Below are 72,089 nucleotides of genomic sequence, written 5' to 3' on the forward strand. Positions count from 1 at the left end.
CTCCTATTCGTCTTGGGAGGATGTACTAGATTTCCTGTTGATTCAAGCATTGGTTCTTTTGACTGCTGGCAAATGTCTTGCATAGAGAGAAAGAATAAATATATTTTTACTGGGAGATGTGGAGACAATGGAGTCCTTCAAAAGAAGTGCCATACCTATTACCGACGGCCCCTAGGAATAATTAATTGAGGACTCCCTTACTCTTACCATTAAGTCCTTTCAGTTCTACATCCAAAGTATCTTATGAAAAAAGCTCCTTTCCCCCACCTGGTGTTATAACTTTAGCACAAGACACCAGCCTTCGGCACTGCAGCAGATTCCTAGCTAGTGTCTCCATTTACACTCTTGTTCACTGCAATTCTTTGTTTGTAGTCAGAAAACAAAAATTTTCTCTCTTCTCTGATAAAGACCCGTCTATGACTTCTGACTATTAGGATAAAGTCTCAAATCTCCACAATATGACTTCACTGTAATTCCCTTGCCGGATCCATCATATTTATGCTCTTTGGCTCATTAGACTTCAACCACATTGGCATCCTATATGTTCTTAAAAGGCACTATATTACTTTGAGATTTTGGGCCTTTTTATAGACCATTTTTCTGCCTTCAGTGCTCTTATCCCAAATGACTATTTACCTCATAGTGTGAGTGTGTGCGCATATGTTTGTGTGCGTTGTTCAATGGAATGTCTTTTCTTATCCTTGCATTTTTAAACTTTCTGCTTTGAAAGTGTTTTTGTAAGCCTGGCCAACATGGTGAAACCCCATCTCTACTAAAAATACAAAAATTAGCCAGGCGTGGTCGCGGGTGCCTGTAGTCCCAGCTACTAGGGAGGCTGAGGCAGGAGAATCGGTTGAACCTGGGAGGTGGAATTTGCAGTGAACTGAGATCACATCACTACACTCCAGCCTGGGCAACAGAGTGAGATCCTCTCTCAGAAAAAAATAAAAAAGAAAAGAAAAGAAGGTGTTTAATAAATAGAATTTCATTAAATTTCTTTAGTCTAGCTCTCTTCTCTGAAAGACAATCACTGTTTTGAAAGTTTGGGTAATTATTTCTTTGCTATGTTTTAAAGTTTACTACCTAAGTATACCTTCCAAAACACAATAGTTTCATGTTTGAGATTTACATAAATAAAACAGTACAATATGTAATTTTTATGCTTAATGTTTTTTCCCTCAGCATCTACAATTCTTACATGTTACTATGTATAGTATTACTCTTTTTAAAAAATATTCATTCTGTATATTTAAAGTGTGTAGCATGTTGTTATAGAATGACATATAGATAGTAGAACGCTTTCTATAGTGAAGCAAATTAACATATCCATCATAAAAAATCCATACCTTTTTTTGTTGTGTTTTTGTGACAAGAACAGCTGAAATCTACTTATTTAGCAATAATTCTAAATACAGTACACTTTTTATTAACTGTAGCCCTTATGTTGTTTATTAGATCTCCAGACTTGTTCATCCCACGTATATGCTACTTTGCATCCTCTGACCTAATTTCTGCATTTCCTTCCTACCCCCCAACTGTGCCCCTGGTAAATACTGTTATATTTTCTGTCTTTGTATATTCGACTTCTAAAAACAGACTCCATATATAAGTGAGATCATGCAATATTTTTTTCTTTCTGCGTCTGACTTATTTCCACTAGAACAGCATCTTCCAGGTTTATCTATGTTACAGCTAATGACAGGATCTCCTTCTTTTTTATGGCTGAATAATATTCGTGTGTGTGTGTGTGTGTATGTGTGTGTGCTTGCATGCGTGTGAGAGTGTGTGTGTACATACATATACTCGTTTATCTATTTGTCCATTGACAGACGCTTAGGTTTCCATATCTTGTATATTATGAATAATGCTGCAATGAACATGGAAACACAGATTTCTTTATGAGATGCCTTTATTTCCTTTGAGTACCTGCCCAGAAGAAGGATTGTTGGATCATATGGCACCTCTGTTTTCAGTTTCTGTAGGAACCTCTATATTTTTTTTTCATAATGGCTGTACCAATCTACATTCCTACAGTGATTTCCTCATACCATCACCAACATTTGTTCTCTTGAATTTTTGATAAGAGTCATATTAACAGGTGTAAGATGACATCTCATAATGGTTTTCATTTGTGTTTCCCTGACAATTGATGTTAAGCACCTTTTCCTATACCTGTTGGCCATTTTTATGTCTTCTCTGGAAAAAAAAGTGTCTGTTCAGGTCCTTTGCTCACTTTTAACTGAAAACACATGCAATAGTAGAAAACAATTCAAAACAAATTTTAGATATTAAATCTTATCAGATATATGATTTCCAAATATTTTCTTCCATTTCATAGGTTGTCTCTTCACTTTGTTGATAGTTTCCTTTGCTGTGCAGAAGCTTTTTTATTAAATGCATTCATTTATTTTTTGAGATGAGAGTCTTGCTGTATAGCCCAAGCTGGTCTCAGACTCCTAGGCTTAAGGGGTCCTCCTACCTCAGCTACCCAAGTAGCTGGAATTACAGATGCATGCCACTACACCCAGTTAGCTTTTCATTTTTATATAGTATCACGTATGTATCTTTGCTTTTGTAGCCTGAGTTTCTGGTGTGATATTTTAAAAAGCCAAGACAAGAACAACGTCAAGGAGGTTTTCCACTAGCTCTGTTCCAGGAGTTTTATGGTCTTAGGTTTCAGATTACTTGTCCATTTTGAGTTGATTTTGTGTGTATGGTATAAGATAAAGATCCAGTTCCATTCTTTGCATGCAGAAATCCAGTTTTTCCAGCACCATTTATTGAAGGAACTATTTTTCCCATTGTGCCATTGTAGTGCCCCTGTCAAAAGTTAGTTAACTACATCAATTTAAATTTATGTCTTTACTCTGTATTCTGTTTCACTGGTCTATGTGTCTGTTTTTACACCGGTATCACACTGTTTTGGTTACTAACATTTTGTAACATAATTTTAAATCAGAAAGTGTGATGTTTCTAACTTCATTCTTTCTCAGAATTGATTTGGCTATTCAGAGGATTTTATGGTTTCATATAAACTTTTGGATTGTTTTTCTATGTCTGTGAAGAATGCCATTGGGATTTTGAGAGATTACATTGAATGTGTAGATCACTTTGGGTAGTATGTACATTTTAATAATATTAATTCTTTCTATCTAAGAGCATATCTTTCTGTTTATTTGTACCTTCTTTAATTTTTTTAATCAATATTTTATAGTTTTCAGTGTGCAGACCTTTCATCCCCTTGGTTAAATTTATTCCTAAGTATTTTATTATTATTATTATACTTTAAGTTCTGGGGCACATGTGCAGAATGTGCAGGTTTGTTACATAGGTATACATGTGCCATGGTGGTTTGCTGCAACCATCACTCCGTCTTCTACATTAAGTATTTCTCCTAACGCTATTCCTCCCCTATCCGCTGACCCTCTGCTATCCCTCCCCAAGCCCCCCATTCCCTGACAGGCCTCGGTGTGTGATGTCCCCCTCCCTGTGTCCATGTGTTCTCACTGTTCAACACCCACTTCTGAATGAGAATATGTGGTATTTGGTTTTCTGTTCTTGTGTCAGTTTGCTGAGAATGATGGTTTCCAGCTTTATCCATGTCCCTGCAAAAGACATGAACAACTCATTCTTTTTTATGTCTGCATAGTATTCCATGGTGTATATGTGCTGCAGTTTCTGTATGCAGTATATCATTGATGGGCATTTGGGTTGGTTCCACGTCTTTGCTATTATGAACAGTGCCACAATAAACATACGTGTGCATGTGTCTTCATAATAGAATGATTTATAATCCTTTGGGTATATACCCAGTAATGAGATTGCTAGGTCAAATGGTATTTCTCATTCTAGATCCTTGAAGAATCACCACACTGTCTTCCACAATGGTTGAACTAATTTACACTCCCACCAACAGTGTAAAAGTGTTCTTATTTCTCTCTATCCTCTCCAGCATCTAAGTATTTTTTGACGTTACTGTAAATGTGATTGTTTTCTTGATTTCATTTTCATATAGGCTATTGTATTAGTCAGGGTTCTCTAACGGGACAGAACTAATAGGATAGATGAATATATGAAGGGGATTTTATTAGGAGAATTGACTCACATGATCATATGGCGCATCCATCTGCAAGCTGAGAAGCCAGAAAGCCAGTCCAAGTCCCAAAATCTCAAAAGTAGAGAAGCTGACAGTGTAGCCTTGAGTCTATGGCCAAAGGTCTGAGACCCCATGGCAAACCACTGATGTAAGTGATATTGGCCTATATTTTTCTTTTTTTTTTTTTTTTTTTTTTGTCATTACCTCTTTGATTGGTTTTGGTATCAGGATAATGCTGGCCTCATAGAATGAGTTTGGAAGTATTTCTTCCTCTTTAATTTTTTTTGAAGACTCTGAGTAGAATTAGTATTAGTTTTTCTTTAAATGTTTGCTAGAATTCAGCAGTGAAGCCACCAGGCCCTGGGCTTTTCTTTGATGGGAGAGGTTTCATTACAGCTTTGATTTCATTACTCCTTATTGGTTTATTGAGGTTTTCTATTTCTTCATGGTTTAGTCTTGGTAAGTATGTGTCCAGGAATTTGCCCATTTCATCTATGTTTCCCAATTTATTGGTGTATGGTTGTTCATACTAGTCCCTAATGATTTGTTTGTATTTCTGGGGTATCAGTTGTTTTGTCTCCTTTTTTGTTGCTAATTTTATTTATTTGCATCTTCTCTCTTTTTTTTTCTTAGTCCAGGTAAAGGTCTGTCAGTTTTGTTTATCTTTTCAAAAAACCAATTTTTCATTTTGGCTACCTTTTGCATTTTTTTAGTCTCAGTTGTATTCATTTCTGCTCTGATCTTTATTATTTCTTTCCTTCTACTAATTTCAGGTTTGGTTTGTTCTTGCTTTTCTAGTTCCTTGAAGCGCATCATTAGGGTACTTATTTGAAGTCATTCTATTTTTTTGATATATGTATTTATTGTTATAAACTGTCTTCATAATAGTGCTTTGCTGTACCCCATAGATTATTGTGTGGTATATTTCCATTTTCATTTGTTTCAAAAAAATTTTAAATTTCCTTCTTAATTTCTTCATGACCCATTGGTTATTCAGAAGCACATTGCTTAATTTCCATGTATTTATGTGGCTTCTGAGGTTCCTCTTGTTATTGATGTCTAGTATTATTCAATTGCAGTCAGAAAATATATGTGATATGATGTCTACCTTTTTGAAGTTTTTGAGACTTGCTTTTTGGCTTAAGATATAATCTGTTCTGGAGATGTTCCATGTGCTAATAAAAATGTGTATTCTGAAATAGCTGGATGATATGTTCTGTAAATGTGAGTTAGACCAATTTGTTCTAGCGTATAGTTTAACTCTGATGTTTCTTTGCTGATTTTTTTTTGACTCAATGATCTGTTCACTGCTGAGAGCGGGGTGTTGAAGTTCCCCACTGTTATTGTACTGCAGTCTATCTCTCCCTTTATATAGTTGGGTACTCTAGTGTGGGAGGCATTGACAGTTGTAGTTGTTATATCCTCTTGCTGAAATGACCTTTTTATCTTTGTATAGTCACCTTTGTCTCTTTTTATGGTGTTTTGCTTGTAGTCTGTTTTATCTAAGTATAGCCACTCCTGCTTTTTTAGCTTCCACTTGCATAGAATAATTTTTTTCATCCCTTCACTTTCATTTTATGGTGTCTTTATAAGTAACATGGGTTTCTTACAGGTAGCACGTTCTAGGATCTTGTTTCTTTATCCATTAAGCCAATCTGTGTCTTTTAATAGGAGAACTGAGTTCATTTAACTTCAGTGTTGCTATTAAGTAAAAATTTACTTCTGCAATTTTGTTTGTTTTCTGGTTGCACTGTAACTCTTCTGTTCCCTTCTTCCTTTCTTACTGTCTTCCGAGGTGGATAAGTATTTTTCACTGATGTGTGCTTTAATTTACTACTTTTTTAGTGAAACTATTATAGGTTTTTGCGTTGTGGTTACCATAAGGCTTACAAACAGACATCTTACAGATATAACAAGTTATTTTAAAGAGATAACAACTTATCTTAGATCACAAAGAAAAGAATAGAAACAAAGACAAATGGAAAAAAACTCTCTACATTTAACTTCACCAACCCAACATTCTCACATTTTATTGTCTCAATTTCCATGTTATTATATTGCTTATCCCTTGACAGCTTATTGCAGCTATTATTGTCTTTAATAAATCTGTATTTTTAGGCTTCATACTAGAGTTATCAGTGGATTGCACACCACAATCACTGTAGGAGGTTATCATAGGTTTGCCTCTACTTAATTTTGCCAGTGGGTTTTATGTCCTCAAATGTTTTCTTTTGCATGTTAGTGTTTTTTCTTTCAGATTAGAGAATTCCCTTTAGCACTTCTTGTAACACAAGCCTGGTGGTGGTCAATTCTCTCAGGTTTTGTTTGTCTGGTAGAGACTATTTCTTAGTATTGTCATAGTTTTAGGTTTTACATTTAAGTTTTAATCCATCTTGAGTTGATTGCTGTATGTGGTGAAAGGAAGGGGTTCAGTTTCAGTCTTCTACATATGGCCAGCCAGTTATTCCAGCATAATTTATTTAATAGGGGTCCTCTCTACATTACTTGTTTTTTGGGCTTTGTTGAAGATCATATAGTCTTATTCCATAGGTCTCTGTGCCTGTTTTTGTAGTAGTACCATGCTGTTTTAGTTACTATAGCCTGGCAATACAGTTTGAAGTCAGGTAATGTGATGCCTCCAGCTTTGTTCTTTTGCTTAGGATTTCTTTGGCTATTCAGGCTGGGATTTTTTTTGTCCCAAATGATTTTAGAAATTTTTTTCTAATCCTGTGAAAAATGTCATTGGTAGTTTGATAGAAATAACATTGAATCTATAAATATCCTTGGCAGTATGGCCATTTTAACAATATTGATTCTTCCTAAAATCTAGAAAATACCATTCTGGACATTGGTCCAGGCAAGGACTTCATGACGAAGACTCCAAAAACAAGGACAACAAAAACAAAAATTGGCCAATGGAGCCAAAGACCTTCTGCACAGCAAAAATTACTATCAACATAATAAATGGACAATCAGTAGAATGGAAGAAAAGATTTGCAAACAATGCATCCAACAAAGATCTAACATACAGAATCTTCAAGTAACTCAAACAAATCAATAAGCACAAAGCAGAACCACAACAAAAAATTGGCAAAGCACATGAACAGACAATTGTCTGTTCTCAGAAGAAGACATGGCCAAAAGCATATAAAACAAGGCTCAATGTTACTAATCATAAGAGAAATGCAAATTAAAGCCACAACGTGATATCACCTCACGCCAGTCAGAATGGATATTATTAAAAAATCAAAAAATAACAGATGGTGATGATGTTGCAGAGAAAAGTGAATGCTTATACACTGCTGGCAGAAATGTAAATTAGTTCAGCTACTGTGGAAAGTGTTTTGGTGATTTCTCAAAGAATTTAAAACAGAACTACCACTTGACCCAGCAATCCCATTACTGGTTACATACCCAAAGGAAAACAAATCATTCTACCAAAAAAACAAAGGCATTTGTATGTTTATCTCAGCACTATTCACAATAGCAAAGACATAGAGTCAATCTAGAGGCCAATAACAGACTGGATAAAGAAAATATAGTACTGATTTACCATGGAATACTATGCAGCCATAAAAAATAAGATTATGTCTTCTGCAACAACAGGGATGGAGCTAGGGGCCATTATCCTAAGCAAATTACCACAGAAACAGAAAAACAAATACTACATATTCTCATTTATAAGTAGAAGTTCAACATCGAGCACACATGGACACAAAGAAGGAAACAAAGGCACTCAGGCCTACTTGAGGGTGGAGGTTTGGAGGAGGGTGAGGATTGACAAACTACATATATGGTATTATGCTGATTATCTGAGTGACAAAGTTATCTGTACACCAAACCTTCGTGACATGCATCTTACCAATGCAACAAACCTGCACATGCACCTCTTGAACCTAAAAGAAAAGTTGGGAAACAAAGACTATCTCTTCTTCATATTTGAAGGCTAGCTTTTTTGGGTACAGTATTCTTAAATAGAAGGGATTTTTTCCCTTCAGCCCTTGAAAATATCATTTCATTTCCTCCTGGCCTGTATTGTTTCCATTGAGAAGTCTGTGGCCTGACAAATTGGAGCTCCTTTACATGCTGTTTGCTTATATTCGCTTGCTGACTTAAGGATCCTCTCTTTGTCCTTTTCCTTTGAGAGTATTATTATAATATGCCTTCAGAGAGTCTTATTTGGGTCAAATCTATTTAGTGTTCTCTGGCTTTTCTATACCCGGATATTTATATCTTTCTCAAGTTTTGAAATTTTTTCTGTCACTATTTCTTTCAATAAGATTTTTATCCTTTGTTTTTGCTCAACTCCCTCTTCAATACCAATTATTACTGAATACCAATTATTCAATTATTGAATACCAACAATTCTTATATATAGTCTTGTGTGGTAGTTTTTTATATTTCATAGGTGAACTTTGGTCCTTTTTATTCTTTTTTCTTTTTCTCCTCTGTGTATTTTCAAATAGCCTGTTTTTAAGCTCATCGATCCTTTATTCTGCTTGATTCTTTATGCTGTTGAGAGCTTCTGGTGGTTTTTTATTCCGGCATATGTATTTCTCAGTCTCAATATTTCTGTTTGATTTATTTTATTATTATTTCAAGTTTCATTAAATTTCTCTGAAAAATTTTTGAATTGTTTTTCTGTGTTATCTTGGCGATAACTGAGTTTCCTTAAAATTAATATTTTGGGTGATTAGTCAGAGAGTTTAGATATCACTGTCTCATTTGTTCCTTGCTTTGTCAGTTTGCGGAGGTCATGTTTCCCTGTTTGCAGCTGTTTTCTTGTGAATGTACGTCTATGTCTCTGCACTGAATGATTTAGTTATTTATTCTAATCTATTCTAATCTAATTTATTATTATTTGCCTGGCTTGTTTTGGTTTTTATTGAACTCACTTTCTTAGAGTTTACTTGTAATTTCTTTGTTGAATCTCTTTCTTTTTCCCTCATAGGTCACTGCCTCCTTGGTGACATTACATGGGACGTTAAGCCCAGGTTTACCTCAGCTCTAATAAATGGACCACTGCTTGTCCAGAATGAGGGAGGTCCCAAAGGGGACATCTTGGCAGTGCAGGAAAGTTGGCTAGGAGTTCATGCCCAGGGGACCTGTGAAACAAATCTTCTACAGTATGCTGCTGCTGAATATCCACACTTCTACGTTTAAAGTGTATCCAAAGAGTATCTAATACAAATAATACATGTATCACTATGAAAAAGGGAAATGTACAAAATTGCATTGCATATTTCACATGATCTCAAATATTTGAAATATGTATAGAAAAAAGACTGGAGAGTTATGAACCAAGATACTATTTATACTTGTTTGGAGCTAACAAGTTTATGGGTAAGTTTCTTCTTTTATGCTTATAATCAGACGATAATACTTTTTAAAAAATCGAATTCAATACTATATTCACAGTATAACTAGGGCAGGTCCAAGGATGGAAGTTTGCACTATTAGATCAGAGACTTGAAGGCAGAGGACGATCAGTACCATGGATAGCTACCAAAAGCGCAGATGTGGTTGTGGCAAAAAGCTGTCATCTTGAGAATGAGAGCTTAAGTAGTTGGCTCTATATCAGTAAGGCAATCTTATTATCACAGCATCCTTGCCTAGTTTTTGCCAGATTTTTCCTTTGAATCTATGAAATAAACCTTATATGTTCAAGGTGTTAAAAAACAAAAAACAGGGAACCACATTGTATAGTCTAAAAGTCAGTGGCAGGGAGATTAAAACAAAGGAAAATATTGATAAACCTCAATCAACATCTTGGAGAGTAGGGTAATTGTTGAAAAAATTTATCCCTCCTGTCATATCTCAAATGCAAGTTTCAGATTTGCTGTTTTCATCCAGAGGCTATTCTAGAAGCCATTAGCTAGTCAGTTTAACTCCTGAATTACAGACAATCTTTTAAGAATGTTATACAGACTTCAATAGCAATCCCTTGATAGCTATTTTCTTCCTTCTTTCCTTTTTTCTTTTATAATTATTTTCTTTCCTCTGGGGTCACTGTGAGAAAAATACTAATGAAGCAGAGGAAACAAATTTGGAATGGAACTTCTCTGATGATGATGTCATGTAAAATGAGGCCAAAATTATACAAAAAGATGCCAAGGTAAAGAAGAATTGGGTCATATGTTAACTAAACTTTTAAAAGAGTAAAATCTTATGAGAATCAGAGGGCCATCTGAATGGTTTCTCCTTCTAAAATAGGTTTACATAATCATGATTAACAAGGAAGAAATACTCAAGAAATCTAAAAATATAAAATAAAAATTTAAAATGGCTTCCACATCCTCCATGCCATCTGTCAATGAGGAGAACAACCTCAGGCTAAGTTTAGTGGATCAGAAGGAAACAAAGGAGCCTGGGACTTTGTGCTATCTTTGATATATGCTATCACCCCTAGACTTCTTGCTTCTGGACTTCTCATTATTCTGGAAAAAAATAAACCTAGAAATTTTTAAAGAAACTTTAGAGGGTTTCTCCAACTCACCACTAAATGTGTTCATTTTAAGAATCTATTGATAGCCGCTACTATAAAGCATTGCTCTTTCCTAAATACAATATGAACTTGGCTCATTAATTATGTAATATTTACTTATTTTGTGTTAATGCTTGCTGTTTGCCAGGTACTTTGTGACACACCATGGACCCAAAGAATATTGCTTTGAGCTTTTGGAAGTTGCACCTGCCCTGCCTCTTTAACTTTTGTGAGTAGTATGGTTTGGATGTGGTTTCCTCACAAAACAAGAAAGCCTGATAGCCACATTCTGTTCTAGTCATCCACCAAGTTATTGGCTGTAGTGAGTGATGCATGGCCTGAGAGACTGGAGACCAGTGCTGAGTGAATCTGATGACTTCATTACCATCTGGCATGAGTATCAGAGGAATCACCTGGCCTGCTGTTACATGTCTAAGTTTTATACTCTCTAAGGTATCCACTTGAAATAAGAGTAATATACATTTCAAAGAAGAAAATGTCCTTACCTGGAACTGCTCCATCAATCTCACTCTCTCAGGGACCCATATTCTTGTGGCTTAAAGAAATTTCCCATAGAGGATTATATTTAGTAACTCTCATAGTGTATAGGGAATCAAATGAATCTCAAATGTTAATTACATATACATAATATTTAGGCCAGTTTCTCATTAAAACCAGGTAAGTCTGAACAAAACCACACTCCCTTGTTGTTTAACACTCAACTTTTAATGATGTCCCTCAGGTTTTCAGGTCAATTTAAACAAAGATAAAAGTACAAAATATTTAAACAATGATTCATGGAACTTATTATAATTAATTGTCTAATTTTCCCTGCCTTTACCAGAGTATTCTAAGATTATCAGTTGTTGAGAACTGTTGAATCTGCTGTCTCTTCAGACCAGGCTATCCCAGGTTGAAGGATGGAGATGTCTGGAAAAGCTTGCCCCTTCTGTTCTCCCTTTACCAACCTTCCCTTTCTCATTCATAAGAACGGGGTGGAAAGGATCCAGGTAATTATCCTTAAGGGCTGAGATAAGCAGTTTTTGTTCAGCAGTTCAGCCATGTCAGGGCTCTGAGATGTCTTCTCAGTAAGTTTTTGGGTCTTTCTCCACTGGTTACAAGATTGCTGTAGCATCTTGAATAATAATAATAATAATAATAAGCACCTGAACAACAATACACAAAAACAGAAGTGTAGAGGCAGAGACTACTCATGTGCCAGCCAAGAGTAGTCCTATCTCTCCTTTTTTTTTGGTGCCAGCATTGGAGTCTCAGGGTGGCAAGGCCCCAGGCTGCCACAGGACAGACTCTTCCACAGTTGGTATCACAAAACAGTGGAACCTCTTCCCCCTGGATTTAGTGAAGCATTACATATTGGTAACTTTTGGGACCTCCTTTGAAAACTCAATTAAAATTAATTTACAAAGTTTCTCCTCATATAAGACCCATTTGGATAAACACAAAAAATTTGCACTTAATTTTTTAAAATTCATTGACCTCTTAAAAGTTTGATAATCCCTGTTCTGGGGTTGTTTGCAAGTATTCAAGGGAGTGAAAAATATAAATTAAATGGAAGATAAGTGTTAAGAAAGATCGGGGATAATTTTGCATGTTCTTTGAAAGAGTACCGTGTATGATACTGGTAGCAAAACAGATATAGACCAATGGAAGAGAACAGAGGCCTCAGAAACGATGCCACATATCTACAACCATCTGATCTTTGATAGACCTCACAAAAATATGCAATGGGGAAAGGATTCCCTATTTAATAAATGGTCTTGGCAAAACTGGCTAACCATAAGCAGAAAACTGAAACTGGATCCCTTCCTTACACCTTATACAAAAATTAACTCCAGGTGGATTAAAGACTTAAAAGTAAGACCTAACACCATAAAAACCCTGGAAGAAAACCTAGGCAATACCATTCTACCACAAAAACATGTACATGTGTATGTTCATCACAGCACTATTCACAATAGGAAGACATACAATCAACCTAAATGCCCATCAATGTAGACTGGATAAAGAAAATGTGGTACAAATACATTGGACTACTACACAGCCATAAAAAATAATGAGATCATGTCCTTTGCAGGAGCATGGATGGAGCTGGTGGCCATCATCCTTAGTAAACTAATGCAGAAACAGAAAACCAAATACCAATGTTCTCACTTATAAAGTGGGAGCTAACTGATGAAAAAACATGGACCCAAAGAGAAAAACAATAGAAAGTGGGGCCTACTTGAGGGCGGAGGATGGGAGGAGGGAGAGGAGCAGAAAAAACAACTAGTGGGTACTAGGCTTACTACCTGAGTGATTAAATAATCTGTGAAACAAACCTTCATGTCATGAGTTTACCTATATAACAAACATGCACACGTACCCTTGAATCTAAAACAAGAGTTTAAAAAAAAAGAAAAAGAAAATAACAGTCCCTCAATTATTTTTAAAAAGAATAATTTGTTTTACTTTAGGTGTATACCCAGTAATGGTATTGCGGGGTCAAATGGTAGTTCTGTTTTATGTTCTTTGACAAATCTCCAATCTGTTTTCCACAGCGGCTGAACTAATTTACATTCCCACCAACAATGTATAAATGTTTCCTTTCTCTGCAGCTTCACCAGCATCTGTCATTTTTTGACTTTTTAATAATAGCTATTCCAACAGGTGTGAGATGGTGTCTAACTGTGATTTTGATTTAGATTTCTCCAATGATTAGTATTGAGCATTTTTTCATATGTTTGCTGTCTGTGTGTATGTCTTCCTTTAAGCAATGTCTGTTCATGTCTTTTGTCCACTTTTTAATGGATCTATTTGTTTTTTACTAATTGAATTGCTTAAGTTTCTTATAGATTCTGTAAACTAAACCTTTGGTAATTGCAGTTTGTGAATATTTTCTTCCATTCTGTAGACCGCTGTTTAATATGTTGATAGTTTCTTTTGTTGCGCAGAAGCTCTTTAGTTTAATTAGGTTCCACTTGGCAATTTTTGTTTCAGTTGCAATTGCTTTTGAAGACTTACTCAAAATTACCTAAGGCTGATTTCCAGAATGATATTTTAGGTTTTCTTCTAGGATTCTTATAGTTTGAGGTCTTCCACTTCAATCCATCTTGAGTTAATTTTTGTATACGGTGAAAGATAGGCATCTAGTTTCATTCTTCGGCATATGGCTAGCTAGCTATCCCAGCACCGTTTATTGAATAGGGAGTTCTTTCCCCATTGTTGAGTTTTGTCAACTTGTTGAAGATTAGATGGCTGTAGGTGTGCAGCTTTATTTCTGGGCTCTCAATCCTTCTGTTTCATTGGTCTCTGTGTCTGCCTTTGTACCAGTATTCTGCTGTTTTGGTTGCTGCAGCTTTATAGTATACTTCAAAGTTGGGTAATGTGATGCCTCCTGCTTTGTTCATTTAGCTTAGGATTGTTTTGGTTATTTGGGGTTTGTTTGGTTCCAGATGACTTTTAGAATTTTTTTTTTCTAATAGTAAAAATGAAAGTAAAATGCCAGTAGTTTGATAGGGATAGCATTGACTCTGTAGATTGCCTTAAGCAGCACAGTCATTTTAATAATATTTATTCTTCCAATCCATGAGCATGGAATGTTTATCCATTCATTTGGGCCATCTATGATTTCTTTCAGCAGTGTTCTGTAGTCTTCTTGCAGTGATCTTTCATCTCCTTAGATATATTTCTAAGTATTTTATTTGTGTGTGTGTGGCTATTGTAAATGGGATTGTCTTCTTGATTTGGCTCTCAGCTTGAGCATTATTGGTCTATAAAAATGCTACAGACTGATATTGATTCTTCCTAACCATGAGCATGGAATATTCTTCCTTCTGTTTGTGTTCTCTCTTATTTCCTTGAGCAGTGGTTTGTTGTTCTCCTTGAAGAGGTCCTTTACATCCTTTGTTAGTTGTATTCCTAGGTATTTTATTCTCTTCAATATCATGAAAATGGCCATACTTTCCAAAGTAATTTATAGATTCAATGCTATCCCCATCAAGCTACCATTGACCTTCTTCACAGAACTGGAGAAAAACCACTTTAAGCTTCATATGGAACCAAAAGAGAGCCTGCATAGCTAAGACAATCCTAAGCAAAAGAACAAAGCTGAAGGCATCACGCTACCTGACTTCAAACTATACTACAAGGCTACAGTAATCAAAACAGCATGGTACTGGTACCAAAACAGAGATGTAGACCAGTGAAACAGAATGGAGGCCTCAGAAGCAATGCCACACATCTACAACCCTCTGATCTTTGACAAACCTGACAAAAGCAAGCAATGGGGAAAGGATTCCCTGTTTAATAAATGGTGTTGGGAAAACTGGCTAGCCATGTGCAGAAAGCAGAAACTGGACCCCTTCCTGACACTTTACGCTAAGATTAACTCCAGATGGATTAAAGATTTAAACATAAAACCTAACACCATAAAAACCCTAGAGGAAAACCTAGGCAATACCATTCAGGATATAGGCATAGTCAAGGACTTCATGACTAAAACACCAAAAGCAATGGCATCAAAAGCCAAAATAGACTAATGGGATCTAACTAAACTTAAGAGTTTCTGCACAGAAAAAGAAACAATCATTAGAGTGAACCAGCAACCAACAGAATGGGAAAAAATGTTTGCAATCTACCCATCTGACAAAGGGCTATTATCCAGAATCTACAAAGAACTAAAACAGATTTACAAGAAAAAAAAAAACATTCAAAAGTGGGCAAACAATATGAACAGACACTTTTCAAAAGAAGACATTTATAAGGACCACAAACATATTAAAAAAAAAAAAAAGCTCATCATCACTGGTCATTAGAGAAATGCACATCAAAACCACATTGAGATATCATCTCATGCCAGTTAGAATGGTGATCATTAAAAAATCTGTAGACAACAGATGCTGGAGAGGATGTGGAGAAATAGGAACACTTTTACACTGTGGATGGAAGTGTAAATTAGTTCAACCATTGTGGAAGACAGTGTGGCAATTCCTCAAGGATCTAGAAATAAAAATTCCATTTGACCCAGCAATCCCATTACTGAGTATACACCCAAAGGATTATAAATAGTTTTATTGTGAAGACACATGCACACGTATGTTCATTGTGGCACTGTTTACAATAGCAAAGACCTGGAACCAACCCAAATGCCTATCAATGACAGACTGGATAAAGAAAATGTGGCACATATACACCATGGAATACTACGCAGCCATAAAAAAGAATGAGTTGTTCATGTCCTTTACAGGGACATGGATGAATCTGGAAACCATCATTCTTAGCAAACTGACATAAGAACAGAAAACCAAATGCTGCATGTTCTCATTCATAGGTAGGCATTGAACAATGAGAGCACATGGGCACGGGAGGGGAACATCACACACTGGGGTCTGTTGGGGGGTGGGGTGCTAGTGAAGGGACAGAAGGGGGCAGGGAGGTTCAGGAGGGATAACACTGGGAGAAATGCCTGATGCAGGTGACGGGGGGATGGAGACAGCAAACCACCATGGCATGTGTGTACCTATGCAGCAATCCTGCAAGATCTGCACATGTACCCCAGAACTTAAAGTACAATAAAAAGTGCTACGGATCTGGGGGAGCTAAGGTGTGGAGTTGGGTTCTTGCTATTTTGCCCAGGCTAGTCTTTGAACTCCTGGGCTTACATCATCCTCCAATTTCAGCTTCCCAAATTCCTGGGAATATAGGTGCGAGCCACCATGCCCAGCCATTATTAATTTTTGTACATATGATTTTATAACCTGAAACTTTACAGAAGTGGTTTATCAGTTCCATGAGCCTTTTGGTGGAGTCTTTAATGTTTTCTAGGAATAGATTATATGTTAAGTGAAGAATGGGAATTTTGCTTTTTTTTTTTTTTCCATATTGGATCCCTTTTATTTTTTTTTCTTGCCTAATTGCTCTGGTTAGGATTTTCAGTACTATATGGAATAAAAGCAGTGACAGTGGGCATCTTTGTCTTTTTCTTGTTTTTAAAAGGAATTCTTCCAGCGTTTGCCCATTCAGTATGTTATTGGCTATGGGTTTTTCATAGATAGCTCTTATTATTTTGAGGTATGTTCCTTTGATGCCTAGTTGGTTAAGGGTTTTTGTCATGAAGGGATTTGGATTTTATTGAAAGCTTCTTTTGTGTCTATTGAGATAATAAGATGGTTTTTGGGTTTTTTTTTTCTACTTGTATAGTTAATCACATTTATTAATTTGCTTATGTTGAGCCAACCTTGCTTCTCAGGAATGAAGCCTATTTGATCATGTGAATTAACGTTTTGATATGCTGCTGAATTTGATTTGCTAGGATTTTGTTGAGAATTTTTGTGCCTACTTTCACCAGGGATATTGCCTGCAGTCTTCTTATCTTTTATCTTTGCCAGGTTTTGGTATCAGCATAGTGCAATGACACTGGCTTCACGGAATGAGTGAGGGAAGATTGCCGTTTCCTTGATACTTCGAAATAGTTTTGGTAGAATTGGTACCAGCTCTACTTTGTACATCTGGTAGAGTTTCACTATGAATCCATCTGATCCAGGGCATTTTTTGGTGTGTAGCAATTTTTTATTACAAATTCAATTTCAGAACTCAATATTGCTCTGTTCAGGGCTTCGATTTGTTCCTGATTCAACCTTTGGAGGTTGTATGTTTCCAGGAATTTAACCATTTCTTCTAGATTTTCTAGTTTGTGTAATAAAGGTGTTCATAATCGTGCCTGAGAATCTTTTGTACTTCTGCGAGATCAGTTGTAGTGTTACCCTTGTTGTTCCTACTTGTGTTTATTTGGATCTTCTCCTTTTTTCTTTCATTTTGTCTGATTGTTTTTGTTGTTGTTGTTGAGACAGTCTTGCTCTGCTGTCCAGGCTGGAGTGCAGTGGTGCAATCTTAGCTCACTGTGACCTCCGCCTACTGGGTTCAAGTGATTCTTGTGCCTCAGCCTCCTAAGTAGCTGGGACTACAGACACATGCCACCACACCCAGCTAATGTTTGTATTTTTAGTAGAGATGGGGTTTCATCATGTTGGTGAGGCTGGTCTTGAACTAACTTCAATTGATCTGTTGGCCTCAGCCTCCCAAAGTACTGGGATTACAGGCATGAGCCACTGAAACCAGTCTTTTTTTCTTTGTTAATCTAGCTAGTGGTCTATCAACCTTGTTGTTTCTTTTATTCATCTAGCTTTAGGGTTAGTTTGTTCTTGTTTTTGTGGTTCCTTTTGATGTGATGTTAGATTGTTAATTTGAGAATTTTTTAATTTTTTCATGTAGGTGTTTAATGCTAGACACTTTCCTCTTAACTCTACTCTTGCTCCATCCCAGAGATTTTGCTATGTTGTGCCTCTGTTTTCATTTATTTCAAAGTTTTTTTTTCTGCCTTGATTTTATTGTTTATCCAAAAGCAAAACAGGAGCCAGTTGTTTAATTTTCATGTAATTATTTGGTTTTGAGACATCTTCTTGTTACTGATTTCCATTTTCATTCCACTGTGGTCTGACAGTGTGGTTGGTATGATTTCAATTTTTCTGAATTTATTGAGACTTGCTTAATGGTTGAGCATGTGGTCAATCTTAGTATATTCCAAGTGCAGATGAAGTAATATATATTATGTGGTTGCTAGATGCAGTATTCCATAGATGTCTATTAAGTCCAATTGGACGGATGTTGAATTTAAGTCCAGAATTTGTCAGTTTTCTGCCATGATAATCTGTCTAATGCTTTCAGAGGGGTGTTGAAACCCCCCACTATTATTGTGGCTATGTCTTTTCATAGGTCTAGAAGTAGGTCTTTTATGAATGTGGGTGCCCCAATGTTGGGTTCATATATATTTAAAATCTTTAAGTCTTCTTGTTGAATTGAACCCTTTATCATTATTTAATTCCTTTCTTTGTATATTTTGACTCTTGTTGGCTTAAAGTCCATTTTATCTAATATAGGAGCGAATTTTGCTCTTCTTTGTTTTCTACTTGCATGATAGATCTTTCTCCAACCATTTACTTTGAGCTGATGGGTATCATTTCATGTGAGATGGGTCTTCTGAAGACAGCAGATGGATGGGCCTTGTTTTTTTTTTTTTTACCCAATTTGCCACATTTTGCCTTTTAAGTGGGCATTTATACCGTTTACATTCAAAGTTAATATTGATATGTTAGATTTGGTCCTATTGTGACGTTTTTGAAAATCGCTTTGTGGTTTATGTTGTGTGGTTTCTTTATAGGGTCTGTGGACGACGTATTTACATGTGCTTTTGTGGTAGCAGGTATTCTTTTGTTTTCTTGTTTAGAATTCCCTTAAGTATTTCTTGTAACGCTGAGCTAGTGATAATGAATTTCCTTAGCACTTGCTTATCTGGAAAAGATTTTATTTCTCCTTCACTCATGAAGCTTATTTGTGCAGGATATAAAATTCTTGGTTGAAATTTATTTTCTTTAAGAATGCTGAAAATAGTCCTGCAATCTCTCCTGGTTTGTAAAGTTTCTGCTGAGAAGTATGCTGTTAGCCTAACAGGGTTCCCTTTGTACATGATCTGACCTTATTTTCTAGCTCCCTTTAAGATGTTTTTTCCTTAGCATTGACCTTGGACAGCCTGGTGACTACACTCCTTCTTGATGTTCATTTTGTATAGTATCTCACAGGTGTTCTCTGAATTTCTTGTATTTAGATGTCAAGCTCTTTAGCAAAATTAGGGAAATTTTCTCTTTTTTGTTTTGTTGGGACAAGGTCTCATTCTGTCACTCAGACTGGAGTGCAGCGGCATGATCACAGCTCACTTTAACCTTCCAAGCTCATGCAACCCTCTCACCTTAGCCTCCCAAGTAGCTGGGACTACAAGCGCATACCTGGCTTATTTAAAAAAAAAAATTTTTTTTTAAATTTTTTATAGAGATGGGGTCTCATCATGTTTCCCAAACTTGTCTTAAAATCCTGGGCTCAAGTAAGCCTCCTGCCTATGCCTACATGGGGTTACAGGTGTGAGCCACGATGCCTGACATGGAAATTTTCTTGAATTATTCCTTTAAATATGTTTTCTAGGTTGTTAACTTTTTCTTCTTCTCTCTCAGAAATGCCACAAATTCATAGATCTGGCCACTTTACATAATTCCATATTTCTCAAAGACTTTGCTCATTTTTTAAAGTCTTTTTTTCTTCATTTTTGTCCAACTAGGTTAGTTCAAAACACTACTCCTTAAACTTTGAAATTATTTCTTCTGCTTGACCTCATCTATTAATTAAAGCTTTTTATCATATTTTGAAATCCCTTAAGTGAGTTTTTCCATTCCAGAAGTTCTAAATGATTTCAAGAAGTTTATCTCTTCCTTCATTTCCTGAAATGTATCATAAAATGTATTTATTTCTATAGAAGTTTCTTTGTGTTGGTTTTCAATCTTTTCTTACATCCTGTTTAGCTTTCCTGTAATCCATGTTTTGAATTCTTTACCTGTCATTTCTGAGTTTCCATTTTAGTTAGGGGCCAGTGCTGGAAAGCTAATATGAGCCTTTGGTGGTGTCACTTCATTGAGATTTTTCATGGTGCCAGAATTCCTGAGATGGTTTCTTCTCATCTGAAGACGCTGGCCCTTTTAAATTTTGTAATCATTTTTATGTGTATAGGATTTTTTCCTTTCTCTCTTTTCCTATCATATTATTATATTATTATATTTTTCTGTTCCTTTCCCTTCTTTTCTAAGGAGTGTGACTGCAGAGAATGTTGGGTAGGGTCTATGGCTATGCTTCCATAGCTCTATGCAATTCTGTCAGCAGGTTTTATATTGGGCTGTACAGTTTATCTACAAGCCTGTAGATGGTGCTTATGGGTAAGGGCTGGCTATGGGCAACATGGCTGATCCTTTTTTACTGGGAGAAACTTTCTGTTGCCTCAGGCAATGGACTGACCCTGGGGTTCCCAGTGGTCAGGGTTCCATGCTCAGCCTCGGGGAAGATTGGTGGGGTTGGACCAGGCAGGCCCATGTACGGGTCTCCCAATAGCAGCACAAGCACCAGCACTGAGGGAGAATCTAGTGAGTGGTCACCAAGTGCCCAGAGTTATGTCTAGGCATGGAGCTGGGACAGCTCCTTAGCCCCAAGTTCTCTGCATGGGAATGAGGGCTGATAACTTGGTAAATGTGCACAGTAATTTTATTGTGTACATTTTATTGTGGTGACAGATAAAAGAATTTTATCATGCCAAAAAAAAGTTCCTTTGAACCTTTTAACAGTATTTTCACTTATTCCCTGCTCCCAACATTGGCAACTACTCATCTGATTTCTTTATCTATAGTTTTGCATTTTCCAAAACATTTAAATGGAATCATGCAATTTGTAGACTTTTATGTCTGGATTCTTTCACTTAGCATTGTACTTTTGAGATGTATTCATGTTGTTGTAAGCTATCAGTAGTTAGTTTCTTTTTATTGCTGAGATATATTTCATTGTGTAAGTATGCCATAATATATTTATTCATAAGTTTGTGGTCATTTGGGTTGCTTCTAGTTTGACTATAGCTGCTATAAATATTTGTGTATAGTTCTTTGAGTGAACTTATGTTTTTATTTCTCATTGGCAAATTATTAGGAGTAAAATTGATGGATCATATGGTAAATATATGTCTAACATAGTAAGAAAATCTCTTAAACACATTTTAAGAAAAAAATCTTCAAAAATTTTAGACTATATGCTGGAGAAATCTTTATGTTAAATGCTCTGAGATGGTGGGCCAGTTACATAAGATTTCTAAGCCTCAGTTTCTTCATCTGTAATGTGGTGATAATATCTCCTTTATAGAGTTGGTCTTATAATTGATGTTATAACTTAAAAAATCATTAATGAGATAACATAGGTAAAGGACTGAAAAATTAAGACTGTGCAATTAATAACATACTAGATATTTTAAAATGTTTTGTACACATAACACAACTTTGACTCTCTATTTTCATCTGGTGGCAACATATAAAAATTTTAGAAGTAAGTTCTGCTAGAAGAGTTACAACCCATTTAAGGATGAAATCTTACAAACTACTCTCCAACATCATTAACTGATCATTTCTGAAAGTCCGAAGTGCTACATGAAAGTCCAAAGCGCTACATGAAAGTCCAAAGTGCTACACGTAAGAAGCTTCTACCAATGTTTGAGACTTCTGCAACTGGAAAAGATAAAAGGTAGCTTACATGGGCCCACTGGCACAGCCAGTAGGGAAGAAATAGCCCTTTCTGGGCCTTTCCAAGGTGTACATTACATTTTCTACATGAATTTTCTAAGAAGTCTGAATGTAGAGCCCTCCACAGCAAATCAGCAGATTTGGAGTACCATGTTGGGCCTGTTCTGCTATTATAATTTCATGATTATTCTAGCTAAGTGGTCTTGAAGATCCAGACCTAGTAGATAGTTGCAGGATAAATTAGAGTGTGGGAATGTAATTTTAAGAGATAAATTCCAGCTGAGTGTGGTGACTTATCCCACTTCAACCTTCCAAAGCACTAGGATTACAGGTGTGAGCTCAGGAGTTCAAGACCAGCCTGGGAAACAAAGCAAAACCTCATCTCCACAAAAAAAAAAAATTAAAAATTAACCAGGCATAGGGGTACATGCCCATAATCCTAGCTACTTGGGAGGCTGAGGTGGGAGGATTGGTTAAGCCTAGGAGTTCGAGACTACAGTAAGCCCTAATTATACCACTGCTTTATAACCTGTGCAATTGAGTGAGACCCTGTCTCAGAAAGAAAGACAGCGAGAGATAAAATCCCTAGAAGTGAAAGGGAGAGGATAAAATGGAACATGGCTGCCACTCTCTAATGTATAGGTTTAAGGGCAGAAGGCCAAGAATTTTTGGCAGCCAAAAGTGAGGATATGATGCAGTCAGAGATCCATCCATTTATTCACTGAACAAATATTTATTGAATACTTCTTATGTAGGTCAGAAAGTTGCTGGATAAATGTAACTGAATGCATTCTGGGCCTGGAAGTGAATACCCAAGTCTGGCTTCATGAGCACAATTCACATGTGAAGAACAGGAAGAGACAACCTCAGAATTTCATGGGTGGCATCCTCAAACTGACCAGGAAAATCCCAGGCAGCTAATGTTCTGCTACTTCTCCTCTGCTGCACCTGTCTACTGCAATCCCTACTGTCTTGGTGGCATCTAGGGGATATCAAACCCTATCTGATAAGGATTTTAGGGAGGGCCAGGGAGTTGAAGTCTGGAGAATGCCTTGGAGAAGTTTGGAGAATGGACGTGACTTAGATCATCAAGAACTGTATACTATAAGTTGACCACTAGCCACTGCCCAACTTTTATAACACTTCCTTTTACCCAGCAGTCTCATTCTTGTTGCAAAGAATAGGATCCATCACCATCATCACCGCCAAAACACACACTTAGACTCCATTTCTAGATTTTAAGGAAAATAAGATTCCCAAGGACAGTCATCTATTTGTGAAAAATGTTGACAAGTTTTTCTCTAGGGAGGTCCAACAATTTACATTCATATTGGCAATATACGAGAATGTCTGTTTCTCTGAATCCCCATCAATATATATCAAGCTTGTTATTCATGTTAATCTGGGAGTCAAATAAAACATATCTTACTATATTTTAGCTTGTATTTAACTTACATTTTTAACTTATATTTCAGTGCAAATATCAAGAAACAATATAGAGAAGCTGTGGTGTCTGTGGTCAAGCTGCCTGAGTTTGAATCCTCATTACACCACCAGCTGAATGGATCTGAGAAAACTTCTTCATCTCTCTATGCTTCAGTTTCCTCATCTATAAAATGGAGATAAGAAGAGGGTCTACTTCAACAAAAGGTTGTTGTGGGAATGTAAAGCACAGACCCTGGCCCATGGGACATGCTTAATAAATACTACCTACTGAGAGTGAATTCATCACCTTTTAAGTTTGTTTAAGGGCCATCTAATCTAATTTCCTTTCTGTTACCTCATTTAAATTTATTCATTTTCTTCTTGGGCTATTGGAATCTTAATACATTTCAGAAATTAGCCATTTGTATATACTATAAATTGCAAATCTATTTTCCAAGCTTGTAATTAATTTGACTTTGTTTGGGTGGGTTTATTTTATGTCCTCTGGTTTTTAATTATAGTTTGAAAATCCTACTACACTGTGAGATTACAACAAGAAATACTCTGTATTTTTCATCAGATGCATGGGGACACTTGATATTCTATCCTCTTTGTCTCTTCTTTTCCTCTTCTATGTCTTCATCTCTGCTTGCTGCATCGTGGGTCATTTTTTTCAACAAACACTTCCATTCATTATCTCTTTATACCTTCTTTGGGTTTGGTTTGTTCTTGTTTTTCTAGTTCCTTAAGATGCATTTTTAGGTTATTTATTTAAAATATTTTTATGTAGTTGTTTATTGTCCTCTTAATACTCAACTGCCCTCTTCATACTGCTTTTGCTGTATCTCATGGGTTTTGATATATTGTGTTTAGGTTATCATTTGGCTCAATCAATGTTTAAATTTTCTTTCTAATTTCTTCATTGACTCATTGGCCATTCAGGAGCATTTTGTTTAATTTCCAGGTGTTTGCGCAGTTTTGAAAGTTCCTCTTGTTATTGATTTCTGGTTTTATTCCATTGTGCTAAGAAAAGAAACTTCATATGATTTCAATTATTTTACATTTGTTGAGACTTGTTTTATGACCTAACAAATGGTCAGTTCTGGAGAATGTTCCATGTGCTGAAGACAAAAATGTGTATTTTTCAGCTGTTGGATAAAATATTCTATAAATATCTGCTAGGTTCATTTGGTCTAAAGTACAGTTTAAATCCAATGTTTCATTATGGATTTTCTGTATAGATGATCTGTTCAATGCTGAGAGTGGAGTGTTGAAGTCCCCAGCTGTTATTGTAATAGATTCTCTCTCTTCCCTTTAGATCTAATATTGTTTGTTTTATATATTTAAGTGTTCTGGTGTTGCATGCATATATACTTATAATTATATCATCTTGCTGAATTCATCCCTTTATCATTTTATAATGATTTTCTCTGTTTCTTTTTACAGTTTTGGACAGTTTTAGAGTCTGTCTTATCTAGTGTTTTGCACACTTTTGCTTTCAGTTTGCAGAGAATATCTTTTTCCATCACTTTACTCTCAGTCTTTATGTGTCTTAACAGGTGAAGTATTGTGTTGTAGGAGCACATACTAGATTATGTTTTCAGAAATTGATTCAGCCAATCTGTTTCTTCTAAACATGGAGTGTAAGTCATTTATATATTCAAGGTTATATTGATTGGCAAGACTAACTGTCATTTTGTTAATCGTTTTCTAGTTGTTTTGTATATCTTTTGTTCCTTTCTTCTTCTCTTATTGGTTTAATTATTGCAGCTTGGAAGTTTTCTGTAGTAATAAGGCTTCTTTCTTCTCTGCTTTTCATTTGTGTGTCTATTAGTGATTATTATACTTTTGCATGTCTTCATAATGATGATTATCATTTTTCACTTCCAGAAATAAGAGTCCCTTTAGTATTTCTCATAAGGTCAGTCTGGTAGTAATGAATTTCCTTCATTTTTGCTTGTCTGGGAAAGACTTTATTTCTTTTTCCTTTTTTTTTTTTTTCTCTCTCTTTTTTGAAATGGGGTCTTGCTATGTTGTTCAGGCTGAACTCCTAGGCTCAAGCAATCTTCCCACCTCAGCCTCCTGAGTAGTTGAGACTACAGGCACATGTCACCAAACCTGGGTCTCCCTTATTTCTGAAGAATAGCTTTACTGAGTATAGTATTCTTGGCTCCCCTTTTTTTTCCTTTCAGCACTTTGAATATGTCACTACATTCTCTCCTGGCCTGTAAGGTTTCTGAGGATAAATCTGCTGTTAGTCTAATGGAGATTTTTTACATATGACTTAATGTTTTCTTTTGTTATTTTTAGAATTCTTTCTTTGTGGGTGCTTGAAGTCCTCCTACTTTCAATTTTCCCAAAGAGTCTCATGAACTTATTGTGGTAGCCGGGTCTTGAGGTGCAGGTTCACTGTTTATGGCAGGGTTGGATGTAATTTGCCTGCAGAGCTACAATCTGTGACTCTGAGGAAACTCCTAGCAGCTTGGACCCAGAGAGTTTGGTTTTAGCTGTGATTCTACCCCTGTGGAGAAGATAGCTCCAACTCCAGGGAAGGAAAGGAGCTCTGGAGTTTAGGATACAGAGAGTAAGGTATAGCTGCAACTCAGGAGCCTGGTCCAATAGAGCCCAGTGGAAACGGGTTCCTGGGGATGGGGCAACATGTAGTGGTGACTCTGGGGTGGTGGACTCAGTAGTATCCCAGATTCTGTGAGGCTAGGTGCAGCAGCACGTTTTCATAATGGCCAAGCACAGCTGTTGTTTGGGCCCTGGGGTCAGGGAAACAGCACAATGATGACTGCTCTCCCTACACAGAGGGCTTTCTTGGCAGCTCAGCCTCCAGGAAAGTAAGGTATTAGAGTAGTTTGGCCTACAGGGTAGAGTGTCTCAGCTCGGCCACTGCTACGTTTCCCTGGAACATGCGGTACTACATCAGCCCAGTCCTGAGCTGCTTGGGTTCCAGGGCACCAATTCTCCAGGGTTTATTTGCCACTTCAGCCCAGGCTTAGGCATGGAGGGTGGCTGTTCTGTGCTGCCAGGCACTATTTCCCTGAGATGTGGGGCTCTGCCATGGCACTGTTTTCTCAAGAGGCAGTACACAGTTTCAGATCAGGCCCTTAAGGGCAGGGCACAGCCATGACTGACAGAGGTAGATGGGGCTATTCTGCTAAAGCACCGTTTTCTCAGGAAGAAGTGTGCAGCTTCAGCCCCAGCCAAAGTGGGAGAGAGGAGTTGTAGCTGGAGCTGCTTGGCCCCATGGGCAAAGGTATAGTAACAGTTGCTTGCAGCTTGGCTTTGGGATGTTAGGCCACTGGGCAGGGATAGTTCAAAGGTGCTTAGCTTCAGGGACGGAGGAGAGCTGTGGCTACTCTCCCTTGAAGAAGGCACTCCAGCAGTACTTCCAGTTCCAAAATGGGGTAAGACAGTAGCTGTGCAGGCCACAGGGGGTGGGGCACAGTGTCGGCTCCTTCTCTTGGGGGAACACAGCTGTGTGGACTCCAGGCAGCTCCCTCAGCTGGACTTGGTGCATGTGAGAACTTCAGGGGGACCCTAGCAATGAGAAGTGTAGGTGCCCAAGGAGCTGGTGGGGTCACTGGGATCCTCATGTCTACCTTTGAACCATAAAAAGAGGTTCCTCCTGGTATCTAGCTGATTCTGGTTGGGAGGTGGGTGGTGAAGGCCAGGCATTTCCTTTCATTCTCTGTGTGGTCAGCCTCAGTTTCTGTGTGCTCACCGGCTTTCTGTCACTCCCTTGCCGTACTCAGTCACTCTTCTTCAGTTACTTTTATTAAAATGTGGTTGTTTATGTGTCGTTTGTTGTCTTTGTTGGACAAAGGAGCACTAGAAGCTTTGCGTCGGCTGTGCTGCTAACATCATTCTTCCCCTAATTCTCTCTTCGTCAGTCTACAAATCCATCTATTAAATTCTAAATTTGGTTAGCCATATTTTTCATTTCTAGAATTTAGTTTTGCTTCTCTTTCAGTTGACTGATTCTTTTCCTACAGTGTCCTCCTCTTGCTGTGCGAAGTTACTCCTCCTCTTTCTCTTTGAGCTTACCTAACTGAAAGACTCTGGTTTTTTCTACTAACCGCAGCTGTTTGTGTGTGCACTCTGCCACTCCCTCTCTAATCAGTTTGTTTCCTTATGTGACTTGTGATTTTTTTTTTTTTTTTTGAGATGGAGCTTCACTCTCTTGCTCAGGCTGTAGTGCAATGGCACGATCTCCGCTAACTGCAACTTCCATCTCCTGGGTTCAAGCAGTTCTCCTGCCTCAGCCTCCTGAGTAGCTAGGATTACAGGCATCTGCCACCAAGCCCAGTTAATTTTCTTTGTATTTAGTAAACACAGGGTTTCACCATGTTGGTCAGGCTGGTCTTGAACTCTTGACCTCAGGTGATCCACCCACCTCTGCCTCCCAAAGTGCTGAGATCACAGGCATGAGCCACCGCGCATGGCCCGACTTGTGATATTTTTAAATCATGAGCTTATCTTCAAAAAGAGTTGTTTTTCAGGGAAGACTCTCAGGTCCTGGGACCTGGGAACAATCTTGCGGGGCAGTTTCAAATTCCTTTGCTGTAATTCTATGAATTTCATTGGTTCCAGAGAAATTTTGTAATATATCTTGACTCTAGACTTCCATACTCCTGGGGTGTGCAATTTAGAGATCATGTATGCTGAACCAGCTTGAGGGGTTAATTTCCTCACATTAACTTTTTATATGTTCTTATAAGTCTATCAAGCTTCCTTGTGGTATCTCTGAGCTGTGAAACAGAGGAATTTCATCTCTTCCTTCATAAACAGGTAACTCTCAACTCTATATGGCGGGTTTGCTTCCAGCTCCTTGACATGCAAAGGCCCTGGTTCTCATCAACCCTCTCTGTACTCCTGTTAAAACCCTATCACCCTGACACTGAGTACCCTGAATGTACTCAACCTTGGCTCCATGCTCCCTTCTCAAGTTCTGTGGTCCCTCTTTATTTCTGGCACCTGGGAATGTTGCCTTCTTTCTTTACACAGGGTTCATAGTTTAGGTAAAAATTTATCCTCAATTATCTTAGCTGTTTATGCGAAAAGAGAATTATACACGTCAATGCAAATCACTCTATTGCATAGGAATTTCAGAAAGACCTTTATGAAATGCAAAAATTATCATATTGTTCTCCTACTTAACGTTTTCAATGTTGTTTCATTGGCCTTAAGATAAAGTCCAAAGTCCCTTACCTGGGAAATAGTAGAACAGAGCAGCTTAGGGCATGGCTTCAAGAGTTAGAATGATTTCAGTTTTTATCCATGTAGATTTTCTCAACTATGTGACTTTGGACTAGTTAATGTCCTAGCCAGTTTTCCCATCTGCAAAACAGAGATAATTGTAGCCCCAACTCCATATAGTTGCCGTAAATTCTAAATGAGACAAGGTTGTGGTCAGTCTGCAAGAGTGGAACGAAGTTCTACTCCAGATTTGGTTAAGACTGATGATGCCAAACATGTGCCAAAGGGTATGAAACGGTCTGTGACTCATGTAATAAGGCTTTCTGGGGAGAGCACAGCAGGTCCAAGCAGGCCCAAAAATAGCTTGAGAAAGCAGGAAGAAGATACGTGGCTTGGCTTTATTGTGGTTTGGTGTGAGGGTTCAGAATTGTAATTAAAGACAATACACATAAAACACACAGCATGGTGCCCACAACATCTTAGGCAATAGATGTTGGTTATTATAATAATATTGTTTTCATGATTTAGAAGAATTTTCATGACCTTAGTCATGCCATTTCCCCTTTTACCCTCATCATTCTACCCTCCAGCCACGCTTCAATTTTCTTGGATTCTTAAAGACAACATGGTCTCGGCGTCTATCATCTTGGTTTCTTTATCTGTAAGAACTTCCATTCCACCCTTTTGCTTAGCTAGTTCTCACTCTCTCTTCAGGCTTTAAGCAAAATTTCTTTCAAGCGGTCTTTCCCGACTCCTCAACAAGTTTATACTCACAGCTCTGCTCTTCCACACATACATTGTAATTCGTTTATTTCTACTTTTTCCAACTGTTTTGAAGGCTTTATGGTGACTTGATCTCTCAAACGTGGCACAGTGTCCAACACATAATAGATGCTCAATAAACATTTGTTGAATGATGCAGTATCTCATTCAGTCCTCTTAATACTGTAAGTCAGTCACTATTCACTTTGCCAGTGGAAAAATCTAAGCTCAGAGATGTTAAATGATAACTGAGTGCCACACAGATATTAAATCATGTATCAGACATTAAAGCCCAGATTTTCTAACCCTTCCCTATATTAAACAGCATGTTTTCCATCTCTCTTTGCTGTTGTTGTGCTGTTGGTGTTGTCTGTCTGGTTCATTTGTTTGTTTGAGACAGGGTCTTACTCTGTCACCCAGGCTGGAGTGCAGTGGCGTGATCACGACTCTCTGCAGCCTCAGCCCCCCAGGCATAAGTGATCCTCCCTCCTTAGCTTCCTGAGAGGTGGGACTATAGGTGCATGCCACCTTGCCCAGCCAATTTTTTAAATGTTTTGTAGAGTTGGGGTCTGTCTTCTATCTCTTACTGGATCCATTATAATTAAGGTAGATGAAGTAGAAATAAAGTGGATTCCCACCTAAATAGTGGGATTTGAGAGATACAGGAAGCCTTCTTATCAACCTGTTCCCTCCTCAAGAACTGATACCAACATCTTAGCTTAGAAGTTTATCCATTAGTTTATATTAACCTATATGAATGCCAGTTGGTAAGGAGAATACAAGGATTACTCCCAGTTATCAAAGTTTACAAATTTTTTTAAATTCATCTCTTCAGCTTGGCTCCCCAAATCCTGTGCACTCTTGCTCCAGCCCACCTGTTCAGCTGTCTCCAGCCCGTCTACCCCTTGCCCTGCATTGCTCACTGTCCCTCCACACTGCCGTCTGTTTGTCCTCACCCTTCACTCTGCCTAGTGGTTGTTTTGAGACGGAGTCTCACTCTCACCCAGGCTGGAGTGCATTGGTGCAATCTCAGCTCACTGCAACCTCTGTCTCCCAGGTTCAAGCGATTCTCATGTCTCAGTCTCCCAAGTAACTACAGGCACAAGCCACCATGCCTGGCTAATTTTTTGTACTTTTAGTAGAGGCGGAGTTTCGCTATGTTGGCCAGGCTGGTCTCAAACTCCTGACCTTAGGTGTTCCAACCACCTCGGCCTCCCAAAGTGCTAGGTTTACAGGTGTGAGCCACTGTGCCTAGCTCTGCCTGGTATTTTTTTTTTTTTCTGCTTTCCTCATCTGGATAAACAATTCATGATTCAAGAAGACAGTCTCTATTTAACTTCTGTTAAATAGTCACAAAAATAATGCATCCCCAGGAACCTGAGATCTCTACAAAACAAGGCAATGATACTCAGCATCATGGTTCCTGCCCAGTTAGGGCTGCTCCTTTCAAAACCATGGGTGGATTCCACCTCTTACTTTGTATCCTGAATTTAATGACGACAACAAGAAAACCCAAATCTCTCTGGCCAAGGCTCTGAATCTCCTACACAGCCGGTTTCCTTTCCTCTGTGTCACCTAGAAGAATATCTAAACCATTCATAGAGAAGGCAGCAATGAATGGACATACCAAGGCAATAATAAAAATGGGCTTGTAACCAACGTAGTTTTCTTCCTGTGTTGTATCATCCTCACCCTGTTTAACTTGTGCTCAGGAAGGGGTTCTTCCCTGGAAAAAGGAGGAAGATGCACATCCTACGAGCAACTGGGATCCCACCTTTTTGTTGATCACCAGTCTTTCACTGTCGGGGGTTTTTACCTGTGATGATCAAAAGGGAAAAGCTCCTGCACTTCCCTTTATACACCACTTGAGGGCCACAGAGTCAAACCAGACCAAGAAGCAGCAGCAGGGAAAAGAAGGCAGAGATGAAGGTGAGCCTGCTTGAGGCTGGCAGCTCTGTAGTTTCACACACATTCCTCTGCACTTCCTTATCTTCCAGGACTGAGTTAATGTGCTCTCCTCCCTGATTCGGAGCTAGAAATACACCTTTCCAGGTTGGGATTTTCCCATGAAATAATGAGGTATTGCCTAGTTGTTCCTATAAGGTTTTCTAGGAGAAAAGTAGAAAAGGCCTAACTTCCCTCTTAGATTGTCTAGAGTAATAGGTCTAGATGTGTGTGGGCTCCCCAGTCTCCATTCTGACTCTAACAAAGGCTCTGGCAGTATAGCACAGTGGCAGGAGCCCAGGTCAGGAACCAGATACCCTGGGTTCAAATTCCAGCTCTACCACTTACTGGCTGGGTGACCTTGGGAGAGTTATTTAACCCATCTATGCCTCAGTTTCTTCTGTGAAATGGCCGATAGTAGTACTTACCTCATAAGGGAGCTCAGAGGTCTAAAAGCACTCAGTTCGATAGTTGGCAAGGACACAAACGTTGTCTGCTATTATTATGACTTTCTCCCCCAAAATGTACTTCAAATCTCTAAATCCTGTAAGTGGTACCCTGGTGGAGAGCTGGTGGTCCAGAACAGGCATCCTGAGGATTTTTTTTATCCCTCTTCTTATTCTTTCTCTTCCTTCTGGCCCAGAAAAATAGTTCAGCATGGAAGTTAAGAAACTGGACACTGAAGACAAACACACATAACCTGAAGTAAAACACTTGTTCTATTCTCTGTGTGACCTTGGGAAAGTGATTTAATCTTTAGTGCCTCAATTTCCTTATCTGTGAAATGGGGATAGTATGGTAACAATTACGCCTCATAGGCATATTGTAACTATTACATGAGATAGTGCATGGGAAGCTCTGATACGAGTGCTTGGCATATTGTAATTGCTCATTCAGTGTCAGGTATTATTGCTATTCATCTTGCATCCCACAGCTATTTTCTATGCACCAACCAAGCACGAAGCACTCTTAGACACTGGTCACTATTAAAACGATCCCTATTCTTAAGGAGCTTAAGAGCGTCCAAGTTAAGATTTGCCAACCCTTGATTCACCTTGTGGGAGCCACTGTCACTATGACCTTGTTTGGAGAGACAGGCACTCAGAGAGGTACGTCTCAGATGATACTTCCCTTGCAGAATCTGTTCAGAAAGGCCACTCCGCCTTGGATCTCTTCCTTTGTGGGATCCAGGAATCCTATAGTTTCCCAGGCGGTTCTGGCCCTAACTCTAATTACCTCTCTGCACCCAGGCTCTCTGACTCTACTGACCTGCTATTTTGAGTCAGAAGAAATAGCAGGAACAGGATAGGAGAGTAATTTCGAGGTGTTCTAGCTCAAACGCTAGATCTTCTGCTTCCATCTGGTAAGTTATTTAACCTCTCTGAGCCTGTTTCCTCATCAGCAAAATGGAGTAAAACAGTACCTACCTCATAAGGCTGTTGTGAGCATTAAATGAGTAAGCATATGATAGTAGTTTAGAGTATTGTCTGGCATGAAGAAAGCACTACAGAAGAATTTGTTATTATGAATATATTTTTCAATTGACAAGTAAAAATTATATATATTTGTTATGCACAACGTATCTTGATATATGAATACATTGTGTAATGGCTAAATCAAGCCATTTAACATGTCCATTGTCTCACATACTTATTTTTATGTGATGAGAACACTTCGAATCTACTGTCTCAGCAATTTTTAAGTACACAATATATTATTAACTTTAGTCACTATGATGTATTATAGACCTCTTAAACGTGTTCCTCCTAACTGAAATTTTCTGTTTGTTGACCAAAATCTCCTGTAATCATAGTTACGATTGTTAACTTCAAAGAGAGTCAACATAGCATGGAATCTACCTGGCCGACCTGGAGGCGTCCCCCTGCAAGTGTGGCTAATGATGATGTTCTCTCAATTCACCAGTACTCTTCTCTGACACAATTTGACAAGGCCTGGTCCTAGGGGACAGCAGAAAAGAAGGATCGAGGACCAAGGAGCTGGAGGAAGGTAGAAAAAAGTGGCCACGTGAACACCATTAGCAGCAACATTCCGCTCTCTCCAGCCCCGCGACACCTCAGGAGCTAGATGGAACCATTCCTTTAGGGAAAACGCAGTTGTGTGTACAAACGCAAGCTGCGCGTCCAGGTGACCAGTCCAGAGTTTTTCCCCACCACCTCCCTGCACACTTCTTTTTTCCTCTTTGCAGAAAGTCAGTGGGAACAGGACGTTTTCCCGGAGGATTTCAAGAGAACCCACCTCGGATTTGCAGCTTAAGTCATGAAAGCTCTTGGAAACAGGCCAAGGAGACGTGGTCATTTCTACCTCCCACCACTAGAGGGAAGCGCGTCACCACAGGAAACCTTGAGCCGCGAAACCCCTCACCCTGTGCGGAGAGATTCCTTCCCAAGGCCTGGACGCAGTTGTTCCAATCCCGTTTCCCCGGGGTTTGGCCTAGGATCTGGACAGCACTTTATAATTACAGACATTCTGCCTGCTTAGGCCTCTCACCCCAGGCTGTGCCCCCGCGGGTGCTCAGACATTTCTGTTGCCTGATGAGGAAAAAAATGGAATGAGGGAAGGGGGTGGAGGGACGGCAGGACCTAGGCTGGACTCACCCCCGGGCGCCCCTGCGAATTGGGCGTGCGCATTTGGGGAGGGATAACATGGGGAAAAATGCCAGATATAGGTGATGGGGAGGAAGGCAGCAAATCACACTGCCATGTGTGCACCTATGCAACAATCCTGCATGTTCTTCACATGTACCCTAAAACCTAAAACGCAATAAAATAAAATAAAAATAAAAGGAAGGAAGGGAGACGAAAGTGACCCAAGGTGAGGGGCTGCTCCTATCTGCAGCTGCTAGAGTTTCACGTTTTAGACCCCCTTCAAGCCAGGGTTCAAGTTGAGGGCCCGCTTCAGGGTGGATTTCGCTGTAGAGCTTGGGGCAGTCCTTCATTCGCTGACATAAAGTGGCATAATTCCTAGAATCGCATCCCCACGTCGCCAGTCCTCCTCATCTAGTGCAGCTTTTAAGTCATGTTGATCATGAGAACAAAGATCAGAGTGGAGTTTGGGGTTGAAGGTCAAGGAGTCTTCGTAAGCCAGGGCCTCTGAAGGGGTTTCCTAGGTGGGGTTATCTATGGCCTTGCAGAGAAGGCCCAGAGTGGTCCTTGCACACCTGACATCACTTTCTGGCTTCATCACTATTAGTATAGACCTTAAAAGACAACACTTTTACCCCTGGCGGGCGCAGGGTAAAGACTGTCAGGCTGGGGCGCAGGAGCCTGGTTCTACCTCCACAGCTGTCCTGGCCTGGCAGCACTGTTCTGTGGAACTTACAAAGCTGCTCTGGACTTCGGTTTCTCAGATTTGAAAATAACAGCCCCTGTCCAAGGGCAGCCCCTACTGGGAAGGGGAGTTGTTTTTTAAAAAAACAAAATCTGGGATTTGTCTAAGCCATTGCTAAATGATAGCTGTTCAAGCCTTAGGAAGGTATATGAATGAAGAACGGGGAAGAGAGATTGGCTGAATGGAGGCCATCTACCAAGGTCATGGAAAGTGTATGAAATGTCAGATTAGCCTGATTCTGCTCTCTGCCCTCAGACACACACACACTTTCCATTCACAGAGTTTAATTAGTTTCTTCTGACCCAGGAAACGTAACACATCTGGAATGTTGTTGACTGCTCTGCAGATACTGTGCGTTTGTATGTTATTAACCTGCTGTGCAACCACTCTTGCAATCACCTTCAGCAAGGTCGCAGGGGAAATGTCTGGCAGCCACTTTCAAGGGGACTGACTTCACCACATTCATGCCTACCCCACCCTCAACACATTTTCGGGTCATTTGTTTCCCCATACGGCCTTGAGCAAATCTCTTACCCTTTGTGGCCACCGTGATGTTTAAAGAATTTTAAAATTGGTAATCAGAATAAAGTTCTGTTCTTCTCCCTTGTGATCAGGGAGCACTTCTCCCTGGCTTCTTCTCTTGATACTCCCTCCCTTCTTCCTTCTCCTTTCTTCCACATCCACGGAAGCAGGATTCTATACTCCAGCCATTCTGAACTTCTTGTTTTCCCTGGCATAGCCATTCTTCCTTGCCCTCAGTACATACAGTACCCTCTGCTTTGAATTCTTTTTCTTAAAACCTGTATTTTCCAACCAACTCTTATTAATCTTTCAGGACTCAGCTTTGATATCACCTTTTCGAGGAAGTCTTCCCTTCCCTCTCTCAACATTACTTCCCAGTTAGGATATTTCTTCTCAATGCACCCAAAGTGCCTGTACTTCATCATAGACTGTGATTGTCTAACCAAGTTCTCTCTCTTTGGACCATCAGTCTTCTATTCATTTGAGCACCCCCAATGTTGAGCACAGTGCTCTGGTCTGCATCACACTGTCTTTCCTGCTGGGTTCATGTTTCAGTATAGAATTGCATGCTCTTCACCCAAACCCTGCTCTTGATGTCAAGTAGAATGTAATGGCTGTGCCTTTAGATACCCCAGCCTCTGTGGCAAGACTATGCTCCTGATAAGCAAGGCTTTTAGTCTTCAGCCTAAAGACTGGAGGTATTTGTACATCACTTCTGTGAGAACCAGAAATTTCCCAAGAAGAGGAAAACCACATCCATGTTATAGGACTAGATAGTGTGCAAGGAGATTTCCTGTGCTCTTTAATATGCCAGACTGGCCTCAGATAAGATTACCTTTATTGATAGCTTAGAAAATTGAGGCCACAAGAGGGACTGACTCAGGGTTTCAGAGAGAAGAAGTGGCGAAGCTGTGACTAGAAATCAGGCAGCTTCAGTTCCTGGCCTTCAAGACAGGGAGAATATTCCTTTCTCACTTTTCCTCCCACCTTCTGCCTACCTCTCCAGATGACAGTGTCTACATTGTGCCTTCTGAAGCCCCAGAAAGAGTCACAAAGGCAGACAACTGGAGCAGACAGCTCTGCAAGAGCCTGCCCTCTGTGGACTCAGAGAAGAACACTCTGTACTCTTCCCCTCTCCATCTCAGCAGTGCATTGATCCCAGACTTGAAAAAAATCAATGTTGGCGAGGACAGGAGAAAGATTTGCTCAGATCCATTTATCATTTGAGGGGCCTTCAGGCATACTCACCCAGCAGTAGCCCATCAGCCTCTGTTCCCCATCACAGCCACGTACCCAAACCAGAGCAACTGCTGTGAGCAGGGATGAGCGTGGAAATTGGAACGGTAGAATGCCGGGATCAGAGGAAGCTTAGCAGACCCCATGCAGTTCCCCACTGCACAGCTGAGGAGTCTGAGGCCAGGAGATGAGTAACCTGCTCAAGTTTACACAGCTGGGTGGTGGCAGGGCCAGAACATGAATTCAGGTCAGGGGACGCTATTCCTATGACCTCAACCCTGGCTCACATTAAGCAGGTATGATTCAGTGCCAGGAGGACTCCTTCCTTCCCCTCCACCATCGTGCCCAGCACACCTCTACCAGAGTTCAGTGCTTTCATAGAAGAAGTAAAGAACAGTAGTTTAGAACACAGGCTTAGGGTCAGATGGATCTGAAAGTGTAAACTGTTCTGAAAAGAAAATTACTTGTCTGTTTGCAGTTTATCTGTAAAAAAAAAAATAATAATAACTCCATGTGCCAAGGACTGTTTTAATTACATGCATTAACACCTAAAATTGTTAAAACTCATGCGACTGGTGCTACTGCCTATAGTTACTTTAGAAACAGAGAGATTCAGAAGCTTGCCCAAGGTCACAGACCCAGGAAGGGGCAGCAGCGGGCGCTGAACCCAGGTGATGCCACTCTAGAGCCCATGCTTTAACTCCCGTGCTGCTGTGTACCACACCAAGATCCCTGCACTCCTACGCACCCAGTCTGGCAAATACAAATGCCTGGCTGCAGATGACCCCACAGCCAGATCGTCATGTCTACTCAGCTGCTTGCCAGACAGTTGGTCAGGGTCTCCCATTGCTGGTCAGTGGGTACAGAGAAAAGGAAAGGCATGAGTCAACTTGGCGTCTGTAAGTGTCACAGACTGTTGCTGTATTCCTCCATAAATGTAAATTTACAACACATCCTTTTATCACAGTCTGGTTTGCTTTAGGCTGCCTTATTTCTGAAGCTGAAGGACACAGTGGCATTTGGACACATCCAGGAAAGGCCTGGCAAATGGTGACTGTTTTTGACCCCAAATAATCCCACAGTAATTTGGCTCCACAGTGGAGAGAGGCCCAGACTGGGCAGTCTCAAACGTCCCTCCACCCAGCATATTAATTATTCATAATGTCCTTAAATACTCTTCTGTGATGAAATGTTAAGTGACACATTAAATATTCATTATGATGCATCTAACACAGGGCCAAGGGTAGAATTAAGCAGAACAAATGTGATTTCTGATTATATCGCTTTAATTCTAGGCACTGAACACCCCCGAGCAGCTAGGACTCCCATCCTATTCTGAAAGAAAGCCAAGAAAGTAGATTCCACAACATCCCTTTATGTGCTGCCAAACTGTCTTTAAAATCTTGGCAAGAAGTCCTTTCCTTTTCTTTATTTTTTTAACTTTTAAAAATTAAAGTATAATTTATATGCATATATGTATGCACCCACGTAACCAACACCTAGATCAAGATATAGAACACTTCTAGCAGCCCAGAAGTTTCCCTCATGCTTCTTCTCAGTCAATACCCACCTCCCTGCACACACACACACACACACACACACATGCACATCCCTATTTGACAGGAAGTTGTTTTTAAATCTAACTTAGATCCTTCCTGGTGATTGCTGTTCATGTCTTGTCATTTTAACTTTGAAGGCAAAGGCCAGGTAGGCCATTGATTTGAAGCTTCCTAAAGTGAAGGGATGGAGAATAGGAGGATTTTGGAGGAGTCCAGGGAGAGATGATGATGACTTGGTCTGGAGCCACTGGGGTGAAGATAGAAAGAAGGAGGGACTTGTGGGGGATGTGTTTGAGAGGTAGAGGTAAGAGGATTCTAAATGTGACATGAAGGGAAGGATGGAATCAGGCATGACCTGTAGGTTTTGACTTGATTGTCTTGATGCAGGGGTTACCATTGTTGGGAAAGGGAAGGTGGCGGAGGAGCAGGTTTGGGGGCAGGGTGAGGTCAAGAGTTCTGTTTGGACTTGTGGACTTGAAATAACTGTTAGGCACTCAAGTGTAAGAGTCCAAGTCCTTGATCTCATCCAGAGATCAAGGAGCTAGCAAGCCTGGAGAGAGAGAGAGATATTTGGAAATCATCTGCCTATCGATGGGTTTTAATGCCCGGAAATGGCATAGAATCACCCAGGAGACACAGCAGAGAACAGGATCCAAGACAGCCCTGTGATCATTCTTGGTGAGGCCAACACTTGCCTTCAATAAGCTCTAACTAACAATTGGAAAGGGGAAAATAAACATTGTCTAATATGTAATTCAGTCTCTAGATCTAATGAATTTATCTCCAGCTTGGAAAAAAACATCATTTAAAAATGTTTTGCAGCCTCTCATGTTGATACTAGGAGATTCTGATTCCTACTTTTGGTCAGAGTAGTCATTCCTTTAAGATTCCAGCGATCCCCAGCCCAGTGAACAGAGACCTGTAGATATCCTGCAAGATCTTTTTATTATTTCTAAAAGCTTGGTTGAAATTGTACATTTACCCACCATAAAGATGTATAAGCTAATTGCAGCATCAGGCTTTTCTGCTTTGCATAGAATTACATAATATGGCAACACTGGTTATCTTAAGATCAGAAGCTTTGTCTGACAGTAACATGTCTTCCATTATTTTTAAAAAACAAGAAAATGTATAAGTACCTAATCGATACGCTTTTAAAGGAAGCCAATTATTTCAAAGATTCACTTTATTCATCTGTAAACATGGGAATAAAATCTAACGCTAAGCTATTCTGCAACATTAGAGATAATATATGTGAAGGGCACATTTTAAGTGTTCAATGCACGGTAGTGGTGATAACTGTTATTGAGGATATTCTTGATATCCACATGGAGTCCAAAAAGAACAAATAATAATCGATGGGCATTTGGGTTGGTTCCAGGTCTTTGCTATTGTAAACAGTGCTGCGATGAACATTCATGTGCATGTGTCCTTATAGCAGAACGATTTATAATCCTTTGGAAAACCATCATTCTCAGCAAACTGACAGAAGAGCAGAAGATCGAACACTGCATGTTCTCACTCATAGGTGGCTGTTGAACAATGAGAACACATGGACACAGAGAGGGGAGCACTACACACTGGGGTCAGTTGGGGGGAAATAGGGGAGGGTCAGGGGGGTGGGGAGTTGGAGAGAGATAGCAAAGGGAGAAATGCCAGATGTAGGTGATGGGGAGGAAGGCAGCGAATCACACTGCCACGTGTGCACCTATGCCACAATCTTGCATGTTCTTCATATGTACCCCAAAACCTAAAGTGCAATAAAATAAATAAATGAGAGGAAAAAAAGAACAAATAATAAAAGGTGCCCTTTGTGTGAAAGATGTGGAGACCAGACTGCCATTGTGTTCTAAGACATATCCGTTGGTGCTAATCATAATAAGCCATTGCACAGACCTGGTTAGCCGTTCACATATTCCTGTTTATGTTTGTGGTATGGCCCTATCCCGACTCAGAGAATCTTTCTTTGAGAACACTGGAAGGTTAGCTTGACTCCCTTTCAGCTGGGCCCCAAAACTGCAAGAACATGTTTAGCAGCTGTAATAAGTGAAAAGATAATTTCTATCTTTCCTGAGCTGGCTTACATGATCACATGAGAGAGAAGTAACCTACGGTAATCTAGCCATTTGAAATAAGTTCAGCTGATTTGTTATTTTCTTTACTAATAGTTTTGCTTTTGAAATTCAAAATAACACCATGACCACATCAGAGCCATGCCTCAAGCTCCCTGCATGAATGGAAACATCACCTACAAAGCCTGAAAAATAGTGTGGTAGGGTTAAAATATGAAACATCAGAAAGGGAATCAGGTGTACCCAACCCAAAGGTAACAGGAATGGCATTTTAACAAGAATATCTGTTTAATGCTTTAAAGCTTTTAAAAGAACTTATGCATAACTCATCCTATTTGATCTTCCAAATGGCCTTGCGAGCCAGGTAGTATTTTATTCATTTCAGAAATGAAGATTCTTGTACTCAGAGAAATTTAAAAACATGTCCAAATGCTGGAGGAAGGATTCAAAAACCCTGCCTCTGTCCTCATCCACTGATCTTCATGAAAAATCTCCTTCCTGATGCTGCAGCCTGAGAGCCTGCCTGGCTCCTTCAGCAAAGGGTCTGCATAGGCTGGATCAGTCCTCGCACCAAAGGGGTGGCCCCACAATCAAAATAGGGGCCGGGACCCAGGGTAAGGATTGAAGCCATGCTTTCAACGTTTTAAAAGTCTTGTTTTGTTAACACAAACAATCAGGAAGACATGTAGATATTTTGCTCTAGCTAGATTCAGCTACCTATATAATTTTTTAATATCTATACATTCATCTCCATCTTTGTTCTGTTTTCTTTCAAATATTTTGGTGTCTACAACCAGACTTATCTTTCATGGATTATGGCAGGTGCTTGAGAAGTTTCCAGAGGAGACGTCCAACACAGAAATGAGCTTTATTTTTACAGAAGTGGTAGAAACATAAAATACAGGAAAACTATGCTGTTGGCAGAATTTGATTGGAAAGGCTATGTGATCAAAGGCAATTCATTTAACTCTCTAAGCCATCTGGTCCAATAGAGCTTTATGGAAATGTTCTAGATCCTCACTGTCCATTGTGGCAGCCAGTAGTCATGAGTTGATTGATAACTTGAAATGTGACTGTGACTCAGAAACTAACCTTTTATTTATTTATTTTGAGATGGAGGTCTTGCTCTGTTGCCCAAGCTGGAGTGCAATGGTGTGATCTCAGCTCACTGCAACCTCTGCCTTTCAGGCACAAGCAATTCTCCTGCCTTAGCCTCCTGAGTAGCTGGGATTACAGGTGCCCTCTGGACATGGTCCGCCTTATTTTCTTATTTTTTAGTAGAGACAGGGTTTCACCATGTTGGTCAGGCTGATCTCAAACTCCTGACCTCAGGTGATTCATCAGCCTTGGCCTCCCAAAGTGCTGGGATTATAGGGGTGAGCCACCACACCTGGCCACTTTTTAATTTTAATCAAATCAAATTTGAATAGCTGCATGTGGCCAGTGGCTATTGTATTGAATAGAGCAATTCCAGGTCTTTATGCTCAGGTACAGAATAAAGTGTTTATTTTAGAATCAATCTCTAAGCTTCTGACATAGTTCCTAGTGTAGTGGCACATATTAGGCACTCAACAAATATTTGTTGAATAGATGTTTATAGAATGAAAGTTAGCCAAATGAATAAAGATATGAACAAATGATTAATGTATCATCAGGAGATATAATAAATAGAATTAATTTAGGATAACTTCTTGGAAAACGTAGAGTTTTGGAGGCTGAAAAGAAACTCTGGCATTGGCTGCAAGTGGGTGGGAATTCTTGGCAGTCATTCATGTGGGAACAGAACCAGGTACAATCCAGATCACACTTGCCTTTCCACTTCCTCCATACTTGGAAAAGCAGCTTCCTCTTTGGGAGTATTTTCATAACCCAAGTCTCCTGGTGAGAAGGACTCTCAGCACTGGAACTACAGGCTGGGAAGAATATCAGGAAAGAGGGAACAATTGTTAGGAAGCCACAGCGACAGCTGCCAACACTTGCGTTCCTATGTGCAGGAAAGACTTCCTCCAGACACAGCTCAAAATAGCCACTGCCCCCCAAATTTGCTGGTTAAAATAAGTGGGTAAGTCACAACCACCCATCTTGGCTTTGACTCTCTCTCTATTTCTGTTCTGAGGCATGTCTCCCTTGTCAACATAGATTATGGCAGGTGCCTGAAAAGTTTCCAGAGGGGCTGGCCAACACAGGTGGCATGGTCCCTGTAGCTAGAAGAGCCAGCTAAAAAAAATTACCTTCGATAGAAACGTGAACATGGAAGGCGGGTGAGAGTAGAGGCATTGTGTGTCAGTCTGTACCTCCTCCATGAAGGAGCAGTGCATCTCTGCCCCACACTCACACTTCTGCTCAGAACCAAAGCTGGCAAGCTTAGCTTAGCTAGGCTCTCACTCTCTCTCTCTCTCTCTCTCTCTCTCTCTCCCCCTACACACACCCCCTCTCTCTCTCAACCAAAGCTGGCAAGCTTAGCTAGGTTTTCTTTCTCTCTCTCTCTTTATCTAATCTATGAACTTTTGTTTTTTGGGGAGTGATTGTTTATTGTGGTAAAATGCACATGGCAGAATTTACCATTTTAATATTTTTAAGAGTATAACCCCATGGAATTACCTACATTCACAGTGTTGTATGACTATCATCACTATCCATCTCCAGAACTTTTTCATTGTTCCAAACTTTAACTCTGTACACATGAAACACTAACCCACCATTGCCCACTCCCCCATCCCCTGGTAACCACCATTCTACTTTCTGTCTCTATAAATTTCATTCCTCTAGGTACCTCATATAAACGGAATCATTAAATACTTGTCTTTTTATGACTGGCTTACTTCACTTAGCATAGTGTCTCCAAGCAGCATCCACATTGTAGCATATGTCAGAATTTTCTTCATTTTAAGGCTGAATAATAGATTCTGTTGTATGCATATGCCACATTGTGTTTATTCACACTTGGGTTGCTTCCACTTTTTGGCTATTGTGAATAATGCTGCCATGAACATGGTATACAAGCATCTGTTTGACTTCCTGCTTTTAATTCTTTGGGGTATAGGCATAGAGGTGAAATTGCTGGATCATCTGGAAATTCTATGTTTTAACCATTAGAGGAAATGCTTTTATTTTTAAAACCATTCCTAAATTTGTTTTTTTATCCTTTAGTTCTTGAATTTTATTTCTAATTCTCAATTCCAATCTGTGTGTATGTTTTCAGCATTTCATAAATTTCTTATTTCTTTTTACTTTTTAAGCTAATGGGTACTAGGCTTGATACCTGGGCGATGAAGTAAGCTGTACAACAAACCCCCACGCCACAGCTTACCTCTGTAACAAACCTGCACTTGTACCCCTGAACTTAAAATAGAAGTTAAAAAAAACTGTAGCTGCTAGTCTTTTATTTTAAAACTCACCTGTGTTACCTAATCTTATATGTGTTTCTTTAACCTATAAGCTTTTTGCTTCATTTTCAAACCATCTCCAATGAATCCTTTTTATTTCAGTAGTTTATTTTTTTAACCTAGACCCTGAGGTAGTTGATTTCCTCTATCTATGATGTGTCTCCCACAAATCTGTCATAGTTCTGAAAGTTGTAAATGTTTCTCTTCTGGAATGCCCTTCTTTTAAGGGTTTTGGGGAATGTTATACTGATAGAGAGGAGGAAGACAGTATGGTGGGGGTTTCTCATGGGTCAGGTTCCCTAGGAAGCAGACTCTGAGACAGAGATTTGCATTCAGAAGATTTGTGGGGGAGGGCACTCAGGACACTTGTAAAAAAGTGAGAGAAACAAGACATGGTGGAGGGAGAAGCCAACTGGGTTGCAGTTGAAACAAAGGCCTTAGTCCCCCAGGGAGCTCTGAAGCTGGGATGGCCTTTCAGAGATACCCCAAATTGAGGCTGGAGGTTGGGCCTTTATTCGTGAGAACCTCACGTGCAACAGGCAGCTCAATTATGGGCGAGGAAGTTCCTTCCCTGGAGGGCAATGCTGGGGAGGAACTCTGTGTCACCAGGTGAAGCTTCTGGGGTGGGGCTGGGGGAGCTGAGTGGAGCCCCACAGAATTCACTGCAGGATCTCAGGAGAAAACACACTGTATTCCAGGGAGGTAGGGCCCCATACTCCAGCTCAGCGAGGGCCAGTCAGTCTGGGGGAGTGTATTAAAACTATCCGAGAAGAAAATTTGATGAGGCCTCTCCCTGCCAAGCGTGTGTAGTTTAAAGAAGTAAATTTGATCTTTCCACCCCAGCACTTCTTCCCAAAGTGGAGAACCAACAGCCTCGGCCAAAATGACAAGACCTCAACTTCTTATAAATGGCTTCTATGAGGGTTGGCCTGGCCCCATTCCTTTGGCCCAATGTAGAGCACATCCACCCAGTTCCTAGAAAAGGGATATCTTCAGAGTGGCCACTTGAGGAAATACGGCCAACTGAAATCCTGCCAAAAAAAAAAAATGCTCTTTCCCTATGACAAGTCCTACGTGGGATCCAGGTTTTGAGAGGCCTAAAAATTTAGAAGACTTTCTAAGAAAAATAATACAAAATTATGAATGTAAAACTGGCAGGCATTGCTCAGGGCCTTGGAAGGAGCCTGTGCAAGAGAGGGCCCTCACAGTCTCAGGGAGGGACACTTCGCCGGGAGGGAGAATTTGACCCTGAGCTTACATTCACCAGCTATTAAACTATCCTCTCATTTCAGAGAGTCTAAGGAATTCTTCCTTGGTTAAGTCTCCGATAAGTGTTGCCTCCAGGCAGGTGACCTCACCTGGACACTGTAAAGATACCTAATTTCCGGAAACTGGTTGGACATACTCTACTTAGACCAAAGGAATAGGGCCAGGCAGGTCTGGGCCGTGATTTCTAACTGAGTGCAAGGGATAAGTTATATAATGATAAAATCAGTAATAATAATAATAGGTAACAATTATTAAACACTTAGCATTCACCAGCCTGGGGTCGGTTCTGAGCACTTTTATATGAATGACCACATGTAATCCTCATAAGCACACACGTCAGTATAATGATAATTTTATTGTCGTTTTACAGGTGAGGGAATTAGGGCACAGAACATTTAAATAACCTGCCTGGAGTATCACAGCTAGGAAGCAGTGCAGGCCAGATGCAAACACAGGCTCTAACTCCAGAGCGTTTGCCCTGTGAATCCCCGCATTGTACAGCTCTGCCTGAAGGCCAGGGCAGTGTGTGTTCTCACTTAAAACAGGACCGACTGAGGCTCTACAGGCGGGATCTTGTCATTAGACTTTTTGAGGGTTTTAAGGTTTGTTGTTGAAGGGCTTTAAATGCCCAAGTCAACTAAAGCAACTGAAACCACTCAAGGGCTACTTAAAAAGGCAGAATCTGTACTAATAGTGTATAACTCCTCCAATTGGATCTAGAATATAATCTAAAGCATGCTTACAAATAAAGAGTTGGAAAGGTCAGTCCTTTGTTCCTCACAAACTAACATGCTGTGGACACCATTTACTTTAGAACTTTCTTTTTTCACAGGTCTAGACCATTTATTTATTGATTTTTGGCTGTCAAGAAAATAAATGTGTTAGCAGCTATGGTGGATGAGCCACCCTTATCTCATCCGGCTTCTGCTCACAGCATGGGGAACTGTCCTTCTGGTCTTGACTAATTTTCCTGACAGCATGAAGACTCTGTCTCATGGTTCACACTACCCTGTCTGCTCACACGCACGGTTTGATGACAATCGATATTTATTCTCCAGGTTCAAATAACATCGCTGGAGATCTAAACACCAGGATTGGCAGGGAGTCCATGAGCTCTTGTTTCAAGCTTTTAGAGAATGAGTGGATTCCCATGGACAATTCTTTCAGAGACAGATTGATTAACCTAAATGGAAAAAAAATATTGCCAATCTTACTTTCCTCAGAATACAGTGGCAATAAACAGTTTACAGAATAAACCTCAGGAGAACTTGACTTGCATTTCTACCTAAATTGTATATTTCATATTCTGGTTAGCCATTTTTGCAGTGGTCTGAGCAAAAAGTATACATTTTCTCCATTACTTATCTTTGCACAGCTTCTCTGGAGCCCATCTGACCTTATGATTATGCTGAGGAAGTTAAGGAACTGATAACAAATGTACCAGCTTTTTCTTTTTTTACCCCTATTTGAGCTGTTACTATCAAAGATTCTTTTAAACCTTGAATGCCTCAAAGGACAGGTTTGTCCTCTTATCTCCTCTGAATGGATTGCCATTACCTCAAAACGATTTTATTCACATGCTGTTCTAGCGAACATGGGATTTACCCTCCTGGTGCCTTGCTTGACAGAGAAGAAACATGTAAAGCAGAAGCCAGAAGAGGCCATCCAGGAATTTTCAAATGCATTTATAATAGACTTCTGATTGCAAAAAAAAAAAGAAGCGGAAGAAGAAGAAGAAAGAAAAAGAAAAACCTCTGAAAGCCATAGGAGGGAATTAAGTGTGCCCGTTGTATCCTCTGTGTCTCTGTGGATAGGAATTGGTGAAGAGAAGAGCTATATAATCTTGATATTGATCTCTGATTATTGATGCTTATGCAGAACCCACCTTTGACCCAAAAATTGAGAAGTTGGAATGTAATTTTGTTGATTCTATTAGCACCATCCAAGTCAAGCAAGATAAACAGGGATGTGTTTAGAACTTTATTAAAAATTGTAAATGACTTGACAACCCTAATGTGACACACACATTCCCACTGCAGCAATGAGTATGCAAAGATAACATTCTCTTATGTTTAAATGGTGAAAAGATGCTCAACATCACTAATCATTACAAAAATGCAAATCAAAGCCATGATGAGATAACATATCATAACCATTGGGATAGCTACTATCAAAATCAAAACAAAACAGAAAATGATAAGTGGGAATAAGGATGGGAAGAAATGGGAACCCTTGTTCTCTGTTGGTGGGAATGTAAAATGGTGAAGCTCCTGTGGAAAACAGTATGACAATTCCTCAAAAAATAAAAAATAGAAATACCTATGATACGCGATTCCACTTCTGTGCATATATATCCAGAAGAATGGAAATCAGAAACCCAAACAGAAATGCATACATCCTTATTCACATTATACAGAGTTGCCAAAAGGAGGAAGCAATCCAAGTGTTCATTGATGGATGAATGAATAAACAAAATGTAGTATATAGCTACAATGGAATATTATTCGGCCTTAAAAAGGAGGAAAATCTTGACATGTGCTACAACGTGCGTGAACATTGAAGACATGCTAAGTGAAGTAAGCCAGCCACAAAAAGACAACAGCTGCATGATTCCACTTATATGAGGTACTTCCACATATACGAGGTACTTATAATCCTGTTCACAGGGACAGAAAGTAGAAAAGCAGTTTCCAGGGGGTAGGGGAAAGGGGAATTGGGAGTTATTGCTTAATAAGCACAGAGTTTCAGATTTGCAACATGAGGAGTTCTGGAGGTGGTGATGATTGCACAACAATGTGAATGTACTTAATACTCCTAAACTATACACTTAAAAATGGTTAAGATTGTAAATTTTGTGTTACATGTATTTTACCACAATTAACAATTTTTAAATGTCATTAGTGTCCTGAATCAGGAATAGCCTTAATAGATCATTGCTCTCATTATCTGATTATAGATATAATTATAGACTTACAGAAGAGATGCAGATCACCTGTTCTGTAACCAAAGTCACTGGTTTTGACAGAAATCCTCTAACATTTAACTGCATCCAATTAACCATATGTAGCAAATTAATTCTTCTGTTACTGATTCATAGGTGCAATAATCAGTTAACCTTGAAGGATGCACCAAAAAGGGTTAATTGCTCAAGGTGAAATGTTGTGTGAATGTCCTACTGAGAGCTGTTATGGCTGAGGTTAGAGCTTTACCTGCTTTGGTTTTTTCCTGCTAAATTTACTGTGGCCATGCTCCATGGCAATGAGCCTTTGATCACCAATCAGTGGTCCAATTAGAACCCAAACTGCTGCTTCTTAGGAGTGTGGGGTGCTGTGGCTATCCCCACAAAGGTTCCCTTGGCTCATTTTCTAGCTAATGTAGAGCAGCCTTCTTTTGACATACACATCTGGGAAAGCTACTCACTTTCCTGACAATGTCACTGTTGCCTCCAGCATGGTTTACTGTCTATCTGGCCCAGAAGAGACTTCTCAGAAAAGGTGACATTTAAGCTGAACCTTGAAGAAAAGGCAGAAGTTTGCCAAGAAAACCAAAGGAAAACTGCACTTCAGGCAAAAGCAACAAATTGACACAAGATATTGAATGGTGAAAGTGCTTACAATCTTCAAAAAGACCGAGTGATCCACTGTGGCTGAACAAAAAAAGAGAGATCAGTTTGGTCAGTGCAGATTCAGCCTGTATAAAAGTTGTTGAGGAATGCACCATCCCTAAGAGCTTCACTCTGCTTCATTCCTTCACTGGCCCCTACATACCTCCCTTAGTCTGAGAGAGAGAGAGACAGACAGATTGAGAGAGAGAGAGAGAGAGAGAGAGAGAGAGAGAGAGAGACTGTGTATGTGGACTTCTGAGGGATGTAAGGCTTTCAGAGAAAAAACGAAAAACGTCATGGTCTTCAGGTGATATATAAAGAAAGCAACCCTTACTCCATCCAGAATTGTCCATAGACACGGGCAGAAGTGAACATAGAAATCCTGCTGTTCTATTTATATTCCAGATGGGACCCCAAAGATCACCTAGTCCACCGACTCCTTACCCAAGCATTAAGCTCCCTGGGGTCTGGGTGAAATAGAACTGAGAGAGCTGGGCTCAGGCAAGTGAGTAGGTCCAGGTGTGCTATGACATGTTTGATTCTGAATGCTCTTTTCCCCAAAAAATCTCTCTCCTCAGCCTGTCAGAGCATACGCCATTCTTTCTGGCATATGAGAAGCTCATTTTAGCAGGCACAGTGGAGGTGATGTTAGGCATTGTTGTAAAGAACCTGAAATCCAAGGTAAGAAGTCTGGATACTCTCCATTCCAAAATGTGGTGGAACTCACTGCAGGTTTTTGAGGAAGGGAGAAGCTTCTACCTCTCAAATGGATGCTGAGGATCTTAAAGACATGGTAGAGATGCCAGTGTTCAGGGACCTCCTCTAACATTTGAACTGTCTCTAATATTAGCAAGTTGTTTAACCTCTTTGGACCTCATTTTCCTCATCCGTATAGAAGCTAACATAAGTAAAGTGCTAAAAACAGTACCTGGCAATTTTATGCTCTATAAAATTGTTGTTGTCATTATTGTTAAACTGAGGCTGGAAGATATCAGAACAAAGGCACCTCAACAGCTCTCATGGTTTTATGGGACTTGTCACTGTAGGGACCTCCTTCCTTTAGGTAGAAGAGGACAGGGATTTTGGTGATGTTGGAACAGCACTCTACTCCAGATTTTTTTCTCCTCTCAGATACTCCTCAGTTTTTTTTTTCTTGGGCTCAGGCTCTAGGCTAGATGCCTCTAGGCTTAAGATTCAATGTGTCTTCTCTGAAAGTCAGGCCTGGGCTGAGTTGAGACAGCATCACTTTAATGTCCCTGTTATGTGTTTACTCACTGGAGAAGGGAAGCTCATCTTGCATCTTGAGTCCTGCGGCAGGAAAGAGATTATTTCACCTATCCAGCAAGAGACTGACAGTCCCTACAGATCCTTCTCAAGGAAAGAGAATTTCCGTGGGGTTCTCCAAGAGCCTCCAGAATCTCAGCCGCACCTCTCTGCTTCAAGGAATTGAAGCCGAATCCAAGTCAAATTAAAAAGAGGAAACATCTTTCCTAGGGTCTTGGGAAGAAGTTATATAATTTTAAAAATAAAATGAATTTTTAGTAACATATCCCTTTCCCCAAACAATACTTAGTTTGAGGAAAGTATAGTCAAGGTGCAAAACTGGGTGCTGAAGAGGATGTCCTTCTGCAGCAACTTTGTCACTCTTTCATCTCATAAAAGCAGCAACTAAAGGGTGTTGTGAAGTTGGTATCATTACACCATTTTTTGCACGAGGAAACAACAGTTCTGAGTGATGGAGCCGAGATCCAGTGCCTAAATAATTTCCCATTCGCCAGCATGTGGCGCTGCTGTCATTACCTCCTTCTGGAAGATCTCTCTTTTTTTTTTTACTTCTATGATACTAACTTCCTCCGTTTTTTCCTCCCCTCTTCTCAAATTAACTGATTATTCTCAGCTCTCTGCACTGTCTCTTCTTTTCAACTGCCTATCCCTCAGAGGCTGCCAAATCCCAAGGGGTCTATTTCAGAAGTATGTCTAAAATTGTCTTCTCCTTCTTTTACTTTAGGTTTTTAAAAAATCAAACATGTGATTTTAAAAGGCAAATAGTGCTAAAATGTTTACAACAGAATAGAGTTGTCCCCGTCTGACATCAACCTGCCCCAACACTGGTTCTTGCCCCCAAGAGGCAGAGCTGCTGTGTGAGGCTGGGCAGGTTGTGCAAAACTCAACTTCAGTTGGGGGGGCACCATTCAAACCCTCTGTAACGGGAACACTGCCCTCTGGGGTTGTGCACAACCCTCACCATCATATTTAGTCGCCTAGCCAAGTTGAAACCAGTTTCAATTCTTTGGCTATTTGGTCTAGTATTTATCTTCATGACCCTAAATAATAAACTTGTGCAGTTTTCTCTTGATTCTTCAACATCAGTTCTGTACTGACTTCCTAATGGACGATTACATAGCTCTCTCAAACTCTCCCCAATGCCTTCTTATGACTTCTCTTTTATCCTCTCTAAATAGTAATGTTACAATTTTGTTCGATCAATATTTAAATTTTACCTTATTAAGACCACGTAAACACTGTTTATTGCTGAATCAGGTAGTAGTATGTTGTTTATTTTATTTCGCCCATCAATGTATCTTTTAATTTGTATAAAGTTAGTGGGTACAAATGCAGTTTTATTACATGGATATTTTACATAGTAATGAAGTCTAAGCTTTTAGTGTAAACACTATGATTATGGTTGCTTTCTTGTTCAGCTTTACTTTTTTCATGTGGTTAATACTTGCTTTCCATTTTTTTTTCACTTTCTTAGTACTTTAAGTAAAGATTAGACTAAAGATGTCTCCTTGTAAATTTGGCCTAAAGGTTTCTTCATACATAGTAAACTGCAATCTAACTAGATGTGTGAACAGACTATAAGCTATATTAGTAACCAATCACCAAGTTTCTGCCAGTCACAGATGGTCAACCATTCAAACCATGTTCAAATAAGACAAACGCTGAGCTGTAACCAGTCCTGCTGTTACTGTACCTCACTTCTGCTTTCTATATGTAACTTACATTTCTGTCCATAACCCTCTCCAACCACAGGACAGTGCCAGAGCATGTCAAAACCTACTCAGGGGGCTGCCAGATTCACAAATTATCCTTCGCTCGGGTAAGCTCTATTAAATGTAATTTGTCCAAAAAATTTTTAACAGTAATCTGTGTACCAGTGACTGCTCAACCTTCTCTTTTCCTCAAACAGCTTCTCAAATACAGTGACCTGCATACCATGTTTGTTTTTCCTGGAGACCTCTCTCCTGAGCCTTTCATCTTCCTGCTCTGTGGACCGGCTACTCTCCAGCCAATGGAGAGTTCCCTTCACCACCAGCCTGGACGATCCCTTCACCTCTCTCCTGCGTTGGAGCCGTTCCTTCCTGACATTCATGCTTGTCGAGTAGCTTCTTAAGACATGATACTTGAAAGTAAGATCCCTGAAATTTTTGTACGTCTGAAAATATTTATCCTGGCTGGTCCAAATGCAGTGGTTACAGCTAACTGATCACAACCAGTTACAGATTTCTCTGTTTCTTCTCCACTCCTACTGCTTCACTTGGCTAGCCTGGAAAAAATTTTTTTTTAAGTTTTTTAGTGAAAAAGAAGAAAAGAAAAAATAATAAAACATATGTATCTTATCACTACACATCTTGATAGTTTGGCTAATTGTCTATTCCTATACTGAAAATACTATTTCTTCATAATCCTGAATGTAGTTCTCCACTGTCTTCTGTCTTCCAGGGTAGTAACTAAACCTTTGTATGTGACCTTTTTTTTCCTCTCTGGAACATATTTATATTTAATTCTTTATTCTTGGCGTATTGAATTTCATAAGGATGTATCTTGGTACAGTTTCTTTTAGGGGAACTTTTTTTGGGCTTTTGCTCTAAATGCTTATCTAGTTTGGTTTTCCAAAATGTCATAAAATTAATTATTTGCTAATTCTGTTTTATTCATTTTTCTTTGTTATATCTTTCTGCATCCTCTATTAGTTTGATATTAGAATTCTCCAATTTCCTTATCTTTTTTCTCTTCTTATTCATATCTCTGTGTTGTACTTTCAGTGAGACTTCTTCAACTTCATCTTCCAATTCTTCTTCTAAATTTTTAATTTTTACTATATTGTGAATGTATAAGAGCTTTTTCTTATTCTCTTCTAATTCCTTTTTTATAGCATCCTTGACTCTCTAGGGATATTAATTATTGCTTCCTTTAAGACAAGTTTTCTTCTGTTTTTATGTTCGTTTTGTTCTTTGTTTGTTTATTGTTTTGTTTTGTTTTTATTTTTTTGGAGCTCTTTTATTTCTCTCTGCTTTTTCTGATAGACCTTTCCAAAAAATCCAGACTCTGCTTTGCATTCATTTCTAAGAGTGATACATTGAAACCCTCTGTGATTGAGGCCTGATATTGCTGAAATCCAACCTATAGATGTTCTCCTTGGAAAAATCAATGTGTGTGTGTGTGTGTGTGTGTGTGTGTGTGTGTGTGTGTGTGTGCGCGCGTGTGCGCGCGCGCGTGCGCATGTGTTCCTTTTCCTCTTTCCCCCTGGCCATTGAAGTCACCAGGGGAGGATGCACAAGTCTTTTCCATTGAGGTTTAAGTGGCGTTCGCTAGCGTAGGGAAAGGGAGCTGAGTGCCTTACCATTCAGGATGCAGCTTTTCACATAGCTCCTCTCTTCTGAGTTGGTTACCTCAAGCTCTCTACCAAATCTAGTGTCTCTGAATTCAGAAGCCCTCTGGTTCCGTTGCTTCATAGAATAAATCTCTCTTCTCCTGCCAAAGTAAGAGAGGGACAGTTACCTGGATGTCCAGGGTGGAGGCCTGGAGGTCTAACTGACTGTTTTGTAGACTTCCACCCAACTCCTTTGTTTTCAGCTATACCTCACTTCCACCTTTTCTGTAGACTGAATGTTTGTGTATGTTTCCTCAAAATTTATTTGTTGAAATTCTAAACCCTAGTGTCGATGCTATTAAGAGGTGAGGATTTTGAGAGGTAACTAGGTCATGAGTTTGGAACCCTAATGAAGGCGATTAGTGCCCTTATAAAGGGGATATTTAGAGAGCTTTCTCATTCCCTTCATACCATGTGAGGATACAGGAGAAGTTGTCAGTCTGCAAGGTGAAAGAAGCCCCTCACCAGAACCCAACCATGCTGGCACCCTCATCTCACACTTCCAGCCTTCAGAACTGTGGGAAATAAATTTCTGTTGTTTATAAGACACCTAGTCTATGGAACTTCATTAGAGCAGCCTAAACTAACTGAGACAACCTTCCACTGCAGCTGGTGTCCCTAGTTTCTTGGTCTATCTGGGGCTCTTCAGGATGAATAAAATTGCTTCTCGCTGATATATTCATCCACAAACACTTAACTTTTATCTTTTTAAGCTTTCTGTGATCTGCTAATTCAATTCCCAACATCTCATATAGTTTTTGTCTGAATAGATCGTGTTTGGAGGTCACGCATGTTTTCCTAGTTTCACCAGGGTTGGAGTGTATGTTCTGTTCTAGTTCTTATTGCTTTGGGGTGATTTTTAAAAAGATGTAGAAGAAACGTCAATTCAAACCAGAGGTTCCTCATTCCTTCTTTGCTCCTTCCACTTCTACTGCTTAATTCACATCCTTATTGACTCTCACCTGTACCTTTAAAGTATCGTCCAGCTGCTCATCTCATCTCCAGTTATTTCTCCTATGATCTGCCCTTCACATTTAACCAGATCTGATTGCACTCTTCCCCAAATCAAGAATTTTCAATGACCACCTACAATAAACAGAACTATGTTCTTTCCAATTTGGTTTTGACTATCTTTTCCAGTTTTATTTACTTCTACACTCATGAACTTTATTCTCCCACAAGCATCTATTGGAAATTATCATACATTGGGTCATACTAGGCACTCATGGATACAATGATGAAAATACAGCCTGTACATTTGGAAACCTCAGAGTCCTTCATTACAGTCTGCAGGATGAATGGTTGGATGGATAGATGAATAAATTCAAAGATAATTAAAGGAGGACGGCTTTTCTCTGTCCCTGACATCTGCTTCCCATCCTCATAGATGTCTGTTAAAATTCTACTCATTCAAAGTCAACCTCAAGCAATAAGCCTCCTTTATCTCTGTGCTGGAATGTATCTCTTTCATCCCTCCTACTCCACTGAGCAATGTCTCCGTACTGCTATTAGAACACTGAATCCTGAGTGGTAGAGACCACAAAGGTCTCATAATATCAGGAAAGTGTTTTGCATAAAGCAGAAACTAAATAAAAAAGCATTGAAAATATCACTTTTTCCTGTTGCCAAATTCAAGGAAGAAATGTTCAGTTGGTGTTTATATAAAGGACACTGAATTGCTTTATCCATTCTTTTGACATTCAAACACATTAATCTATTCTGGGCCAAGCCTTCTGCCATACACTGCAGTTACAAAAATGAAAAAGACATAGGCATGCCCCAAATGCTGTGTCGTCTAACAAGGAGACATAAGTGCAAACAGCTATAAAAGCATGTGATATGTGCAACCAGAGGTGGGAGTAGGGTGGTAGAACGCTGCCTGGGAAATGAAGTAAAGTGGGGTAGGGGTAAGAGGGGTGGACCAGAAAGAAAATGATATCCAGCTAAGACATGAAAGATGAAGATCAGTTTCCTGCAAGAAGAAGGAATAAAAAGAAAATTCTAATTGTTGTTATTTTTACTTATGACTGCATTAAGGGAAGAAAAACCATGAATCTATTCAAGCAGATTCATTCCTTCAATATTCAAATACTTTTTAGGAACCTACCATGGTCCAGGCCCCATGCTAGGCAGGTATTTTTAATATAGATTGGCTAAAAAGTACATAAAGAAGCAATACGTTTCAATTCAGCAAAGGATTTTATACAGAATTGCAATAATGTAGTCCAGGTGAGTTTTCCTCGTGATTTCTAAATTCAAATAAAAAGCCTAGAAAAAGAATGCTTGCAGATAACATATTTATTAGGCAGTTTCTCTCAGATATCAAGGGTCCCAGCAAGCATTTGGCAAGAGCTTCATCGCAATCAATTCCTGGTTGAATTCTCTGATGAGGGTTGGAAATGCCATTATTCTGAGTTGTTGATTAAAGAGGGATTCACATGCTTTACACATACCAGATGTGCAGGAGGTGGAGCCCACTGCCTGCGCTGAATAATTAGGAGCCTGATTTACATTCTCTGTCAGAGGCAGGGCCTGTGTACTTCTCATTGCAGCTGAGGAAGACTGTGTGTGTGCGTGTTTAAATGTTTAGTGCTAACCTCACGCAGGTACAGTGCTAGACACTTTTCATTAACTCGTTTAATTTTTACTGTGATCTTTTTGAAACAGATGTGTTATAGAGATGCCTGTGGTAACAGAAAGCATTTATTTTCTTTTATATATTATTTTTTATTTTATCAGGGATGTTGCCAGTCAATTCTAGTACAGACACAGAAAATTACCTTGAAACATTTTTCTGTTCGGAGTAGTTACTTGAGTAGCCTCTCAAGAAAAGTAGGTCCTCTGTGCCCTGGGAAGGTTATAACAGCACCTGTTTTGTGCTAAATCATGTTTTTCCTTCTTAATTTCTCTGAATCTGTGGGGTTTATAGGTAGAAATGGACTGTTCACATTTCAACAGGGCGAAGAAGCTCCATGAAGCTAAAGAAATGGAGAGCCAATGCTTCCTTTTGAAATTCAAAATTACTAGACTCTCTTTTTTTTATTGCATTTTAGGTTTTGGGGTACATGTGAAGAACATGCAATATTATTGCGTAGGTACACACGTGGCAGTGTGATTTGCTGCCTTCCTCCCCTTCACCTATATCTGGCATTTCGAGAGATAGCATGGGAAGAAATACTAGAATCTCCTTTAATGAATGCTCTCTCAATTTAAATGTCAGCTCTGCAAGAGCAGGGCTGTCTGTATCTAGAAGACTCAGATGGTGGCTTGCACATAGTAGGTGCTCAATAAATATTTGTTGAGTAACTCTTAACCCCCAATTCTTTACCCCATACACCTGCCTCCAAGTTTTCCAGATTAAATTTCAACTTTTCCTTTCTTGTTAATTCTCCACTAATCTTCCTGAAATAACCAAAAGTTTTCGCAGCTTTTAAAGCCTCTTTATAGATTTACATCCAATTGAAAATTATAAAAATATGTCCTCAAACAAAAGATAGCATCTGTCCTCCTGTTTGTTATAACCAAAGAATGTGCAACTAGATTATCTAATAATGCTTATGTCAAGTTATTTAAATAAATAAGCTAAAAAAGAGGTTAATAAGAGCATATTTTAAACTGTTTAATACGGAATTACATACATCATCAGGCAGGTGGCAATTCTGATTTTGTAATAATGTTTCTTCACTGGAATCTATGATAAATTCATTGTCTGAGATGACATGTTTGTGAGGCTATCTAAACTTAAGCCTTTGAATGGATTTAGCTAAATTTTATCCAAAATGTTTTAAAATAAATTTGCCATCATTTTGTTGTTTTCAGAAATCTTTATAAAACCAACAGATAAAAGAGTTAGATGAAATTTGAGTTTAGCCTGTCCATAATCTATTAATTTATTATTTGGGAGGAAATCTATGTCATTTCAAGTTAATTCAATAAACACACATTGAAAACCGACTGTATGCCAGGCATTACAATATGAACAAAATACATAAAGATATAAAACATGGCCCTGGCCCTTAAGAAACTTATAGTCTGGTAGGGGAGAAACAAATGACTAAGGAAATGGCTATGATGCAGATAATAAACGGAATAAGATCTAAGGAGCCGATCTTTTATAGGATAAAGGTAATGTCTGCACACTGTGAAAGGAAGGACAGCAGAGTATGAATTTACAGATATTGGTAGTTTCTGTTTTGAATTGTAGAGAGGTTCATTCCATATTAATCTTCTTCATCCACTTAATCCCTTTATTATTCTTATATGTACAGTCAGATTTAGGGCAATAATATTTAGGTTTAGAGTAAGCTTAAAGATGAAATGCTGACCTTCAGTGTTGTCTAGAATACTTCTCTGAAGAATTCAGATAAACAATGAAGGGTGGATAATTAAATGACCAGTATGCTGACTACTTGGTTGAGGCATACATGAAATTTCCTCTCAAATCAATCTATAGGCTATCATAAATATTTTTAAATTGCTATAATAAATGATCCTAGGTATGTTACCATCTTGTGGTCACCTTTGAAAAGAGGCCAAAGAAGAGCAATCCTTAGATCAGATATTCCAAAAATCATTGCTGATCTGGCAGGAAACTCTTCTACATTACTGTCAGGCAAGAGATGTCTGAAAAATATAAAATTCAGGAAGGTGTTTGCATTTTCCCTGACATTATTCCTTTTTAAATATGTTCCAGGGGCACTACACTAAGCATTTTACCCACATTATCTCAATTAAGCTCCCCACAATCCTATGAAGAAGTCATAAGCCACTGGATGTAAAGCTCATGTGAACAGAGACTGCAGTCTCTTTTGTTACCAGCTGTCTCCCCAGAGCCTAGAACAGAGCCTGGAATTTCACAGATGCCTGTAAATATTTTTGGAATGAATGAAAGGATGGCTGACTACATGTTAAAGAACTTTTTCAAGGTCACATAGGTAGTAGAGAGTAGAGTCAGGACTCCAACTCAGGTCTGCCCAATTGCAAAGCTTCTGCTTCTAACCCCTATGCTCTATTATCTTCCCTGGCTTGAAACTAGCTTTTACAATTCCAGACAGCTGAAAAATCAAGGTGTTCAATATTTCCAGAGGCACCAACTGGAAAACTGATCTAGTTAGTCTTGATAAGAAACTAACCAGATGGGGATTAGGAGAGCAGTTCTTGTTTTAAGGAGACTCAGAGGTGGGACAGTGATGGCTAATTTGCCTCTAAATACCATCAAAGTTGGCATCTTTGAAGATATGTTGTGAGGTTTAAATAATATTCTGTGTGTAATAGACTTAGCCTGGTACTTAAGACTTAGTAACAATCAATAGTTGCAACAACAAAGAAAATAACTATAAATTTTATAGAACATACTACATGCTGGTATTCTAAAATGTTGAAAGTAAATGACAGTAGAGCTTTAGAGTGACTTTAGATGGTAAGACCAATGTCCAGCACAGTTGCCTGACTCATATAATAATCATTTGAATGACTGAATGAGCCTCCTATTGGCCTTCCTGTTTTAATATAACAAGAGTACTGAGAAATAGATTTTTAAATTATATTCTGAGTACTTTACAAATCTTGATTCCTTTAACTCTTATAATAACTTTTGAGATGGATATCATCATTACCATCCCCACTTTACACGTTATTTTGCTTAACAGATTTGAATTCAGCCTGTCAGTAATCTGTTAATCTGTGATTTGAGAGGAAACAGAGGCACAAAGAGGCTAAGTAATTTGACAAGATCTTGTAGCTGGTGAGTGCTGAGGTGGGATTAAACTCAGAAAGCATGGCTTCAGGTCCATGCTCTTAACCAGTACACTCTAGGAAACAGCAGTGTAGTCACTTCTGACTCCTGTGGGCTGTTGGCACCCTGAAGCTGGTTCAACATACGACCCTGCAGTAAAGACTATGTAACGAACAGACAACAAAGTACAAATTTATAATACTTCAGAAATTTGCAGTTTTAGAGATCTTTATCAGAAAAAGAAGAAAGATATAAAATCAGTGATCTAAGCTTACTTCCATCTTAAAGGCTGGAAAAGAAGAGCAAATTAAACCTAAAGTTACATAAAAAACAACAGATAAAATCAGTGCAAATGTTGATTATTAGAAAAGGTTAATAAAATTGTTAAGCCCCATCTAGACTGCTTGTGAAGGTTGTAAAATGTGATTTAAAATTTTCAATGTACTTTCCATAAAGAAATGGACTCTGTATTTCTTCCCCTTAATTTGGGCTGGCCTCAGTGACTTGCTTGTAACCAGTAAAATTTGGTGAATATGGCCATGTTTTACTTTTAAGCTATCTTAGAAAAGCCAAGCAACTTCCAACTGGTTCTCTTGGGATGCTTGCTGTGGAAGAAGACAGCTGCTAAGCTGGAGAGGCCACATGTAAACACTCCATCAACAGCCCCAGCAGAGCTCCCAGCCAACAGCAGGCACCAGCTGCCAGCCATGCGAGGAAGCCATCTTGGGCCTCCTGCCTAGTTGAGTCTCACATGACTGGAGCCCTAACTGACAACTGAATTCAATGACATTAAAGGCTCCAAGTGAGAACTGTTGAGTTGAGCTCGTCTCAAATTTCAGCCACACAAAACCATGAGTAAATTAAATTTGTGGTCTCAAGCTGCTAATGCTAGGGATAATTTGTTAAGCAGCGATCATAATCCAAACACTCATCAAGAATAAAAAGAAAATATAAATTTTCAATGTCAGAAATGAAGGAGAGGTCACCACCATAGACACACACATTGAAAGGACAATAAAGTCGTATTATGAACAACTTCATGCCGATATATTTGACAAGATAGATTAAATGGACAAATTCCTTGAAAGACACAAATTACCAGAACTGCCACAAGACATAGAAAATCTTAATAGCCATAAATATATATGATAAAAAAGAAATTAAATTTATATTCAAAAATCTTCCCACAAAGGAAAATTTAGTCCCAGATAGTTCAATGGTAAATTTAATTAAATATTTAGGGAAGAAATAATACTAATGTTACATAAACTCAGAAAATATAGGAACCAGGAATACTTCCAAACTCAGAAAGCCAGTACAATCTTTACATCAAAATCTGACAAAGACATTACAAGAAAACGAAACTTCAGACCATTAGTCTCTTGTGAATACAGACATGAATATCACTAACAAAGTGTTAGAAAATAATATACACATATCTATAAAACAGTAACACAACCTAAGTGAGTTTGTCCCAGGAATGCAAAGTTGGTTCAACATTCAAATATAAATCAACTTCAATATATGAAAATCAATTGAATTTCTATATTGTAGTCACAAACAAGTGAAAAACAAAATTTTTAAAAATTATTCATGATCGTATCAAAAATATTTAATATCTAGAGGTCCAATGAAAGATACAAAAGATGCCTACACTACAAAACATTGCTAAAAGAAATTAAAGAAGACTTACATAAACAAAGCTATCGAACATGTCCATGAATTGCAAGACTCAATATTGTTAAGATAGCTATTCTTCCATATTAACCTATGGATTCAATTTTTTTAAAAACAGTCAAAATGTCACAGGCTTTTAAAAAGAAATATAAAGTATTTAGAATAGCTAAACTTTAAAAAGTTGAGGAAAGCTGGAAGACTTAACACTACTTGATTTCAAGAGTTTCATTAGAATACAGTCCCCAAACTGTGTGGTACTGGAATAAGGATAGACAGATCAATCCAATAGACAGATCCAGTCAGACAATGTCTGTATGGAAACCTCAATCTCTGTTTCACCCCTTATACTAAAAACTAATTTGGGATGGATCACAGACCAAAATGTAAAAGCTAGAACCATGAAACTTCAAAAGAAAGCATAAAAGAATACCTCTGTGACCTTGAGGAAGGCAAGATTTCTGTGGACACAAAAAGCACTGACTAATAAGAACAAATGATACATTGTACTCCATAAATATTAAAAAATCATTGTACTTCATAAATATTAAAATTTTTTAAAAATTTGCTCATTAAAAATCACTATAAAAAATGAATAGGGAATCCACAGTCGGGGGAAAAAAAATTGCAAAGCATAGAGCTGACAAGGATGTATATCCAAAACGTGTAAATAATTCCTACAAATCAACAATAAAAGGTAACAACTTTTTTTAAAAAGAGGCAATAGATTTGAACAGACATTTCACAAAAATAGACATATAAATGGACAATACACACATGAAAAGGACTCAACATTATGAGTTATCAGGAAAATGTAAATTGAAATCACAAGGAGGCCATTTCATACCTACTAGAATGGCTAAAAATCAAGGAGATTGATAAGACCAACTGTTGGACGAAGACATGGACCAACTAGAACTCCCTATGGGAATAAAAACCAGAACTGTTTGCCTCCAAGTGGGAGGAGAGACAGAAGGATTTACTGGAAAGAGAAACTCTCTGGAGTAATGAAAATATGTATTTTGGTTGGCGTATACATGGGTGTGTGCATACAATTGTCAAAACTCATCAAACTGAGCACTTAAGATCTCTGAATTTTATTATGTGTAAATTATATCTCAGCTAAAGACCTGAATGCATGCACAAACACAAACATATATACACATGAGTGTACTGTGTTTCTCTCAGAGAGACTTTTAAACCATGTCCCTACCTTTGGTAGGGCAAATTCAGTTTAAGACTCCAATTAAATGAAGACAAGTGAATTCACTGTAAAACAGAACTAGAGCACACTGACACCCCACCGCCTCCATGATCACCCTGGGGGCAAGGTCCTGGGTATCCTGCTACCATGGTGAATGACACGGCAGATCTGGGCAGAAACATCCTAGGAGATCTGAAGGCGAAGGTCCAGGAGAGCAGCCAACACGCCTCCAAGCTCTGTTAGATTCCTCTCTCATTGTGCTGGGTGGGTACGCTGCTTTGGTCTGAGATCACACATTGATGTTTTCTCTGTCAACTCCCTGAGTCTGCAGCTAAATAAAAGTCCTTCCTCCCTATCTCCCACCACTTTACCATAGCACTTTTCTAGTTATTTGCATGAGAAAATTAATTCCATTTCACTATATCCTGGTGGGCAGAATATCTTTTAAACGTCCTCTGCATCTTTTCTTCCCCACTTCTCTTCTTATTCTCACAAACATTTTTGAAATTGCTCTATGCTTGTGCTTCTCAAATTTTAATATGCATATGAATTGCCGGTAGATCTTATTAAAAGTCAGATTCTGATTCAGTAGATCTTGGATGGGAACTGAGGTTCTGCATCTTTTAAAAGTTCCCAAGTGGTGTCAGTGTTGTTGGTCTGAAGATCCCACTTTAAATAGAGGTCTTCCGTCACATGCTAGTGGTGCAGTAAATGCTACTCTCTCCGCCTATGTGCCGGCTAGGATAATTTCATGTGCAGTGGGTATCAGAGTAAAACGAAGAAAAAGAAAAGCAATTCTGATTCTCTCTTTCACTCTCTTTTCTCCTCTCAAGCACTGCCCTTAGTGCCTGTCACTACATGTGACAAATGGCTCAGTTTTTCTGAGCTACACACACCCACCCCCTGTGACATCTGCCTTCTTCTGAAGATATCAGAGGAGAGAAGGCAGGATTACTCATGATAGTCACGATTTGCTCTGTCCCACAGTGCAGATGGAAAAACTGAGGCCTGAAGAGTCTGCTTCATAAATTAGTTTGAACTTAATGAATATAGCATAAAGCATCACCATTTACCACCAGGATAGTATGACATTAGAATCTAGGTATGTTGGCCACAGTATTTTTTAGTGACTTATGCATTGGAATTAGAAAAGCTCCTTACATACTGTTCTTAAATTAAACACTAGATTGATATAGCATTCCAGGAAGGCTCCGTGTAGCAAAGCAAGTCATTTCTTTCCACCTCACCTCTTTCAGGTTACCTTTTCTAACGGATACTTATTATTTTCATTCAACAGCCATTTATTGAGCATCTACTAGTTGGGCTTTATGTACTCATTGAGAATACCAAGAAGAATAAGCTCATTTCTTATGGTAAAGAGGAGATGGACATGCAAATCAAGAAAGAGTGAGCTGAAGGAAGAGAATATTTATCTGGCAACTACTACATGCCGGAGACTGCATCCTTTTTCAAGCGGCCTTCATAGCAGTAGGCACAGAGTGCTTAATTCTGCCAGGGAGAATGGAATGACTCTATAGCAGTTTCATTTGAGCTCAGCCTTGAGAAATGAGGGGAATTCATGAGGGGAGGAAGCAGAGAGGGCATTCTGGACAGCAGCGGAAGGACGGCAAGAGCAATGGTATGAGATGACATGGCGGGCTGTTCCCAGTGGCAAGATCCATGTGGGGATTCAGAGCTAGCCAGTCCACTGTGGTCCTTACAATCTTTGCAGTGTCTTCATGTGCATTATCTCACTTGACCTGAGAAGCCTGCATCTCTTTCCCAAGCCAGAGCACTAATTACCTATCAGCTCGAATGAGGGAGGCTTAGGACACACCTAGGAAGGGCTAGGGAGAATGTTAATCAAAGCCATTCTGAGAAAGTCATTAAAATTTCCAATGTGTTCTACAAGTCTTCTGCTTCTCCGTAATTTTCGATGCAATTATTATCTCATTCTTTGGGAGCAGGCAGCTCTCCAGAGAGGCTTCCTCGGCAGCCCTGACATTTCAGAATCAGAGCCTGCACTCCCAGCTGTCTGAGATGGCCTGACAGCTCCCTCTGCATCTCCAGCGGTGACCTGGCTGCCTCGCCTGAGGTGGCCTTTGTTTGGAACCTGAGGCCTCAGCACTCCTCCGCTGGAGTTCTTAAATACCTTTGTTGCGGTACACACCCATGCTCAGTTGGATGTCCCTGGGCCCCTCTAATGCCTAAGGAAAAAAGAATTTTCAAGAACAAATGCAAGAGAAAAAATAAGAACAAATGCAGCAGCTCAAATACAATGATTCTCAAACTTCCATGTGTGTGTCATGCCCGCAAAGGGGTCATTAAAAATGCATGTGGCCTGTTCTCAACCTGAAGAATCAGATTCAGAGACTCTAAAGCCAACTTTGAAAATTCACTTAAAAAAAAAATCTAGATGATTGGGATGTAGACCAAAGTTTGGTAATATCAGCATTTGGGTTTGGAAATCTCTATAATCAGAGCATACTGACTTCCTCTATCCACTCCGTGGGTTTTCTCTGCTCACAAGTCTGTGTTCAGTGGCTGATAGTTTCTGATATGAGACAAAAGGTGAAGTTGGAGGTCATAGGTTACACTTCATAAAGTTTCCCAGCCCACACCACCCTATACAGGTGCAAGAGAGCATAATCTTTGCTATTGTTTCTCCAACCTTACTTGCTATGTCATAACCTTCTTGCCCCATCTTTCTTAGGCTGCATTACAAAATGGCTCAGGAGACACTGAGGGCCTCTGCTCCATTCCTTGTCAATTCTGAGAACAGCGCAGCCGCAAGGAGAATTGTTCTGAGCCTTCCCACAGGGCACAAAGCCCGCAAGCACTGTCCTCTGGCCACCTACAACCTCCCTGATTCTGCACTGCCTCTGACCCTGCACTGCCTGCTTGAGCAAAGCAATCCTTGAAAACCATTTCCAGCCTGGCTAATGATGCAGTGCTTTGAAAAGTGCCACTGGGATGAAAAACAGCTCACAAATGGGGACTCCTCGTTATTTTACCAGCACAGCTGGCAAGAGGCTCCTGCCAAGCAAGATCAAACTTCTCAGGAATGTTTTGAAAAGCTGATGGAAACAAGGGCCTCTGTCACACTTCTGTCACACCTCACCCCAGCATGTGGGGAAAGCTCTCTTGGAACGGATGTTAGTCGGTCTCAGAGACACACAAAATTGATATTTCCAGCAGCGTTGCCATTTCCACTGTAGACTTAAAGCTACATCCTTCTGGATTCTAATGCAGAAAAGGAACAGAGAAATAATCCAGGGTTTTTCTAAAATGAGAGCAGGTTACAGGTGCTATTTGAAAAGGTGTCTCTCAAAGCTTCCCTCCTGCCCTTCCCTACCAAGAGCCTGAGCTTAATTACCTACATAATTTTCCCAGCTCTTGTGCTGTGGTCCAGGTGCCTTCTCTGTCCACTGGAAGCTGAGCCATCTGTCAGGCACCTCTCTCTGGCCTCCCCAGGGTCCCCTCTTACCTACACATCTCGATTAGCAGATGACAGTTCTGCTGTAATGTTTATTTTACCTTTTGACAGATTTTCAGCTAAGTAGGTGAAGGGGCGGGGCTTCCCTGCCCAGAGCCAGTTCTGGGCTTCCTTTGACTTCATCTTCCAGTCTGCTAGGAAAGGGAACCTGGAGGAACTTAGGACGGAGGAGAGATCATGTTTTCTTTGCTATTGCATAGTGAAGGTCAGGCCCTCCTTGCCAGCCACAAAGCAGAGAATTATTTGTTTATTTTTCCCGGTAGCACTGTTCTGTCTCTGTGTGCAGCAGACAAAACCAGAAAAGAAAATTCATTCTGTGGAGCAGACCAAAGGCAGGGGAAAAAAAAAAAAAAACATGTCCTTTGGAGACATAAAAGCAAATTCAATAAGTGATCATCTTAAATCTTCTAGTTATTCTTCCCCTCCACCACCTTTCACCCCAAATCTGAGTCTTCCTGGGATTTAAGTAAGATCCCATGAGAGAAATGAGATATGGCAGCCAGAGATGAGAGCAGCGATGGGAACTGGGGGTGGAAAGGTGTGCATTCATCTATAGATCACTCAGCCAAATAAGCCACTTTAGAGAGTCCATGCCCAGATTAATTCATTTGATTAATCAGTGACAAGCAGACTGCAATTGCAATACAGTAAGAGCCAGAAACCTGGAAGCATCCTCCACTCCTCCCTCTCTCTTATCCTTCACATCCAACCTGTGGTCAATCTTACAGAGTCTGACTCCTAACTATCTGTCAAACTCACCCTCTTCTCTCCATTTCCATGGCTACTGCTGTAATTCAGCATCATCATTGCCTGACCAAATAATTGTCACAGCTTTCTAATTAGGCTATTTTCCCCTTCTAATCTACTTCCCACATAGCAGCCAGAGAGACCTTTCATAGGTGCAAATCTTATGCCATTTTCTGGATAAAACCCTTCAAGAACTTATTTCCTCCTCTCTTTTTCAGGTCCTAGTTTTATGCTGAAAGCCCAAAGTCCTGCATAATTTGATCCCCACTTATTTCTCCAGCCTTGACTCATAGCTTCTTGCTTAAAACCCTAGGCTCTAGCAAACCAAACTTTTTTTTTTTTGCAAAATTGACCAAATACTCTTTCACTTTTGTGCCATCATGCGTGCTGTTTTCTCTGCTTGGAACAATCCTTTCGATATCCCCAACCTCCTTTAATAAGCTATTTCCTGCCTGAACTTTAGGTCTCAACTAAAATGTCACTTCCTCTAGAAAGACTTCACTAGCCCTCAAGGCAGTTGAGCTAGGCGTTTCCTCTGTGCTCCCACACACCTTACGAAATCACACTGCCAGTCCGTAAGAGTCAAGAGAGCAAAGCCAGATCTATGAGAGTCACTGTTGTATTCCTGGCCCTGGAGAATAAAACAAAACAGGCTCCATAAAAAAAATTTAAATAAATAAATGGTGTCTCTAATTTTCTCCTACTTAATGTTCAAGAGAATACAACTATAGTTTACTTGGGCCTCATAACCATAAAATTTTTCCTCTTACTTCCCAAGATTCAGGATAAACTAGCATGTTTCCATCTTTCTTCTTCTTTTCTTCAAAGCCTGCCTGTCAAGGGGATTGCCCTTATTATATTTTGGTGGAAATTTTGTTAGTGCCTTCCTTAGACCAAGTTACCCCTTAAATTGAACTATACCCAGTCCAATTAAATCTCTTGAAATCAACATATAATATCTCAAAACCATGGAATCCTTGTCTGCACCACTTATTTGGCAATCAGTCAAGGGCTGCCTTGTGATAGCTCTTGTACTTTTGTCCTAAACAATTATTATGACTCAGTACTTCACAGCTTTATAGCATGTCTCCCAACAATGCCGTAAGTCCCTCTAGGATTTCATCATTTTGAGGTCCCTTTATAGCTTTCCCACAAGAAAGCAAATACCTAAGAAGGTAAAAAAAAATCATTAAAAATTGAATACATAAGTGATTATTCTATACAGATTAGATCTGTTTAATTTTTGGCCAGTGTTGGAAGAGTTCATAACAATTTGCCTGAAATTAGGAATGACCAAGGCAAATAACTAAAATTTTAAGATAAATTATTTAAGACAGGGGGAAAGACTTATCTGGAGTATCAATAAATTTAAGACAGGGGGCAAGAATTATCTGGAGTAAATTCAAATCACCAAATAGAATAAAGGCACATACAGATAATTTGGCTATTTCTGTTAGTCCTGTGAAAAGAAGAGCACTTATATAACTGGGAGGAAATGATTTCTATCAAGACACCTCCTCAAAAGGGGCTCCAAAACCCACAGATTCTATGAGCACTGCTAAGTGGAGTAGTTAAGACTCTGAGGACTTTGTTTTAATTTTGCCTTGATCTCTATAGAGCAATGAAATGAACTCTTGGTCAGAGATCAAGAGACCTTGATTTCAAGATGAGCTATAACTTACATGTTTTTGTTGACCAAGACACTTAATGTCTCTGAACCTTAGTTTTTCTCATATAACTGAGATTGTACTTCTTAATTCACAGACCTCATATGCACATTGTGGTGATCAAATTGAGTTGTATATGATGACACTTCAGAAGAGTTTAAAGAAAAACACACATGTAAAATATTAACGTTGTTATCTTGAGCCATTTGTCCAACTTTCTTGAGCATTGGCTTTTCACCTCACTGGTCACCTTCAATCTGATGATAGGGCAGTGATTGGTTGAGCATTTAATAAAGCTCTGATGTTACTTACCATTGTAAAATCATGTCATTTCTTGATGAGAAAAGACAGTGTAGAGAAAAATGGAATTCTACTCTGTTTATTTCCTCCAGATCTTTTCCAAAGATAATCAAGTGTTAACTGCTTATTTTTATTTCCAAAAAATGTATTAAGCATCCACCATGTTCCAATACTGTACAGGGTATTGAGATAAGATGAATAAATGTATTATGTGTTAGGAAAGATCCATAAACATATCAACCTGATTCCTTAAAATGTGAATCACAGTCAAAACAAGGCAACTGCAAGATGCAAGGAAGAGAGAAAAGAACATAGCTTTTAAGTCAGGCCTGACATTTACAGACTCAATACTATATGATAAGAACCATTCTTCAGATATGCATACGCAGTGTCAGCAGCATAAAGGAGTATGGAGAGCTGAGGCTGTCTTCCCACGCCAATCTCAGACATCCATGTCAACCAGGCACACATCTGGGGCATTTTAGTATTGAACACCACCACCCCCTCCCCCATAAAAGTGAGGTGGAGAGCTATATCCCTTCACTCCCCCAACCACGACAACATGACAACATCTCGGGAAAACAGGCACTTCAAGGGCAAGGGCCCCCACGCTGTGGGATTTGTTTCAGCACCAAGGACAGAGACACGTAGCAGAGGCTTCTCTGGTTTTAGAAGTTGCCTGTGGCTTGGGGGCAGAATTTAAGATTGCATCAGTGAGTTTCACCTGAAGTTTATTTTACTGGTGCTTGTTCCTCATTATTTTTGCTGCACTTCTCACTATAGCTGCATTTCTCCTATAGTGTTTGACATCAAATCATAAGCTCCTTCATGATGAGACTTTTCACTCATTTCCTGATTCTAGAACAGTGCCTTGCCCAGAGTGAGTGCTCAATAAGTAATTGTTGAATTGGATTATACTGGGTTGAGTTGATCACCACTGGAGTAAAAGCACTTCAGCACTGGGCCCAAATCAGCAACTAATCAGCAAGACAGATATGGGCAACCCACTTCTTTTGTCCTCATGGCAAGGAGGAGAACTCTTGGCTCTCTTTCCCCACAACCACCTTTTTGTCTTCCTCTCTGCTCACCTATACCCCTTGCTTCTCTCCAAAAGGAAAGAAAGCTAATGTGATTGGTGAGTTGATCCTAATCGATCAAGTAGAGTACATTTTCCCATGAGCAGAGACACTGTGTATTTAAAGGTAAAACCCCATGTTCTGCTCCCCTTTGGCTTGCCTTTCCTTCATGTACCTGGGAGATACATTGCAGCCAGATCTGGCACCTTAGACAGGTCAGATGTCCTCTCTCTCTCTCTCTCTCTCTCTCTCTCTCTCTCTCTCTCTCTCCTCTCCCCACCTTCTGACATTTCTTTTTTTAAAGAGCTGGCCAGAGGGTAGAGCTATCCTAAGGTTTAGAGACACATTTTAAGAAGATATTGGAGGCTCATTTCAGGCAAAAGTCGAGTTCAGATTTCCAAGAAAGAATTTACAAGAAAGACCCACACTGACTCTAACCATCTTATGACACCTTGTGCCCTATATGGCTACTATTTCTTGGATGTTTCTCCCTGCATACTGTCAGAAGGAAAAATGATTAGAGAGACTCACCTATTCCTGAGTCCCAACCCACAATGTCATTGAAACCCCATCCTCACTTCTAACAGGTCTGTCTTCTCTTCGCAAAATGAGTGTGATTACCTAGATTGCCGGGGCATCATTCAACACTAGGATTCAAGAACTATAACTGTATAAGAGAAGAATAGGCCTTGGGATCAACTAGGAGGAGGGGAGAGGGATGATTCTTTCTCTTCTTCTTCCAAGAAACTCCTCACTCTCATCTTATCCCTACACCATGTACCACACACAGCCCAGCACTCTAGCACCTTCCGTGATGGTGGGAGGTGTGAAAGGCACTTGAACTTCAGCAGAGCTATTTTGGTGCTGCCCAGAAGGCACGTGAATTTGAAAACAAAGTAGGTGAGGTAGAAACTCAACCCACATGCTGCCTCTGTCCTGAAACCTGAACAGAAGCAAGCAGAACTCTTTTTTCTCCCACCAACTGCATCATCTATCAGACAGTTTTAATATCAATGACTACGAACTCCTTTCTCTTATTTAAGCCATGTCTATCCTCCAAAGAGAAATGCAGAATTGTAGCAGTATACAAATTAAACGCTAGGAAAGCTTTAAATGTCCTCAGGAGGAAAAATGCTTAATATGTTTGTTTTTGTTCTGGTTTTATCTTTCATCATGCAAATGCTTATTTGTCTATATATTTTGCCACTTTATTGTGGTAAGTTTGCACCTTATTGCAAATTATCTTATCCTCCTCAAAATGTTTCCCAGTTCCACAATGGCAGGGGTTGATTTATTCTCTCTTTTTTTTGCTCATATACCATATATATGCATTTTTTTCTCTTTGCCACAACACCTAGCACAAGAATGCTTACGTATTACTATGATGTGTTAATTTCTTAGGGCTACCATAAGAAAGTACCACAAATTGGGTGCCTTAAAACAACATACATTTATTGTCTCATGGTTCTGGAAGCTAGAAGTCTGAAATCAATGTGTTGACAGAGCCATCCTCTCTCTGAAGCTGCTAGGGAAGGATCTGTATCAGGCTTCTCTCTTAGCTTCTGGGAGCCTCAGGCATTCCTTGGCTTGTAAATACATCACACTGGCTCTCCTGAGTCTGCACATGGCGTGCTCCCTTTGTCTTCACATCACCTTCCTTCTCTTTATGTCTCTGTCTGTCCAAATTGCTCCTTTTCAGAAAATACCACTCATGGAGGTGGACTAGGGTCCACCGTCACAACCTCATTTTAACTTGATTGCCTCTGTTAAGATCTTGTTAACAAATAAGATCACAAACTGAGGAAGGTACTGGCATATTTTTTGTGGCAGAACACAATTCAACCCATAACAAATGTCAATTCCCCATTTCCTTGTATTAGTATAGAAATGACCAAAATACCTTTAGTAATTGGCTGAAGAAGGATTTCAAAGTTCTTTCCTTCTATGCATTTGTTTCATTGTTAGTAAACATGCATTTGCTTCTGTTTCTTGTAACCATCCATAACATTCCTGAATATCAAATTCCCAGGGGTCCTCAGAGACCATCTGTCCCAACCACCTATCTCTGGCTTAAATCTCCCTCATGACATACAAGACCTGTGACCACCCAGACTCTGCTCATACATTACCATACCAGGAAACTTGCCGAGACCTATTCTTTCCATAATCAATTCTGCCTGTGAAAATGTTCTCCAAATGCTGAATCCAGTTCTCCCAAATATTCCCCAAAAGACACAGGTGGAACTAGTCTTGGGTTACACAGAAGGCCTTCAGGTATTTCAAGGGCAAGAGGGTGGCCATGTATCTTAGGTGTTCCTTACCCAGTTTCCTCTGCTCAGCCCAGGACATATGACCTGAAATATGACCTGTGCATCGTGGAGTGGAACTGAAACCGCATTTACAAAATTATAACTGAGGAAATTATGACAGTGAAAAAAATCAGACCTAACAGACTCTATCTTCTAACGTTTAAGCTGTCCTTGCTCATTCCTGGGTATAGGCCAAACTACCTTTGGAAAGGAATTCAGTTCATGGTTTGACTTAAAAACAAAATTGACAACAGCCCTTTCCTGAAAAGAGCCTTCTTGCCTCAGGACAAGTCTGCCTTTGTAGGACTAACAAATTAGCTGCCAGATTAGAAATTACAGTTTAGGGTTTGTGAAGCCTCTGACTCCAAGAATCTGAACCTCCTCAATTTGCTCTTGGGAATAACATCACTATAATAAAGCCTGAGATCACTGCTTGAGATATTTTGCAGACCCTGCACTGGAAGGATCAGCTGACACCACCCAGAACTGATAATCTGACTCAACCGGCTCTGCCAACCTACCCAGGAGCAGAAGACAGCAAGAAAACCTCACTTTGACCCCCTATGATTCCGTCTCCAACCTGATCAATCAGCACTCCCCACTTCCCAAGCCTCTACCCACCAAATTATCTTTAAAAAACTCTGATCCCCGAATGTGAATGCTCAGGGAGACTAATTTGAGTAATAATAAAACTCTCACCTCCCACATAGCCAGTTCTGCCTCAATTGCTGTTTCTTCATTGCAGTTCCGCTGTCTTGATAAATTGATTCTGTCTAGGTAGCTGGCAAGGTGAACCTATTGGGCTGCTACAGAACAGCCACATCATATCTACAAGTTTCTGTGAATATGGTCTGAGATTATATTAACTCTCATTTGTCTAGTCTGACTTTTCTTCTGCACAGTTATCTTCTTTCCTGTTTGAGTACCCTTGATCAATTATGTATTATGATCAATTCATGTACTTAACATTTATTGATCTCAATAAGAACTTATTTAGGTGCTTTTATCATCTTAATACTCACAGAAAGTCTGGAAGGTAGAGTCATTTTTTGGTCCTATTTTACTGATCAGAAAACTGAGGTATAGGGAGACTGTTTGGTCACAGATCTGTGGGCAGCAGAGCCCAGTTTCAAGCCCATGTCTTTTGATTCCAAGCCAGG

The sequence above is a fragment of the Sapajus apella genome, unplaced genomic scaffold (assembly GCF_009761245.1).
Source record: "Sapajus apella isolate SASKATOON/1434 unplaced genomic scaffold, GSC_monkey_1.0 scaffold69, whole genome shotgun sequence".
Lineage (NCBI taxonomy): Eukaryota > Metazoa > Chordata > Mammalia > Primates > Cebidae > Sapajus > Sapajus apella.